We start from the raw sequence: 72,089 nt of genomic DNA on the forward strand, positions 1-72,089 counted from the left end.
CCTTAAATCTTTGTCAAATTAAAGGACATAATTCCTCTCTCTGGCACAAAGAAAAGGCTATATATACCTAGGTACTATAAAAGATAAACTTTAGATAAATTTCACAGAGTTTATTCGAGGAAAGGACAATGTATGAGTCGGGCAGCACTCAGAACAGGAGGTTCAGAGCTCTGCCCACAGCATGGGCAGTGTGAGCCTTGCAGGCTGAACACGGCAACACAGGGCAGAAACCACCTGACTGGCTTCAGCTAGGGGGCTGCCTTTGCAGGCATGGAGTGATGAGGCATTTGCCTTATTCGAGCATAGCCTGATGAGTTGGCTGTCTGGGATTGGCTGAAGCTTGGCTGCTTGTGATTAGCTGAAGCTCTGTTATTAGCTGCAAAAAAGGTCTCAGATGGATGTACAGTTACAAAAATCTGGAAGGGCTCTCTTGAAAGAAGTGAACCCAAGGCTTGAGGCTCTGATGTTTTTCTGCAGTGTGGGTGGTGAGAAGAACTTAGTATGGTCCCTTATAGTAGGGTTCAAAGACAATCTTTCTCTGGTATCATTTATAAAAGACATATTTTTCAACTTCTAGATTGTGAATGACCTGGTTATCAGTTGGTGGATCATAAAAGACTTTTTATTTATGCAGTGAAATTATACGCATTAAAGCCTTTCAGTGTTTAGGCATATTAGAGTTTATGAGAATGGGAGAATCCATGATATTCCATTATTAGAGACATCGATTTCCCAGTAACTATTTTTAGGAGGTTAATATGTGTTTTCCAGTAGGAGCGGATCTCATTGCTATTAAGGCCAATGGTAACACTTTCTGTCAAGGCAACCCAGTCAATTAACTGACAATTTTAGTTTTAAAGTGTCATTTATCCTTTCAACATTCCCAGAATAATGAGGATGATAGTGACCATGGTAATTCCATTCTGTTTTAATACTTTGTTTAACTGTTTTATAACTTGTCAGGTGAAAGGAGTACCTCTGTCACTGGAGAGTTCTAAAGGAACGTCCCATAAAGGAAACACGTTTTCTAACATCATTAGCTGCTTCTCTGGCATTGGCCTTCCTGCATGGAAAAGCTTCTGTCCAACCAGAGAACATACAAACTACTACAATATTATGACATCACATTAAAGGTAGGAATTAAATGAAATCCATCTGTAAGTGTTCAAATGATCCAACAGGTGGCAGAAATACACCACCTGAAGTTTTGTCTTCCTGGGATCACGGGTTCGACAAACCAAACATTGGTTCTAAAACATTTTTACAACTTTAGAACAGTCAGTACAACAATATGGTTTCATAATTTGTATCATTTTATCTACTCCATCAGTCATGGAGTAAAGTTTTTAATAATGGAAGATTAAGACTCAAAGGAGCAAGTAGACCTCTGGGCCCTCCATGAATCAATGCTTAATGATAAATTCACTTCCTTTCATATACCAATTTTGTTTTCTCCAAATCAGGTCAGTAATACTATTTATTAAATAGGATATCATAGGTTATTTGAATGGGACCAATCCTTTTCTTTTCTTTCAAAATATTTTTTTCCATATTGGCACTTTTTATTTTTTTTTATTTCGGCATGTTATGGAGGTGCAAGTGTTGAGGTCACATATATTGCCTTTGCTACACCCAAGTCAGAGCTTCAAGCGTGTCCATCCCCCAGACGGTGCACACCGCACCTGTTAGGTGTGAATATGCCCATCCCCACAAACCCCTCCCACCTGCCCGATACCCGATGAATGTTATTCCTAAATGTGCACTTAAGTATTGGTCAGTTAAGTCAGTTAACACCAATTTGATGGTGAGTATACGTGGTGCTTGTTTTTCCATTCTCATGAGACTTCACTTAGTAGAATGGGCTCCTGCTCCATCCAGTATAATACTAGAGGTGCTGGATCACCATTGTTTTTTGTGGCCTAGTAGTACTCCATGGTATACATATACCACATTTTATTAATCCGCTCATATATTAATGGGCACTTGGATTGTTTCCACATCTTTACAATTGTGAATTGTGCTGCTATAAGCATTCTAGTACAGATGTCTTTTTTTTTTATAGAATGTCTTTTGTTCCTTTGGGTAGATGCCCAGTAATGGGATTGCTGGATCAAATGGTAGTTCCACTTGTAGCTCTTCGAGTTACCTCCATATTGCTTTCCACAGAAGTTGTACTAGTTTGCACTCCCTCAGTAGTGTATGAGTGTTCCTATCTCTCCAACATTTATTGTTTTGGGACTTTTGGATAAAGGCCATTCTCACTGGAGATAAGTGATATCTCATGGGTTTGATTTGCATTTCCCTGATGATTAGAGATGTTGAGCATTTTTTCATGTTTATTGGCCATTAGTCTATGTTCTTTTGAAAAGTTTCTGTTCATGTCCTTTGCCCACTTTTTATTAGGGTTGTTTTATTTTTTTCTTGCGATTTTCCTGAGTTCTATATAGATTCTAGTTATCAGCCCTTTATCAGATGTGTAGCATGCGAATATTTTCTCCCAGTCTGTAGGTTGTCTGTTTGCTCTCATGATAGTTTCCTTGGCTGTGCAAAAGCTTTTTAATTTGAGCAGGTCCCATGTATTTATTATTGTTGCTGTGATTGCCTTTGGGGTGGTCTTCATAAATTCTTTGCCTAGGCCAATATCTATAAGAGCTTTCCAACACTTTCTTCTAAAATTCTTATAGTTTCATGTCTTAGGTTCAAGTCTGCTATCCAGGTATTCCCTAGATTTAATCTAATTCCAAACCCTCTCCATTAAAAGATCTGATCAAACAACTCTGCTGTGAGCTAAATACTATCATTACCTCCATTTTACATCTGAAGAAACTGAAAACAAAGATTATATTAGTTTTCTATTCCTGCCTAACAAATTACCACCGACTTTGTGATTTAAGTGAAAACGCTTTTATTGTCTCACGTCTCTGTAGGAGAGAAGCCCTGGCACGGGTTGAGCGGATTTCTCTGCTGCAGGGTCTCTCTGGGCTGCAGTCCAGGTGTCAGTGAGAACTGTAATCATAACAGAGGCTCAACTGGGGAAATATCCGCTTCCAAGATCCTCAAGGTTATTGGCAGATTTTGTCTCTTTGTGATTGTAGGTTGAAGGCTTCAATTTTTTAATGAAGAAAACTCTCGAATCATAGAAGCCCCTCTAGCTCCAAGCCATATGGCCCATAAAATGTAATAAACTGTGTTTTTTAACTTATCTCTTACTAAGTATCCATTCAAATGATTATTGGTCTTTCAAGTTTCCTCCTCTTTAAAATGCCTATTTGTAAGCTTTGTTAATTTTTATTTGATTTTTATAGTGTCTTTTACAAACTCCTTTACGAACTCTTTTATATACTATGTGATAATCTTTTCATAGATTGTTTTAAATAACTTCTCCCAATTTAGTATATAATTTCTTATTTCATGGGATCTACTGATGAATTATAGTTTTATATTTTAATAATATAAAATTTTTTACTGTATGATTCTTTTCATTTAAGAAATAGTTTTCTAGCAGAAAGTATATTAAAACTTCTTCAACTGAATGTTTTAAGTAGTGTTTTTTGCTTTCTTATTTAATCAGGTTTATTATGTTCTAATTTATGGTATACTCTGTTCTTTGAATTTTGACAAACACATACTGTCTAATAACCAACACCATAATCAAGATGTAAAACATTTTAATCCCCCGCCCCCCAAAGTTCTCCAACGTCCCTGTTTAGCCAATTTAACTCTAAACCTCAGCCCCTGGTAACTACTTGTGTTTTTGATTTCTATGGTTTTTCTTTTGGCACAAAGTCATATAAATGAAATCATTCAGTGTAACCTGTGAGTCTGGTTTCTTTTACTTAACGGATTACATTTGAAGTGTGTTCGTGTTGTGGCACATTCAATAATGTTGCCTTCATGTGTGGGTGTTACTACTATATGGATACCCCACAGTTTGTTTACCAGTCAAAGGAAATAAGAGTTGTTTTCTGTTTGGGGGGAATAAAGCTACTATAAACATTCTGTGTAGATTTTGGGGGAAGCGTAAGTTTTTGTTTCTCTTGAAGAAATGCTTAAGAGTGAGATTGTAGGACTACATAGTAAATGTATGATTAACTTTATAAAACATTGCCAAACTGTTTTCTAAAGTGGCTGTACCATTTTAATATTTCACCAGCAAGATATGAGAGTTCTGGTTGATCTACATCCAATGTCAGTACTTGTTATTGTCAGGTATTTGTTTGTTTTTACTTGTTTGTTTATTTTAAATTTTGGCCACTCTAATAACTATGTAGTTGTAATTCATTTGGCTTTACTCTGCATTTTCATGATAGCTAATGATGAACATCTGTTCATATGCTGACTTGTCATCTAAATATCTTCTTTGGTGAAAGGTCTTTCAATCTCCTTACCATATGTTTAATGTGATGTTTGTTTTCTAAGTTTTATATCTTGGGAATTCTTCATATATTCTGGATACAAGTCCCTTTCAGAGACATGATTTGAACGTTGTTTGAAAATGGAAAGTTTTCTTTTATTTCTGTAAATTCGAATTGATTTATTTTTTCTTATATAGATTGTGTTTTGGTATCCTATCTAAAAACTCTTGGTCTAACTCAAAGTCTCACAGACTTCATCTACAATTTCTTCTAGAAGTTCATTGATTATCAGCTCTGTGTTTAGTTTTTAATTCTTATTTAAATCACTTCTTTCATTCTGTTTGCCTTGAATGAAATAGAAGCTTTAGATTACTGATTTGAAACTTTCATCTTTTTAAATGTAAGCATTCAATGCTATCCTTTTCCCACAAAGAACTGTTTTAACTACATTTCCAAAATTTTTTATAGGTTATATTTTCATTTTTATTCAATGAAAAATATTTTTAAAAATTTCCCTTGAGACTTCCACTATGACCTCAGATTTTTACACTGAGATTCCTTTACTGAGGGGCATGTTATTCCTCCAGATGTACTTATAATTATCTTGTTTAAGTTTTAAAGACATTGTTCAAATATTATCTTCCCAGTGAGGAAGACCATCTAATTTAAAATTGTAACCTTTCAGGCACACCATTTTCCTTCCATTTTTTAATGTTTTCTTCACATAATTTATTATCTTCCTATATGTTGTATATTTGTGTATATATGTACATAAATTATTTGTATTCATGAATGTATAGATGCATTTATAAATTATATATATATTAGCATTACTTCAAAGATCAAATTATAGCCTCCTTAACAGCCATTTTATAATAAATTCATAGAAGATAATTTTTTTTTATAAATTTATTTTTTCCCAAATTCTGTGGGTACAAATATTGTTAGGGTTATATATCTTGCCCCTGCCCCCCTCCCCACCCCGCTCTGCCAGAGCTTCAAGCGTGTCCAGTCTTCAAGTGGTTAATACTATTTTACAGATAAGAAAATGGAACCTGCAAGAATAACATGATTTACAAATTTAAAAATCTATAATAGGAAATGGCACTTTGAAAATTCTTCTATTTAAAAATCTAGTACCAGCCGGGCACAGTGGCTCACGCCTATAATCTTAGCACTTTGGGAGGCCAAGGCAGGAGGAATGCTTGAGGTCAGGAGTTCAAGACCAACCTGAGCAAGAGCAAGATCCCATCTCTACTAAAAATAGAAAAAATTAGCCAGGCATGGTGGCGCATGCCTGTAGTCCCAGCTGCTCAGGGGGCTGAAGCAGGAGGATTGCTTAAACCTAGGAGTCTGAGGTTGCAGTGAACTAGGCTGATACCATGGCACTCTAGCCAGGGCAACAGAGTGAGACTCTGTCTCAAAAAACTAAAAATCTAGTACCTTTTTCAGTTGTACACATATATTCAGGCAGTTGTATACATAAGAAGTGTAAATAAGGATCTCAGACAAAGTTACATTAAATACATATTAAGGATTTTTTCTAGCTTTATTGAGGTGTAATTAACAAACAGAAATTCTATATAAGGATACAGCATGATTTGGCTATATGTATGCTTGTGAAGTGATTACCACAATAACGCTAATTGACATATCTGTCACCCCACATAGTTACCTGTGTGTGTGTGTATGGCTAAAACATTAAAGATCTTTCATAGCATAATATTTAAATACATATTACATATGCATGAGTACATATACAATCAATAATTTTAAAGCAACCTATAAAAATAAGATTATTTTTAATCCTGAATAATTTTTAAAAATTAAATTACTAATAAAATGACTATTAATTTGAAATTGTTTATTTTATAAATTATTTGAGTCTATGGTTATAGAAACATGCTCATGTTTTAAAAATAAAATTCCAGCTGAAACTTAAACATAGCTCACATTTTTCTAAGAAAGAATGTTTTAGAGTAAGAGTGAGTGCATTATTATCTCAGTGGCCAGGCAACATTATGGCCTTGAGCTATTCTAATTCTCAAAACATAGCCTGGGGCTTCTTAATTCCCCTGAGACATTATTATTTCTAATAACCAGCTTTCCAGAGTTGCATTACTATTACATAGCTTTATTTATATGTGAGATGTATTTAGCTCTCAGATAGCAAAATTTATAAAGGTTTATCAGATGTTCCCTAGTGAGTTTGGCAGAATAATGAGCAAATCAGAATATTTCTTCCAAAATAAGCTTCAAACTCTGTTAAATCAGCCTCTGAGAAAAGAAAACAAAAAAAGAGTCAGAGAGGCAAAAGCATAGGCATAGGTTTCTCTACAATTTCAAGCACAGTGTGTCCCAGCTTAATGGCACTTTGGAAATTAAATAGCAATTAAAAATTGTTGGCCAGGCACAGTGGCTCATGCCTGTAATCCTAGCACTCTGGGAGGCCGAGGCAGGAGGATCGCTCAAGGTCAGGAATTGGAAACCAGCCTGAGCAAGAGCGAGGGACCCCGTCTCTAATAAAAATAGAAATAAATTAATTGGCCAACTAAAAATATACAGAAAAAGTTATCTGGGCATGGTGGTGCGTGCCTGTAGTCCCAGCTACTTGGGAGGCTGAGGCAGGAGGATTGCTTGAGCCCAGGAGTTTGAGGTTGCTGTGAGCTAGGCTGATGCCACGGCACTCTAGCCCGGGCAACAGAATGAGACTGAGACTCTGTCTCAAAAAAAAAAAAAAAAAAAAAAATTTGCTTAATCAGCCATCTTATATTTTTGGTAATATTGTGCAATATTATTTGTCTCTTCTAAAAATACTCAGAACAATTCTCCTTCATTAATGTAAGCCATTTTCCATCTTCAATCAAATTAGGCAATCACGTCATCTTAAATTTATCTTAAGGATTGCCCTCCAATTCCAAGTTTCTGTCACATGCAAAATTAGTCACATTGATCAAGACTACACAGTTCTTTTGAAAGGCTGTGCCAGAATCTGGCTGAATAATTGCCAAGTGCTGAGTCCTTGGTCTTCATTAACACGTACTAGAGAAATACTCAGAGAGGTCTTAAACATACGCCCTATTAAATGAGCCAGTCGCCACTAGAATCCTAGTAATTCTTTACAGTGTTTTTTAAAGAAAACATCTGAAATCTTAGTGATAAGACATTCAGCAATTAAGCCCGTTCTCAAAATATGCCTCAAATAAGAAGATCCCCAAGAAAGGGAAAGAAAAATAAAAAGACTTTTAAAGTTAGAGAGGAAAGAGGCTAAAACTAGTGGTGGGAGAACAAGTGAGCTTAGAAGTAGGAGGAAGCAGAAAGTAACAGAAGGAAGGATGGAAGAATGGGGAAGGAGGAGCTCACCCTTTTGTACCTGTCAGTCCTCTTCTCTCATCTTAAGCCATTCCTTGTTGAAAACTTTGCTTTCTCCTCCTCCTCCTCTACCCTGTAAAATACGAAGTCTTGTAGGCTGTAGTCAATAATCTCTTTGCTTTAACTACACAAACTCCCTACAGGGTCGCAACCAGTCTCACAGATACAACTACCACTGTATGCTGTTTATTTCCAAATTACATACCCAGCGTATACCTACCCACTTAACGGCCTATGGAGTACTCCACTGCCATGTCAAAAACCAAACTCCTGTCCCCAACCCACAAACCCATTCTCCTCTGTCTTTTTCATCTCAGTTTAGAGTAATTCCATTTTATCTGTTTAACAGGAAGAGCACACTCACACACATTTAGAGGTCTCCTTGGTTATCTTCTACCTCTTCTGCGTTGCTTGCAATACAGCACAATTGATGTTGACCGTACCAAATGTATCCAGAAAGTAACTTTTCTCTCATTCTCATCAGAGCAGCCAGAATACTACTTCCAAATTGTCTTTCAGATAAAATCCCCCTTCTCAACAGGGGGATTTTAAAATCCTTCTTAAAATCCTGCAGTGGTTCCCATTCATTCAGAGTAAATACCAGAGACCTTACCGCAGCTGCCAGGCCCTCCATGTCCTGGCATGTCCTACCACAGCGCCCACGGCCCGTGTGCTCTGTTCAAGTGTCATTGTAACGGGATCCCCCCCGCCCCACCCCGATTGAATGTAACATAACACTCTGTCACTGCTTCGACACTCCACATCCCTCCAAAGACCACTATCGCCACACACCTTATGTTGATGTAATTATTTATATTCTGTTATCACTTGCTAGAATGTCAGCTTCATCAAAGCGAAGACTTGTCTGTTTTATCCACTATACTTTGATAATTGCCCATGGAGATCACTCCATGAATATTCACTAAATTAATACATATTCATGATGTTCACATACTTGTCTCAATTCTCAGACAAGAAGTCTAAGTCTCCCAAGTTATACATTATCTCCAGATATCTCATTCCAAATATCTTTTATCATCTCCTCATTCCCACCACGCGCCCCTCCCTTCCAAACTTATCCCATTTTGCCTCCTCCCCGCCCCCTCGGTATCCTTGTCTTTGACAAGATCACTCTACAAAATCTTCATCCTCTTCCAGAATATTTCCAATACCTTAATTTAACAAAGAATGTTTTTCTCTTAAATATAACCTCATTATTTAGCTTCATGTACGTGAGAATCATAAAGTGGGGTTAGTGTTCTTGCAACCCAGTGTTGCTTCCAAACCACTTGTTTGCTCTGCTTATAAAATATCTTTATTAAGTTAAGTCCATTACATTGGCCGTTACTACCTTCTCTGCCATTGAGGGGAAGGGTTAGGGTTATCTGTAGACTACCTTGTCTCTTTTTATATTATACTGGAAAGATTTAGCATCGGTTCATTAATAACCTTTCCGTTATTTGTGGATTTCAACTTACATATGATTAGCCCATCCAGCACAGTAACCTAACATCTTTGACCTGTAGATATGTAGTGACCTTTGGCTCCATTTCATGCCATTACTGTTTTTGTACTATAACATAAACTTCATCATTAGCAGACACCGCACCACTCTCAAATTTTTACCTAAAAAATCCTTCAAACGTAACCTGTATCTTACTGACACAGGCATTAACTCTGTTAATCATTTGACACAATTGAGATCCTCAGTTGCATTCAAAAATTCAAAAATTGCAGCTTCTGTTTTGTATAATCATGTACAAATTCTCCATTCCTGGGAAATTCATCAAACTTCTTCATGCTTGCAGATCTGCAGAAATTTTTGCTGGATAAATCCCACACTACTCAGAGTGGTCTTCCTATGTTCATGGCTACTGATTTCCGTGTGCGCTCGACACTGCCCTCCTGGCTATTGACATTCCTCTCTGGAGCACCTGCTCCCACTCTCTGGGATAACTATTTATCATATTTCTCACTCACTAGTCTTCTCTTGTCTTACGTCACTTTTAGCGTCTTTGTCTTTTAATTTTAAGCAGTTCAAAAGTCTTCCTTCCTTCCTTCCTTTATTACCAAGTGATGCCCGCCCTCTTCTGTGCTTGGTCTTGAGACTTTTTGCTTCTGTCTATAAACTTGTCCTGGGTGCACTCAACTAAGTAAGTTATTTTAAAATACCAGTTATATTCAGATGACTCAATTTATTTCTCAAGGAAGAGACATTTGTTTGAATTATATATTCATATTCAAAACACCACTTGCATGTATTACACAAATGGAAAGATTAACATATCCATAGTGTATTCATTATTTCTTAACCTCAAGTGTGTCTCCCAAACCCAGTCTTCTTGAATTGCACACATGACACCGCCACTCACCCAGTTTGCCATGTCAGAAAACATTAATCTTCATTTTCTCTTTCTCTCTTCCCTCTCATATCCAATCTACTGTGAAGTCCTGGATATTCTACCTCAAAAACATATATCAAATTTGTCCATTGGAGACACTGGAAAACATCTATAAAAATAATTTATCTAATAGGCATTTTGGCAATAAGTCAAGGTTTTCATTTGGATAAATATCCTGTTAAAAAATAATGTAGCAGAAAGTGAAAAATATTTCTACCTATTCCTTTTATTTCTTAGTTTTAATATTCTTCAATATCCTCCCTTTTTATCACTCTTGTAAAAATATACTCTTTTATAAAAGAAAATTCATGTGTACTACTATGATTTTTGCTTTTATATTATCCTGTTGTTTGAAGTCCATTCTTTCATTTTTTTCTGGCATCTTAAATAAAATCAGCAGCAAGCCCAACCTTTGTTTTGGAACTGCCAAAACCTTTTCCCAACTGGATGTTATCCACTTCCAGGCAAATCATATTATAATTATTGAAAATCAGAAATAATGAAATATAAAAGCAGCCAGAGGAAAAAAATACATTTTCTTCAAAGAATTTCTCAGTAATTGAGATGACCATAGCAAATGATGACTTATTTAAGTTGCTAAAAGAAAATGTTTTCAACTAAGATTCTTAGACCTAGTGAAAAATCTTTTAAATAAACATAAAATAAACATGTTTTTTAAGAAAAGTTTTTTTAGAAATAGTCTTCAAACACGTTGGGACACACACAAAAAAACATAAAAGATAGTTCTTCAACAAGAATAGCAATGATCCCCGAAGGTAATATAACATTGCAAGAAAAAAATGAAGAGAAGGTGCTAATATATGTAAATATAAACACATACTAATTGAATATTAACTAAAAAAGCAGTATAGTAATTACATGGAGAATTGTAAAAATTTCTTTAAATACAATGCATTACAACAACAATGCAAGGAATACAAGAGGGTTATTGATTTTATGTGTTCAAAGATGCAAATATGATAAGCAGTAAAAATGATAATTTTAAAATACTGAAATATCTCAAAAAACTTACTATAATCTCAATTAAAAAGAAATATAACGTACAATAGAGGAAAATCAAATCATAATTCTTTATTAAAAATATGTTAAACAACTATATAAAACTTATTATGAGACAACCCTTAAATATAAGAAAATAGAACTCAACCAAGTTTGAGGAAAAAGAAGACATAAAAAAACTAGTCAAAATAAATTCAGTTGTTCTATTGACCTTTGAATAACATAGGTTTAAACTGCTGTGTCCACTTATATGTGGATGTTTTTCAATTTATAAATTCCAATAAATATATTGGAAAATATTTGAGATTTACAATTTGAAAAAACTTGCAAATGAACCATGTAGCCTAGGAATATCACAAAAATTAAGAAAAAGTTAGGTATGTCATGAACGCATAAACTATATAGACAGTTTATTTACTGCCATAAAATATATACAAAACTATTATAGTCAAAAATTATCAAAACTTAAACACACAAACACAGACCACATCTGGTGCCATTTTGCAAGTGATAGGCATGAAAACAAATGTAAAAATACAGTATTAAGTTGTAACTGCATAACTTTATAGTATATACAGTACTACCGTAATAATTTCATAGCCACCTCCTGTTGCTATTGTGGTGAGTTTCAAGGGTTTCGCGCATCCACTTAAAATAGTGTGACCCTAATCATCTCTGCATGAGAAGTTGTGGATAGAAGTAAAAAGTGATCTTGCATGGTTCATATGTATTTTCATCATGTTTAGTGCAAACTTTGAGCAACGCCATGGGACCCTTACCAGTTGCCAAATGATGCTGGAAGTGCTCCCAAGAAGCAGAGAAAAATCATATTACAAGAAAAAGTTGAATTGCTTGGTATGTACTATAGACTGAGGTCTGTAGCTGCAATTGTTCACCGGTTAAAAATAAATGAATCCAGCATAAGGACCACTGTAAAAAAAAAAAAAAAAAAGAAAAAGAATTTCTGAAACCATCACTGCAGCTTTCCTAGCAGTTGCAAAAACCTCACACATTTTATAAAATACCTTGTTATCTCCTATTGAAAATGCAGCTTTTATGTGGATGCAGGATTGCTATAAAAAAAAGGCATACCTAGACTCTAATATGAATTGGGAACAGTGAAGTCCTTATATGATAAAGCAACAGAAAGATGAAGGATCTAAAGCTGGAGAATTTAATGCCAGCAGAGGATCATTTGATAATTTTAGAAGATGTTTGGCTCTTAAAAAGAATGACAGGATAACAGGAGAAGCAGCTTGTGCTGACCAAGAGGCAGCAGATGAGTTCCCAGATACCATTAAGAAAATCCCTGAGCAGAATCACTCAGCAGGCTATCTGCCTGAACAGGTTTTTAGTGTAGACAAAAGGGCCCTGTTCCGGGAGGGGGGTTGGGGGAGAGGAGCCACAAAGGACATTTATTGGTAGGGAGGAGAAACAAGCACCAAGATCTAAAGCAGGAAGGGATAGGCCAGTGCTACTGTGCTGTACAAATGCAGTCAGATTTACAGTCAAGACTGCCCGTATCTATGAGCCTGCTCACACTCCGGGCCTTGAAGGGAAGCGATAAACGCCAGATGCCAAGCCTAGACAGTAAGAACCTATTTATTGGGTTGATTCCATTGATGCTTTTTTCTTGAAATCAGAAAGTACCTTGCCAGTAAGGTACTGTCCTTTAAAGTTTTGGTGTTGTTTTTATATATATATATATATATTTTAGAATGCCCTTGGACCACCAGAACCCCATGAGTTTAACACCAAACGCATCAAAGTCGTCTACTTGCCCCCAAACACAATGTCTCTAATTCAAGAGGTCGTAAGGGCCTTTCAGCCTCCTTTCACGAGATTCTCCATGGAAAGGACAGTCCACGCTGCAGAAGAGAACCCTGATAGAGCATCATGAAGCCTGGAAGGACTATACCGTTGAAGATCCATCATTGTTACAGAAAAAGCCATGAAAGCCATGAAGCCTGAGACAATAAATCCCTGCTGGAGAAAATCATGTCCAGATGCTGTGCGTGACTTCACAGGATTTATGACAGAACCAGTCAAGGAAATCATAAGATATTGCGAATATGGGGGAAAAAAGGGGAGAGGGCAAAATATTTCAAGATTTACACCCTGAAGAAATTTAAGAGCCATTAAACACCACACCAGAGGAATTAGCAGAAGGCGACTTGGTGGAGATGAGTGCTTCCAAACCAGCGCCAGACAGCGAGGAGGGAGACGTAGAAGAAGCAGTGTCAGAACACAAACGCACGTTAGTCTGGCAGGAAGGCTCTGGTTACTCAAGACTGCTTTTGACTTATTTTACGACATGGACCTTCTTTGATAAGGGCACCGAAACTAAAACAGTGGGAGGATTGGTATCGTATAGACACATTTTTAGAGCAATGAAAAAGCAGAAAAGTCTAACAGAAATTATTATACATTTCCATAAAGTTACTATGAGTAAGCCTGCCTCTCCTCCTCCTCTTTCCTCCTCCTCTGCTCCCACTGAGACAGCAAAACCAACTCTTCCTCCTCCTCTTCTTCCTCCTCCTCAACCTACTCAGTGTGAAGATGAGGAAGACCTTCATGATGTTTCACTTCCTCTTAATGAATAGCATTATAAATAAATTTTATCTTACGATTTTCTTAGTATTGTTTTCATTTTCTAGCTCTATGGTAAGAATACAGTGTATATAATACAGATCACATACGAAATGTGTTAATCACCTGTTCATGTTACCAGTAGGGCTTCCAGTCATCACGAGACTATTAGCTAAGTTTTTGAGGAGTCAAAAGTTATATGTGGATTTTCAATTGCATGGAAGTCCAGCACCCCTCACCCCACGCTGTTGAAGGATCAAGTTTGTTTTAACGTTAGACAAAAATCTCCAAGGCAATAAAAATTAATTGATATAAAGAGAAACATTTCATAGGAATAAAACAGCTAAACTTTCAGGAGGATACCACAATCTTAACTCTTTAAATATGTTAAGATAATACCACACCTCAAAATATGTAAAGACAGATTACCAGAACGAGAAGGAGAAACAGACTGATCGATAGTCACACGGGAGCCTCATTCAGTAGCTGATAGAATGAGCAGACTCAAGACCAATTAGGGCATTAATTAAACAAGATCTAACCTGTGCAAATAAGAAACTTGTCCAAGTCAAGATGAACCTATTATGTATATGTGTGTATATATGCAAATATAGACAAATATATGCAAATATATACACACATATTTCTAGAAATATATTTCTTTTCAATAGATTTCAAATATATTGAAAATAGGGAAATACATTAATTGTGTCGGTTATATCTTATCTTTCTAGAGAAGTCGTCTTAAAGCAAGATTGAGCCTATCTAAGGAATGTTTTAGCAAGAGTGTGCACCACTATTGCAGCTGATATGCTTGTTAAATCAGTGTTAAACTGTCAAAAACCATAGTTCTGTGGTTTTCTGACAAGGGTATGTGTGTGTGCAGGCACTCTATTCAAACAACTTTAATTTTTCCTGAAAAACACAACCTCTCCTTTTATGGTTTCACGGAATACAGCACATTTTTATTTTGTAGACTGAAAGCTGTCATTTTCCACCTCTCGTACTAGGAATAATCCCCAAACTGTATGGGATAAAATGGCTTGTATATTAGTTCCCTAGAGTTATCATAATAAAGTACCCCAAACTATATGGGTTCAAAGACAGGAGTGTATTTCCTCACAGTAAATAGCACTATCAGCAGGACCAGGCTCTGCACACCAACTCCAGGGCAGGGGCCGTCCTTGTTCCTGTCACCTCCTGGGGGCTCCCGGCATTCCCTGTGAGCAGCAGTCTCCGCCCGCCTCTCCATGGCCATCTTCCCTGTTCTCTAGGGACAAATCTCTCCTCCTCCCTTTTATAAAGCTACCAGTTATTGGACTTAGGGCCCAGAATGACTTCAGCCAGGATGAATCCCGGATAATATCATCTCAGATCCTTAACTGGTTACATCTGTCTGCATAGACGGTGTTTTCATATAAACCATAAGTTCGTATTCTGAGGTTCTGGGTAGACACGCATTTGGAGAAGGCACTAATCAACCCACTACCTATGGATTTTCTTTTTCCTTTCACTTTTTTTTGTTTTTTCTCTCATGATTTAACTACTATATATCTCTCTTTTTTGTAATCATCTCACTGTTTTGTCCTAAGTTTTAGAAATTTATATGAAGATATTTCTAAACAAAAAAATTCTCTTTTCTATAACACAAACCAAATGGGAGGTTCTGACTAGAGTGCTCTAGCTGCTCAGCTCACCTCTGGATCTGTTTTCTTTGGAAAAACTATTACCATCTACAAGTGGTAAGATAGAAGAGTTACAAATAGGGAATTGGAAATGGGTAGCAGTGTTCAAATCCTGGATTCGTTAAGTGCATGAGGCTATGAGCTTGCATGTTCTCATCTTGAAGGTGGAAGTCTATAGTCTAGGGTGTGTAAAAATTAAGATGATGCAAGTAGCCCTGCAAACACAATGAAAGAGACGTAGTAATCCATAAATCATAATCTGTTACATAATTCACCCAGTGACTATCACAGTTAGTGATACGTCGTGTAAAGTCAATAGCGTGGCTTGCTTTGTGAGCTAGAAAGACAGACATGGAACAGCGTCTGGTTATCACAGTCAGATGTGGATATTAATCCTTGATGACTCGCTTTGACAAGGCAGAAATAGACTCGATAAACTTGCTCATCACTGCCAGGAGAATATTCAGGCTAAATCATTGACCCACCCTCCACCCCTGTGCTATGTTTTATTAATTTTATAGTTACTGAATTTATAACAAATGATATTACCAATTTCATAAAACATTCTTTCTGAACAAAATCTTTGTGTATAAAAGTGTACTGTAAGGGACAGTAATATATATTGCTCTAGAAAATTCACAGATTGCATCACTGAATCATGCTTTAAACATCTAAGCTTCTGTTGCTTACTTGATCATTCTTTTGTTTAATGAACCCCACAATTTAATCAAGACCAAAACAATTTATTGTATGTTATCTGCAACACCAGAAAAAAAATGATGTAATTTCCCTTACTTTTAGAATTTAAAACTTATATTTTCACATATATTTTTAAGTATATACATAAAATATCCAGGTTAAGGTTTATGGTATTTAAAATTAGTCTACATCTCTCAGCTGTAGAAAAATGTCTCTGCACTTGTAAAATACTGTAAACTGCCTAGATGCATCTGCTAAGCTTAGCAACTTGAGAGCTTCAGACACTAAAACCAGTTTAGCACCCATAGGATGGAATATTCTTAATTCCATATGCTTCAAAAACAACATACCTTCTGCATTCAAAGCGCTGATACTACATTAAAACAGGTTTCCTGTTTTCCTAACAGGACATACAGATGGGAAATCTGCTCAAGTTTCTCACTGTGAGAATGTCACTCTCCTGCACATCATTCTGCCCTTTTCATTCTGTGAAAGGTGTTGTGCTTTTATTGCTTCTAGGAAATTTCTAAGAAATGTGTTTCAGAGTATAAATATAATTATTTTCAAATTTCTCCCCAGCATTAAGAAAAAAAATAAAATCTCATTTTAAGAAAAATACTGATTAAGAATTAAGTAGATCTAAAACTCTTCATCATATTTTGTCTTCCATCAAATTATATCTATTGAGTCAAATTCTTATGATGGTAGCAGTTGAAAATGTATTTGAACCACTCCTGTAGACATTTTTACAAGTTACTTTGTATTCTTCACTTGTATTTCATACCTCCTCTTTCCAGTTGTAGATATTTTAAGGGAAATATACATTCTAATTTCGCCTGCATAATGTCATCTATGTCAAATGTACACAACAAATGTTTCTTAAATGTAAAAATAAATTTCTAATGTTACTGAAAATATTTTATAGTATTCTCAACACAGTAACAATTCTCAATCTTTGTGGCAAGACTTTTCATAAAGGGAGATGAATGAAATCATCAAAAATTCCTGTATCTTTTTTTGACATTTAATGGTTATAATGCCAAAAAAAGTAGCTTGATACTGCTGATGAAACTACTAAAAGAAAAACACTGTAAGATTACGTCTTCTAAACAAATGCAGACATGCTTCTTTAGCTTATAGAGATGACTGTATTGGTATAATTAACATATGTAATTGCTTTTAGAATAAACAGAAAATGCATAGAAATGCCATCTATTCTAGCAGTAGCTAGATGAAATCCCAAGTTAGGCATTTGCCTGAAGGGAAAATACAACCTATTGAAGAACTTTCACCTCTTTAGGTTGCACCTAAAGACACATTTCTTTAAAATGTGACTACTTTGTTTAAACACTTTTAAAAGAAATTAGAGATTAAAAATTTACACTGTAGAAGCAGAGTGCCTTTTTCTGAATCTTGGATCTGCCACTTTCTGTGTAGACTTGAGGAAATGATTTACTAATATGTCTGTGTCTCAGTTTCGTCATCTTTAAAATCAAAATAATGCAAAGATAATTTTGCATACACAGTTGTTTGTATTATTAAATGAGTTAAAGCACATAGAAAGTATAGAACATTTTCCTGTGATTAAAATTACATCCTTATTAAAGTAATAACAAGGAAACATAGCCTTTCAAATAATTGGCTGCTTAAAAATGTGTTATTCTTAAATAGACTAAATATATATACTGGATATTTTATAGATTTAGGTACAGGATATTATCGCCAGGTCTACACTCAATTCACATCGCATGGTAAAGTCTACTTTAAACTTTCAGGTAAATATCGGTAATAAGACATAGCTAGAGAACAGAGCCAGAACTCAAGATTCTTACAGTATATTAGAGATGGCGCAAACTCTCCACTGTTCTTTCCATTAAGAGATATCATCTCCCCGCCCCTTCAGTCTAGGCTGACATTAGCTGACATCTGCTTAAAAGAAGGAATGTAACTTAGGGATCTTTCTGGGACTTCTGAGGCTAGACATAAAAAAAAAATTGCAACTAACAATTCCCCTGATAAGGTGTGGAGAGGAACAGAGGACCACATGCTCTTGCCCGACAGTCTCCCTGATAATCCTGGCTAAAGTCTAAGTAGAGAGTCAGTGTCAGTGTGCAGCCGTGTGAGTGAGCCATCTTGGAAATGAACCCTCCAGGCTGAGACTCCTCAGAGAAGTGGAAGTGAGCCGCCCAGCTGAGCCCTTTCTAAATTCCTGACCCACAAAACCATGAGCAAATGAAAATGATTGCTTGAATTCATTAGGTTTGGGAGTAATTTGTTATGCAACAGTTTCTGAGTAAAATCTCTCAGTGATTTTTTGTTTTTTTTAGGTAATTGGGTAATTTTCCTCTGTCATTGCAAGACCCATGGGCTTGTGCCCCAGAGGTAATGGGAAACACTGCCCAAAGGTAAGGTGGTTCTTACCCAAGTTGCAGAAAATGCACAGTGAGGAGAAAGACTGTTGATATTACACAGTGAATGTGGAAAGCCTTCAGCCTGGGCATTCACCTTAATTTACATGAAAGATCTCAAAAGTCAGGGAAATTCTATCATGTAAAAAAGTTTTCAATCAGAATGATGCTTTGTACATGAGAGAATTAACTTTGGGGAAAAAAAAAATTAAAAAACACTTTGGTATGTTACAACTATGCAAATACCATCAGACTTTGGCTTTATAACACCTCCCTACAGAAATAAGGGCTTTGGGAAGTTTTCTAGGACAAGAGCTTTGAGACCCATTTCTGATAACAAATCATTTAAATAGGCAAGTTGACTTGAGAAACGACCTACAGAGAACCCTATTCTAAAAAGATGAGAAAATGAGATTGCAGATTTACAAGTGTTGCTGCTGCAGGGATTGAGAATTCATGAGAACCGGAGATGGAAGATAGCATATCATTGCACCAATGTGCCCTCATTGACTATTTAATACTGCACACCACCCTCCACCCTGTATCTATGACGTGCTCTATGTGCCTTCACGTTACCCACCACCGTCTCTCTGAAGCTATGACGACAGGGATTTTTCTTCTTCCTATGTGTCAGAAGATGAAATAGTGCTGAGCACAGAGGCTGTTCTTCAGACATATTTGTTTAATGAATGGAATTTGTTTAACAAAATTGGTATCAATATGGACCAAACCTAAGATCAAATTATAATCAGTCATCACCATAGGCATCTTCCTTATTATTTTTCTGTCAATAATTATGGAAATTTCTCTAGGTCACCAATATATATGTGTAAATTGATCATATGCTTGTTGTGTGTGTGTGTGTGTGTGTGTGTGTGTGTGTGTGTGTGTGTGTGTTTTGGCTTCAAGACATCCCATAGCATAGAAACAACGCAATATTCTTAAAAAAAAAATTTGTCATCAATAGTCACACACCTTATAGTTGTTTTCTATCATCATAAAAAATATTCTGTTAGAGAACTGTACACATATATTTTTACTTACTGATATCTCTTTTGTACAGAATAGAGTCCAAACATTGGAGTCCTTGTTGAGTGGCAGCTTCACTGTATTTATAGAATATGTGGGTACAGTTTGTGATTAGATGTGTCTTTCTAAAATATGTTTTAATTGTTGTACATATAAAACTTTATAAGCAGTAAATTCTTTTTGATATTTCTTTAAAATTATACATCTACAGAAATATGTTAAATTTACCATTAATTTTATTTCTTATGTCTTTGTTAGTGCTAAGAGTTAAGCTTCTCTGGCCTAGAACATATTAAACCGTATTGGAGTTCTCTGTTTCTTAAGATTAGGCTGCAGTCAGTTGAAAAATCATCTTGTCCTGCTGTTTGTGGTAAAATTTTAATAAGAGCAAATTTTGATGAGAGTAAAATTATGTCTGCTTTGCTGCTTCTATATCCTTAAAGCTCCCTAGCTCTAAAGATATGGAAGTATCTGAAATGGGTGTTCTATAAATATTTGTTGAATAAATGAAGCATTTATTTATATGCTTATTATATGCTATGTACTTTATCTCATTTATCATATGTTAAAATTTTCTAAGTGAGTATTATAGGGAAGATAAAGCTTAAAGAGGTTAAGAAATTTATCTTAGCTCATGAGATTGTCCAAATGATGGTGCTATTTCTGATTCCAACTCCCATGCTTTTAAACTTCTATTTTGTTAAAATTTTTTCCCACATTTATGATAATTGCATTTATTTGTCAATTTTCCTATACTTCTAAAGGTATAGTTTTTCTGAAGTTTCATGTTCACAATATGTTCTCCCAGGCTAATCCACTAAGTAGAACTTAGCACATGTCACTATTTGAAATGCACCCTTGATTATACAAAGAAAATGGAAGACTGAACATAAGCACTTTTATAACTCAGCTATCCTTTTATAATTTTGAATTAAACAAAAATCCATCTACAAATGGCTTTAGAAGAAAGCAGGTTTGGAACACTGAGAATCATATTTCATACTCATTCAATAAATCTTTGAAAGAGCTCAAGTTGATTAATAAATACAAAAAAAGCTGAGGTTAATTAGATGAGATTGAGCTAGGAGAATTATACATTGAACGTAGAAAAAACTTTTCTATCCATCTTAACTATTCTGAAGGAAGATTTTTGAAAATTAGATGCATAAGGAATACTGGTAAAAACCATAATTCAAAAGAGAATAAAACCACAATATAAATGAGATATATGGCACGTATATTAGATTTTTTGTTAGATGGACAGGTTATATTTAATGATATGTTTGTATCAGTTCACAGTTGTATAGAAAGTTCCTGAATTAGTCAGCTATACAATACAGAGAAATATTTAACATTTTTAAGACTTCGGAGGGTTTTTTTAAAGTAATTTCTATTTTCTACAAAATGGCAAGCAGACTTATTTTGAGGACTTTAAAGGAAATCAAACCATATTCTCAATTTAATTTGAAAAGTTCTAGTGTTTTTTTTTAAAATATTATTATAAACTTATTTATATGTAAATAGAAGCTCCAGGTATAATTCTGTAAGTGCTAAGAAGAAAATATGCAGCCAAATGACTTGAGTTGAAAAGAAATTACAATGACCTTTAAAAATATCACAATAAAGTATACAACTACATTAAAGAAATATCATAAAGATTTTTAAAACAGTACTTTATAATAAAAATGATCTATAAAGAAAATAATATTTATAACATTTATAGTAGTTTTAGATAGGCAAATACTAGGTTTTATGTAGGCATTTAATAATTGGATAACAATTGATGTTATTAAAGCATAATATAACAAATTTATAGCTGAGCAATTTAGTTTATTTCATTTATAACAGAAAAATAAATATATTTTCAGAGACGGGGACTTGCACTCTTACCCATGCTGAAGCATAGTGCTTTTTAACTTTAAAACTTTAACTTTATTAGTTACAAGGAATGTTCATGCAGCCATAGAATAATGTACATATTACATGTTTTTTTAATTTCAAATTTGGCTATTTGAGTTGTTAATTTTTAATATTTTATTTATATATTCTAAAAGGAATGTAATATATAAGACAATTGAGATTTTTTAAAGTTATTTTTAAAAATAACTTCATTAGTTTTCATTTTACCAAAATAATTAATGATAATGGTGGATAATAGCAGATGTAAAAATTATGCTTGGAAAAAATTTTCTTTTTTCTTTTTTTGGTGTGCGTGTCTGTTAAACTGTGAGTACACATTTATACTTTCCAATTCCAACCAAGCATCACAGGATTTCTTCTGGTCTTCTCACTACTTTTTACAATTCCTTTCTCAACAGGGAGAACTGATTTTCATTATCTACAAGATATTTACTAATTTTTTCAAACCTAGAATGAACATACCCTTGAAAATGGGCCCAATTTAATTTGATCAAACTGTGGAAAAATTTATTCCTGGAGACATTATCAAAAACAATAGAGCAATGGGATGGTGATCAGAAAGGGCTAATAGTTGAGTGTGATACTAACAGTTATGAACAGACACTGCAAAAACTGTAACTGTAATTTTTAGTGATAGCAATTAAATTTTAAATTTCTAGCAAGTTTAATTGCCCCTAATCAATATTTAAGATTAAATGGATCAAACATTAACTACTATTTAGAATATTTCAAGAATTATTGTTTCAATAAGTAATGTGTCAAATTGTTTACAGGAAATGACAGCTTATTGTGATGTTTTTCATGTCAGTACAAATATAGAACATTAAATTCAAATATTTATACAAACCATTTTCTATTGATCGAGAAAACCCATAGAATATACTTCAGCCATTGATTTATAAAATCTTTAATTTGCTACCTGGGCCATATTTTCCATGGTAATATTATCAATATTTGTCTTGATCCAGAAAATAGGCTCCTTTTTCCTAATGATTTCCACAGTTAAGTGATATGGTGTATCTTTCTACTGTGTCAGTAAATTATAACATGTATTATAATTTGCTATGAAATTATTGACCATATGTTTCAACATACGTCTTTAAAAATAAAGCCAGATTATCGGAGTGGGTAGCACGGATTTAACACACATTTATTAGACTTGTGAGAAAGTGAGATGAGAGCCATCAGGAAGGTAACAGCCAACTTTTACACAACCAGAAAATCTGGAATTTATACCACCAAATGTAGCTAACTAATGTTAGGAAGAGCTGAATTCTACCTTCCCCGGGAAAGGATGGTTTTCTACTGTATCAGCTGTGGACATGCAGCCCACGGTGGCGAAGGAGAGGCCTTAATGACGAGGCGCAGTAAAAAGTATAATTGTGCTTATTTATTTTCCAAAAATATTTATTTCAAATAATTGTTATAAAAAAATTCGTTTCAAGGACATGAAACGCAGACGTTTTTTGTTCCTCTCGTGGTGATCTGTGTTATAAAATTATATGACTAGCCACAGGGAAATCTAAAAAAGGAGTCAGTCATCTCTGTATTATCATACAAATGCTTGGGGAATTTTCAACTTTTAAAGTTCTTCTATATCCACTATTTGATTAAACTCGTGGTCTTTATTGCCAAAGCCTTTTCCTTTATGAGAAATCTAATCCTTGTATTAGAAATTTCCCCTAAGTAAGTAAAAATGCCTTTTAAAAAACCCAGGAAATGGCTGAAGTTTTAAAGCTGCTTCTCATTTTTTTTAAAGTCCATAGTTTTACAGTAATAATAATAAAACGCACTCTAACAAAATGAGAACACTCAATCTTTAAACTCAAGAGTTTAGAGAAAATACGCCTTTTTCTTGCAAAAGTACGATCTAGGCAGATTTCTCCAAGAGATGATTCACAACGATGTCCGTGACAGAGAACTGAAGTAGGACTTTCTTTCTGAGAACTGAAGACTGAATGCGCTTTGGAGTCAGTAACTGCGCTTCCGCCCAGGTTGAGGCCTGTCTCCGCGGAGACGCTCGGCAGCGCGCTGCGCGGTGCCGGCGCGCCCCCTGGAGGCCGTCTGTCCGGAGCGTGAACACGGCCGCACGCGCGGCCGGTCGGCCTGACCCTGGGCTGGAGCTTGGGCGTGTGCTGTTTCCCAGCCCAGAGTGCCTGCTGCTAGAGAGCCGCCCCCTCGTCGGTCTCACCATTGAATAGCAGAACTAGACAACCAGTTTGTCTTAAACTGGAATAAAAGGAAGGAGCAGATAAGCAGAGAGAGCCAAGGTGGAGGAAACCAGTCAGTCCTGGGATGGGTGTGGAAAACAGGTTTTCTGTCTCCCGGCCAAGTGCTTTTACTACACCTTCGTGTCCCCTAGTGACATAGAACTGTGAAAAGTGCCTGGATAGAAAAGAAGATTTTAAGAAATATAATTTTATTTTTTCATATTAATTTTTCCCAGAAAATAAAACACTGAATTTTTCTAATAAGCCATTTTCTTGTTGTTGTTGTTGTTGTTTTTAACTTTTTCTTATTTTATGTGTACCATAAAAGGAAAAAGATATATAACAAAATGTGTTTAAAGTTACTCTCCTCTCCCTCTTGGCCCCTCGTATGTCACCCCTCAGAAGTAGGCACAGTCAGCGTTGGTGACTTGCTTGGCCAGCAGAAACCGACAGGGCGGTAGCATGGGACTTTGAAGGCTCACTCGTAAGGGACGTTGCAGTTTCCTCCTAGGTCTCTTGAATTCTGCTTCTGCAAACACAGCCACCGGGCTGAGAGAAGGCAAACACGGGCAGGCTGTGTGTGGATATTAGGTCAGCAGCCCTGGTTGTGCTCCCGGCAAACAGGCGGCCTCAGCTGCCGGTGGGTCAGTGAGGGACCCTGGATGTCCAGCCAGCGGGGTCTCCAGACGATTCCAGTCTAAGCAACCATCTGACCCACCATATGAGAGACTTCAAGTGAGAGCTGACTAGCCGGACCCAGTCAGCTCACATAAATGGAGAAGCAATTATATATATATGTGTGTGTGTGTGTGTGTGTGTATGTGTGTGTGTATACACATATATATATATATATAGCTTTATGTACTAATTCAGGGGTATTTTGTTACACAGCAAAAGACAATCATTGATGCATTAATGTAAAATTAAGTATTCTATGAAAATAAGTTTATTAAAGAGGAAGTTATTTTCAAAAGTGAGGAAGATAAATGGTCTTGATCTAGTTTAAAATAAAAAAGAAAAACTAAAAAGCAGAGACTGCAACTATTGAGGGTAGCATTTGTTTTGACTTTGCTCTGAATCCCCCGATTTGCTCCTTCCCCATTGCTGAGATTTCCTTGAACCTCAGTTTCCCTATCAGTGACTGAGCCAAATACTATCACTGGGCACGCAACCATGCCCAGTGATAGTCACGGCACGCAAAGTCACGGTCATTTGTTGTTGACTTCTCCACAAAACTCCTCTCTCCAATTCCTCTGCTATATCATAATCATACGCAGAGAGGGGGACTATGGAAACTAAGACAGATGGTAGGTGTAATATGTGTTACCATCTGGTCTGTGACACTCGTAACAACTGATAGATTTGTGTGTTTCTACGCCAACCCTGTAATGCCTTGATCATAGTTGATTTATTTCAGGAATTTTTTTTGTGTGTCTAGGATGGTAAAATATGGCTTACTAATGTGTCTTTTGAAGATCACTTATAATCATTCTTTTATAAGATAATTGGATTATTTTCCACTCATCCCAACATATTGACAAAAACACAAACATAAAAATTAAATTATTTGGATTTTATTACATTTATAATTTTTTAAAGAATTAACAATTTTATAATATAAAGACACATCAACAAAGAAAAATTAGCCTCTATTAAACATAGTAGGGTTAAATTACATGAGTAGTAAGTGAACATGAATCTTGATAGATGAATATATTTTGTGAGGTAGAGATGAAGGAAAGTATTCTAGGGGAAAAAAAAAAACAAATAGCAAAGCAAATTTGTGAAGACATTACAAGTCACATGTATATTATTATGCCTGGACAGATTTATGTCTTCCAAAGAGCTACTGGTTAAAAATGAATAGAAATAGGCACTCAATTCCCCCAAAAAATCTTGAAGCATTTTTCTTCATATATTTATAATAGATTGATCTCATTTTTGAGAGGAGTTGAGAGTGAAAAAATGTGTGTTAAGTTATTTCACTGTTGTATGTCAACAGGTTAATATCACAAAAACAGACAGTTTTTGTTTTGCCCTATTTTTTCTTAAACAATGAAACACATTGATTGAATGGTTGAAGGCCCATGAGTATGTTTTCCAACACTGATTGGTATTCTGAGGTTTTCTGTTTTTTAGGTAATTATTTTCCTCACAATATTTCATACAACAAAGTGTATGGAGATCATTTGTATGGCAGACTGCAGAAAATACAACAATTGCTGTTATTCCAAACTGACACAATGTGCAAAAACGATAGTAATCATTACTGCATTATTTTTAATATCTGGAGAGTGTTAGGAAGCTCCAAAATCTGCTTGTAAAAAAGAGATTAATTTGACAAAATGCAACTAAGTACAACTTCATTGTTCACATTGTTTTTCATATTTTTATGTTTCATTTAAATGTTTTTCAATCGGACGACCTGGAGCCTGGCAAACACTTGTTTTCACCTACTGCCTTTTTATATCAATACTGTGGAACACAGATCTCATTAGAGTGAGACTGCCTATTTTAATGGTATAATCACTCACACTATACATGCAGAAGGAGGCATTATTAGCATTCAATGATCTCTCTAATTTTCATAAAGTGATGATTCCTACTAATTTAGTGAAGTGCTCTTACCTTGACTATTTTTCTGCTTCCCATGATGATAAATCTAGCATTTGCAAGAACATTTGTTTTATAACTTTTGGTACTCTTTATTATTTTAACTACAGTTTCTAGAAAATGGGAAATGTATGCATATCTGGCATTTCTCTTTAGTGAGGTTTTAGGAATCCCAGTGTCAAAGTGTCCGTTATGATTGGAAACGCCCTTCCAGGGGTGCATGGGATTTTCCCCTCGTATGGCGGGCTCTCTGTTCTCCGTTCCGGAGTGGCCAGGAGTGCGGCCTCGGTGGGCAGGGTTGGGCCAAATCCCAGCCCTGTCGCTTCTGCACTGGGTGACCTAAGCCAAGTTGCTTTATCTCTTTAAACAGCTGTGAACAGAGTCCAGCTAAGATGGTGAAATGTGTTGTCGAGGAGGAGAGAATGAGACAAAGTCCTGTATAAACGGACACTAAAATGAAGCAGATCTAGGTTCGAGTCCCGACTCCAGCACCGCCAGGGCTGGGATCTTACGCCAGGCTCCTGTGCTTTCTAAGCCTCCTGTTCATGCCTAGAAAATCTAGATTAAAATGCATATCTGAGAATTTCTGTCAGTAATTAAAATACATATATAATTTATATGTTGTGTAATAGAGAGTGTGTCTGATCTTTGCCCTGGTTCCTGATAGACGGCCTGTGACTCCTTGGAGTTTCTGGAGTGACAGTGGCACCTTTGCATTCATGCTGGGCCTTCAGCCTTCAGTGAGTTTATGCCGACGAGAAGGCTCAGGACGCGGACTGATCGCCCCAGAAAGACCAACCGTGTGATTAGCGGGTTGAGGCTTTGAGCTAGCTGATGTCCACCTGACCACCTTCAGGAATATGAGGGGAACAAGGAGGTCAAATTCAGTCGTGTGACCAATGGCACGGTCTACCATGCCTATATGATGAAGCATTGGTAAAAACTCCGGGTACCGGAGTTCAGTGGAACTTCTTGGTTGTTGAATGCATGCGTGTGCAAGAGGGTGCCATTTGGGTGACACACCCTGATACCACAATGAAGGGGCAGAGAAGCTCTGCAGAACCATGTCTCAGCATTGCAATATGTGGCATGCCTAGTGCAGTGTGTGGCTCATAGGTAAAACCCATATAACTATCGATATCAGTGTTCTTATGAACAGAGCAAAGGAAAATACAAAAGTAGGATAGCTACTTCCTAGGATAGCTCCATAATTGTAATTAGGTAATGTTTTCAAATGTGTTCTTTTATATTTGTTTTTAATTCGGGCAATAAAAGTTAATTATTATTTACAAAGACAAAAATACACATTCTTTTACATTTGCCAGTGTGGGAAGACTTTTGTCACAGAATTTCAAAGAACACCTTTAGAAACTCAGGATAACCCGAATCAAGTTGCAAAGTCAACTTTGATTGACATGCAAACATTCGCATGTTTCCAAGAGGAGCCGAATGATGAGAAATTTAAAGGCATTCTTTTCATTTCCACAATAAAAAATAATTATAGTTCTAACAAGCAGCATAATTGGTCAAATTAAGCATTGGTAACACAAAGAAGTCAAATTAAACATTGGTAACATACAAGTCAAGTGAAACATATGGTAACATACATATAAGTCTGTGTGGGAAAAAGCAGCTAAGTGGTTCCAGTACGTAACAAACAGAACGATCCTGCCACTTTTTCTGTAGAAACAGCACACGAAAGAAAGTGTCCCAAACAAAACCAAATCAAATATGCCATTCTACGTAGACCCTCTCTTCCATCACACTAGGAAGACAGGATTACATTAAAAAGTATTATTTAAGGTGCTCAATAAAAAATAAAAGCTCTTGTGGTTCCAAAGCATGCCATTTTATTCTGAAAACAACAGCAGTCTAAAAAAATTCATGAATTAGACAAAAATGATTTCACCTCAGAACCACTTATCTGGAATAAATAACGTGAAAGAGTGAAAGTGTTGAGGGCCATTAACCCCACTCTTTCATTAATATCCAGGAAATGACCCAAAACACAGTCATTATACCTATTCCACATCAGATTTCAAGAATCATTTGAATTAACCAGGGATGTGGTATTGACACAATTCTAAGCATATATATCATGGCAGGGTACACTGCCAAAATACACGTTTGACAGAATCATAACATTTCACGGAGGTTTGCTTTAATGAAGAATTCAAAATCATAGGTAATTTGTTTATATTGGTTTATATACAGATTTTTTTAACTCCATCTAACTTAACTACTTCAGTTAGCAGAGGTTGTACCTAACAGACAATCCTGGTTCTTAATTAGGCATATCAAAGATTTCTTTGCCTGAGAATGAGAGGCCTAAACAACAAGGGCCTGGAAAACAAAATATTAACACCTGGAACAGGAAAAACTCTACAGTCTTCAGTAAGTTGATGATAAATCACTCTCTGTTCTTTGCTGTTACACCGAGGCCGGTCATGAATGCCTTTCACTACACATGAAGAGTGGGGTGATGGATAGAGAGTGCAGTAGACATTTTTGAAGAATTTTCTTTTATGTTCAGAAGGAAAGGAAAATCCAAATTGTTGTGAAGGAAATGGCAGAAGGGATTTAAGACTGGAAAAATTATAAGTAGCATTGCCCTCATGGCCTTTACAATGTGGTCATTCTTCAGGGAAATGTCTTCTCCCCGGGTCTCCATTCCTGGAATGCTAGGAGGTTCAGAAATTCTAAACTAGAATGAATGAAAGCATTTTGTCTGTGAGGAATGTGAATAATGCTTACTATTAACAGAAGTCTGAAAAATATTTCTTCAGAGTTCTTGATAAATGTAAATGAACTTTAAAAATTATATAGTATCTACCTCAACTGACAGAATATACTTAATATTGTTTACCAAAAGGCACCTGAAATATAGCAAGGGATTACCCATTTGTTTTAAGAGTAGCAAGCTGGGAATAGGAAAAATAAATAAATTGTATACTGTATCTTCTATTTATTATTGGATAATTTGGCTTAAAAAATTAAATATCATAATATAGCCTCAAATCTAGATGATTTTTCTAAATGCATGGCCAGCAGAGTGGCTGAGATGGCAAATTTTTTGATTATCCCTCTAGGTTCTAGGGTGCTATTCTACGAAACACCCAATAATTCATGTGTAATAAATAACTTAAAAAATTATGCTGTAAACTTCTGTAATGCGACTTTACTTTGGAGGTCCTTGCAAGAGAGGTCTTTGCTTTCGGATTTCTCAAAAAGGCTTATGAAAAAGGGCAAAGTATATTGTCATTCTGTGTCGTTTCTGCACATTACACCGAACTTGAGCAGTTTTAACCCTCCTCCCCTCCTGTGCCTGTTGTTCTTTCTGCTGATGCCGCTGCCTGGAGTCGCATCTTCATCTTCCTCCGGTGGTGCAACAGGTGCTCGTATTTGTCCCACAACCTCCAGGAAGCCTGGCCAGAGCGTGGCTGTCCTGAAAGGCCACCCGAGTGCATCCAGCACTTGCTCTGTAGGACCTGCCATATGGGGCGTAGGCATCCAGGCACCCAAATAGACCCTGAGCTCAGTGGGTGAAATTCTCCTCCCCTCATCTCTTTGTTCTTAGCATATGGCATAGAGCCTGCGAGTGAGGGCTCAAAAATATTTCCTGACAGTTTCTGTCTTTAAGGCAAAATACCCTAAAATAAAGATAGTCCTTAACCCCCAAAATGCTTAGGGATTTTATAAAATGTAAGCACTCAGAAACCAAATTTCCCTATCATTTCTATTGTAAATGGTGCTGTAATAAACATGAGTACAGATATCTTTTTGATAGAATGACTTCTTTTCCTTTGGGTAGATACCCAGTATACCCAGTAGAGGCATTGCTGGATCAAATGGTAGATCTATAGTAACTTTAGTTCTTTGAGAAATCTGCATACCATTTTCCAGAGGTTGTACTAATTTACATTCCCACCAACGGTGCGAATTCCCACCAACAGTGTTCCCTTTACACTGCATCCACACCAGCATCTAAGGTTTCTTGATTTTTTTAATAGCGATAGTTCCAAATGGTGTGAGATAAAATCTCATTGTGATTTTAATTTGCATTTCTCTGATGATTAGTGATGTTGAGCATTTTTTCATATGTTCTTTGGCCATTTGTATGTCTTCTTCTGAAAAATGTCTGTTTGAAAAATGTCTATTCATGTCTTTTACCACTTTTTAATGGGGTTGTTTTGTTCTTATTGTGTTGTTTGAGTTCCTTGTAGATTCTGGATAAATGGATACTATGTAAACTAATAGAGTGAGGGTTACACAAAGAGCAAATACTTTACCACTACACAGTATTTCCATGTAACGAATCTACTTATGTATGACCTAAATCTGCAAAAATAATTTAAAAAGAAACTAAATTTCTATGGCGAAAAAATTAAATGTAGCTTTTGTCCTTATATTCTATAGCTTAAGTTGTCTGCACCTTTTTTACCACAGCCCTCTCCATATAAGTCCTCAGAATATAATGAAAAGGGCTTTTACATGAGTATAAAGTTAAATGCTAAATAGTTCTAAAAGAATATGCAATACTAATTATCAAGATTAATAGTGTTCCATTTTGTTTATTTAAAATTAGCCAAAATTGATCCATCAAAAAAACTTAAAATTTTAAGAGGGTTTATTCATTTTTGGACAGCACATCACAATAGGCCAAAAAAGTCCATCAATTCCTTTCTCCCAACAAAGTCATTTAATTTCACCTCAGAAAATATCTAGCAACTAGCACTCAGCAGTGTGTAGTAGAAATAGCACAGGACATGAATAACAAGCATTGCTAAATTTTTTTTCATGTTTTATTCATATCTACCACATAATGTGTATTATTAATATCACTGAGGCTAAGTGATGTTATGTAATTTCTTCAAGGTGATAATATTCTTAAGTATCAGGACACAGCCATGTCTTCTGGTCCAGATGTGCTGTTTGGCCTCACCCTTGTGTCTGTGGAGAACCGGGGTTCGGCTCCGGAGCCCCATCAGTGACTGACGGATACTGGGCACATCCCGTGACTTCCAAGGACCTCAGTGTCCTGACCAGCCAAATTAGAATCCTTCCCTCTGAGCGCCTTTCATCTCAGATAGTTAAAGAAAACATTTTAGAAGGTGGCCTCTTCCTGATTATAGATTCTTTCAGTTGTCTCTTATATTTTAATATTCCCCAAATTATTTGGAGGGTTACATTTTTATACACATATCACCTCCAGAATGATTTGAGAAATGTCAGAAATAAAGGATGTTCAAAAGCATCTATAATCAGGAAAAAGTTCTCCTTCTAAAATGTCATCTGGTGCCACTGATAAAATGGATAATGTAATTAGTTCACAGAATTTAATACTAAAATGATATTTCTTTCAAAGTGCTTTTCAATTAGTAACCATTTTTTATCAGCAGCTGGAATTAGTTTATCCATTTAGCAAATATCTGTTAATGCTTAGAATGCACCGGATACTATTCTAGGTGCTGAAAATACAACAGTGAACAAAAGAGAAAAAAAAAAAATGTGATCTTTTCATGGGACTTAAAGCCTAGTGAGGAATCAGGCAATGATAAAGAGACATGCATAAGACATGTAACATGTTAGATTATAGTAAGTGCTGCAGAATAAGTAGGAAAGGTGACAGCAAACACTGGGGGACATTAAATACCCATTTTTCCCTTTTCCTCGAGTGGAGCTCATGCCACCAAGAAAAGCTTACTTTGAGAAATAACCTGAATGCCATTAAGTTAAAGGTGAGTGGTTTACAAGAAATGGCAAAACAATCTTAAGAGGTAGAAGTATGCAACTGCATATGAGGATATGTTTCAAGCATCCTCATATATACACTCAGTATGTGTATGTACTAAGTGTGTGTGCACACATGTAGTGAAGACAGAGCAGTGTGTGTGACAAAAGTAATTAAATACAAACCTCATCATGCGCACACACACACCCAATAAAGTGAAGAATGAGCAATTAATAGGAAAAATCTAAAATACAATTTTATTTTGTGACTCAATCTATTTCAAGTGAGTGAGAATATCCTGATTTATGAACGGAGCTAATTAAGAGCAAAGCCAGTATCTAAACCCTGCACATTCAGTTGTGGTTTCTTAATTGACCTTGGAAAAGTTACTGCACATTTTTAATTTCACAGTAAAATATTTCATAAAAGAGTGTAGTTTAACAATTTGCCATAAAATATCTACAGAGGAATAAGAAATAGCTCTCTTTTCATCCCTCTCTCACTCCCTCCACACACACAGTTAGCCTAGAGCAGAAATGTCTACACAGTCAGGCAGTCTAATATAACAATACATTTTTTTAAGTCATCACTTGAGAAAACCATGAAGTCAGGACTACCTGAACAACTCTTTTCTAATCTTGAGAGGAGTCCAAAAATTCTCATATAAATATGTCATATCGCCCCCTCTGACCAGACCAGAATTTTTCCCTGCATTTATCACTATCTCTCTATTTCAAAATGTCTTATATTGCTTGGGATAATGATTGGCTGCCAAAAAGAGGGAACCCCCAAATACCAACGGCCTGTGTTAGTTCTCTCACACAAAAGCAGCGCAGCGCTTGAGTGACAGGCCTGAGGAGGCAGCGTCTACACACGCCCAGGACCCAGGCCCCCGCCACATCTCGCCTCCATCTCTGCATGGAAGTTTCTTTCTTGTGCTGAAAACTGTTTTTGTAACGGCCGCCGGGACTACAGACATCACGCTTACACTTCAGGCAATAAAACAGAGGGAGGGAAGCCCATCAAAAGGGACACATCTCCTGAAAGAGCCGCCTCACTTTAAAGTGTCTACCTAGAGTTATGATACGACACCTCATATCGATTCCTCTGCTTTCCTCTTGCTCATGTCTGAGTGTTTGTGCCCCATCCCCAAATTCAAATGACAAAATCTCAACCCCCAAAGTGATGGTATTTGGAGGCGAGGCCTTTATGAGGTGATGAGGGCTTAAGGGCAGAGCCCACATGAACGGGATCAGTGGCCTTATAAAGAGGCCGCAGAGAGATTCCTCACCCGTCTGCCACGCGAGGCTGCAGTCCAGACACGGCCGTTTGGGAGGCAGCCCTCACCGGACTCCAGACCTGCGGGGGTCTTGATCGTGGGCTTCCCAGCCCGCGCAACTCAGAGAAATAATTTTCTGTTGTTTGTAAGTCACTCAGTCTATGATGTATTTTTATATCAGCCTGAATAGACTAGGGTACCTCTTAAAGATAGAAAGTCATACTGTCAAATCCAAATGCAAAAATGGCGTAAATCGCAACATGACACCAGGGATAAAACTGGGATTCTGTAACTAATGAAGAAGTAGAGAGTAGACACAAGATAGGTAGCCAGCTGTCACTCTCACAGTCAGCTTTTGAAACTATTGACCCTCAATCCTATAAAACCCCTTGGAAGAAAATACCCTTATGTAACGCTATGGGGAAATAATGAAATTGGTCTTCATATCTACTCACTTTTCACACACATGATGGTTACATGTCTAAGCACAGACTTGCAGTCCACAGAGATAATATAATTGCTATATTATAATATAGCAATATATTATAATACTATATTATATATAATATATAATATAATGCTATAATATATTATAATACTATATTATATATTATATATTAATAATATAGCAATATATATTATACGCACACACATACCCCCATATATTGCCACATGTGCACACACACATATATTGCTAGCCTGCACACACAACATGCATGCACACACATTGCTAGCCCATACAACATATGTGCACACATATGCACGTACACATTGCTAGCCTGCAGATACACATAACATACATTAACACACATGCACATACACACAAAATCACTATTATACAAAGCTGGCATAAGGGAGGTGTGAAGCCAGAGGGGTTCTAAAGTTTCTACCTACTTATGTTTATTTAGGTTGTCATCACCCTTTGTAGTTGTATGTATGTAGTTGTATGTTTTTGTCCTTGAACTATGTATCAGCTTATTCTCAAGGAGCAAACTGTCTCTTCCGTGGTGTTTTCTGGAATGACAGGTGTTTCAGAGTCCGCTTTCCCATGCGTTAACTGCATCAGTCAGTCATCCCATGACCTCCCTGGGCTGGGTGCCGGGTCATCATTTCTTTAAGTCAGATTTGAGCTGATAAAAATAGAGGGATACGAAGTGGGCAGTGGAAACACACCGTGTCTTTCCAGCTGACCAATGACAGCAAAACATGCCGTGGCTGGTAAACCCGGCCCACGATGTTCTCCCCGGGGCACTGAATGCTGCTGTGAGGTGGGCACACGTGATCTGAGGACGCATTTTGTGCGACACAACATAGTCATCCCAGGTCCTTTTCATGCCCCGCAGTGACAGAGTCACCATCTTCCTGCACGTGCCGGTGTGTCAGCCTTTGGGGGCACAGGCATCTTAACCGGCTCGCTCGGAGTAGACAGGAAGCCTTAGTGATGTTAAAGCTCGACAGACTCTCATGAGCACGTGAATTGCACGTGGAGAAACTGCCGTAAGCAGAAAAATTTCTTCTCAACTCATCTAGCAAAATGAATATTAAAGTTACAAGATAATTAATGTACCCGATGTACTTTTTTTTTTTTAAAGAAAATTTATCTAGGTAATTCAAGGAAAAGTGGTGATTTTACCTAATTTTCGGCAGCGAGAGCAGCGGCAAGACCTGGAACGCAGTTCCTGTGCAGAAGTGATAGTTCTGGGCACAGCCCCAAGCCTAACGTAAAGCCATCTCGTTTATGTCTCTGCACTCTCCACTCACTCGCCGCTAATAAGTAAATTGGCTCTTGGGTTTAGCCGTAACACAGAAATGTCATGGAGATCCCAGAATGGTGGCAATTTCCAGGCTAATAACTAAAATGAGAAAAAGAACAGGACCCTTTTGGATAATTCAAAAAAAATATGCTTTAGCGTATAAGACTTGAGAGAGAGTCTAACATCTGAGGAAATTAAAGAAGTAGATCTCTCCTAGCAATAAAAGAGAGAATTTTATTTCATTTAATGCCTCTCCCAGATGATCAATTTTCTACTACAAGGAAAGATATAAGAAGTTCCAGAATTGTGAACATGTTTAAAAATACTCACATCCCTGAAGTCTTTCATCCTCTCGTGTCTAAACTGCATTTTGCTGAGACAGTGACCAGAGATCGCCTTTCGGATGAACTTTTGTAAAAGGTAAACCAATGCAATTTACATCCTTTCCCCCCTAGAATCCATTTTAAGGACAAAAACCAAATTTTTAAATTTTTTTACATGGCTATCTCACGATTCAATAGAAGACCCCTACAAATCTCATAATAGCCAGATATGTACACGACTTTTATATGTGTACACACACTTGAAAGGTGCTAGTGCCATTGAGGGAGTTCCTAATTTGTAAAATGTTAAGAGTCCCACGTAATCATTGGCTACGATATTGGGCAGCACAGGCCACGGAATAGCTACAGACATGAGGAGATGAGGCCAGATAGGAAACAAAAATTTCCAGGTCACAAAAGCCAGGCCACTGGAAGCATCATCTGCGTGGTTATTGAAATTACAAAGTCTTATTGACGCAAAAGAGAGAGAGAGAGACAAGCCAGGAGCAGCGACTACAGGGAATGAGGGAAGGTAACCTGGAGCACGCCAGTCCACAAGGTGATGGCCTCTCTAATCCTCTGGCATGGAATTCAAACCGGGAGGCTTTGGGGGAGAGGGGTGGGAGAATGACCTCGAAATGGGAGTGAGGGTCATGGGAGACACTTCCCACCTGAAGGTGTAGGGCGTGTGGGTTGTACTCAAGAAATTGTGTAGACGCCTGCAGGCAGGCAGGGGTGTGCTCAAGGGCGAGTTAGGTTTTGGTGAGAGAGTGAGGAAAATGTTTGGAGAAGAGAGTGAGACACTGTTTCTGTCTTCTAGATGAGCCTCAGAGAGGTGAAGTGAATTGTTGGAGATCACGGAGTTTAAATCGATGACAAGAGAGCTTTGAAGCTAGCTAATTTTATTCCAACAATTGTGCTCCTGCAGTCTACTGTTTGGCACCCAGTGCAGTGCCTAGACTATCTGGAGCATCTAGTAGTAGTTTCCAAGCTCATATTCAGTGCAGCAGCACGACAGATGGTCATAGCGGTGGCTTAGCTGGCATTCAACTCTACCGGCAACATGTAACTGCCCATAGACTATGCGGTTTCGTGGCAGAATACGATGACTTGAGGTGCAGGGGAGGTTGTTTCTTTCTATTTTATGTCGCAGTCCACACGAGGCCTGCGGGCACAGTTCTAATCTTCTTCAAACTGCTCCCTCACTCCGAAATGCTGTAGTGACTACGTTTCACCACTTAGGAGTAAACGTTCTTTTCTTCCTTAAATTTCAGCCCCTCCCTGTGCTTTACCTTCCAGCCTGCACAAAACATTCTTTCCGAGGCACTAAGACAGAGACGGCAACAATTTTTGACAATCTTAAAGTCACATGATTTCTTCTGAGTTCCGATGGATTGTTATAGTTCTAGACCACATTTAATCACATAGAAAATTCGAAAGTTAGCTATAGGTATGCTAATTCGTTTCCTTTTTAGAAATCAAAAATAAAATATGACAGTGTGCAATTTTCCTTTTCCAAAGTTGCTGAAGCTTGGTCACTTCTAGAGTTCTTCACACTTTGCCTAAGTGATTTACGCTATTTGCTAACTTCTTGGAACTTAAGTTTAAAAAAATGTGTTTGTTACAAGTTTTTTTACTAAAAAAAAAAAATGAACTTCAATCACTTGTCTTTTGTTATTTATATCTTGTTTCCGAACACCTGTATGTAGTCCTGTGCATAAGGAGGGAGGCAGAAGGCACACGGGGAGCGTGGCCGAGGGCAGGAGGTCAAGGAAGAAGGAAGCGGGAGGGAGCACGGAGAGCCAGGGCACGGGGAAAGACAGGTCTTGGACAGCAGGCGTGAAGGTGAGCCGAGAGCCAGCAGCCTGAGAGAGGGAGTGTGCCAGGAGGTGGAAGCCATAAAATAACAGGAGCATCCAGACCGCGGCGTGACAAGGAACCGGGCAGCAGTCCCTGGGAGATGGCGCTACCGGGTGTCTGGGGTGGCCTGGGCTGCAGCCACGGCAGGGGAAGGTAAAACGGCAGCGGCCGAGGAGAAGGGACCCTCGAATCTGACAAACAGCTCGAAACAGATGCGTCCTCAAGGGCAAGCACCGGTGGCTGCCTCCGCAGCCTGACACTAGGAGTGCTTGCAAGAATCCGTTTTACAGCCTAGAAGATAATGATGAAATCCCGTCAGAAATCTGTTTTTTTTTTTTTTTTACCTGGTTTGAAGATTTACCTGCTTAAAGATTGTCTTGCTTGCTGTTTGATTTACCCAGGGAATTGCTGCTGTCGGTTCCAGGGGCCAGCGGCTTGCTGTCCAGCTTCAGCTGCGACAGCAGCGGGTGTGCGAGCCGTAAACAAGGGGCAGAACGAGCCGCCCAGAGCAGAGAGGGGAGGACACGGTCAAGGGCAGGGCAGGATCACCAGAAATGTCTCCGAGAGCCAGGACACGGAGGAAGCGGGGTGTCGGGAGCTCGTGTTCGTTATGTCTGGGCCCGCTGGAGACGGAAGGGCCAGCGCCGGGCAGCAGCAGCCGGCGAGCGCCGAGCTGCCAGGTGCTCCCAAAACCGAGCACACGCCGCGGGCCGGAGCACACGCCATCCCTTCTCTAAGGCTGGCTCCAAAGAGAGGAAGACTTAAGTAGCACACATAAAGAGAACGCGTCTCTTATCAGAATGCTGCAGGGTATGCATGGAATATGTCCCTGCTCTGTGGTGGAATATTGTTGTTCTATGTAATTTAATAAATTCAAATGTCAAATTCATGACATATTGAAACACATAAGATACATACCGTGTTTCCCCCAAAATAAGACAGGGTCTTATATTTACTTTTCCTCACCTAGAAGACACCCTGGGGCTTGTTTTCAGGGCATGTGTTATTTTCCCCTCAAAGCCTCAGCTTGCAGCACGCACAGGGTGGCCGGGACCCTACAGGGGGAGCCGACCTTGCTGGTGGGGCTGCCCGCACCTTTCCCGTCACCTCTGGGACAGTCGCTGTCAGGACGGGCAGATGAGAAGGGCTGCTTGTGTTCTTTCCCGCTCCGCGACGACACGCACGGGTTGTGCAGACGCGCTGCGCAGCCATGCCCGCCACTAGGGCTGATTTTCGGGGTGGGGCTGCTATTGCGCACGTGCTTAGACATCCTGCTGGGGCTTATTTTATGGGTAGGGCTTATTTTCGGGGAGACACGGTAACTGTTTTGATGTGCTTACCAAGTGCCCACAAGTCCCTGTGTGGATGTGGCTGCCGACAGGAGCCGCCCAGGGCAGGGGGAAGAACAGCAGAGACTTGGCAGGCTCATTGCTTTGGTGCAAAACCTGCCTCACACTGGCAGGCTGGCTCGGATCGGGCGAGTTCCATAATTGTTCTGATCCTGGGTTTCCCGAAGGTTAAGTAAAGTAGCAATTGCAGGGTTTCTATCAGGTATAGCCGGCGTGTGTTAAGTGTTTAGTGTGTGTTGGCTCTCTTAGGTTGCTATCCAACGTCGTCTAAGGGCTAGAAAAAGCCGTCTCTTTAATAGAATAAACCACAGCGATTTATCTGGGGTCAGTGTGACGCTTAATAAGGGCAGACAATTTCTAGCGCTATCAAATGCTTTTACATAGAAAGTGAAACACAGGATAATTAAAACAAATGTGTGTAATCAGGCTAACATGCAAATGGCAGAACGGTTGGTCAATTTGTGTCATCAGATTCCATTATTTTGATGTTATTAGCTTATCGAGGTTGCTAAGTCAGGAGTGTTTATTTATGATTCTCTAAGTGCATCTACCACAGATCAGATTTGAGGGTGACACCGAAGCGTGTCTTACTTCACTGAGAGTGACTGACATCTGGGTAAACCAGCGGCCATCACCACCTGAGTTTCACACTGACGCCGAGTGTTCTCCCAGGGGTCCATTTCTGAGGCTGGAGGATAATTATGAAATCCCATCAGAAACCTCAGATTTTCACCTAGCTTGTCCACTTCACGACTTTCCCACTTGTTTTTTGACTGCCTAAATGTCTCTGACGCCTCTCTTTGCTGAGATATATTTTACAGGTAGAATTTGGTTTAATGCACCCAGTATGTTACCATCTATTTGATTTCCCTTTCCCGCTTAATAAAGAGGAAACATTGTCACTTTGCTTTTCCTTTGATTTATTTATATTTAAAGTTAGGTGTCTTTTACATTATTTTTTGCAAAAACTTTCTTATTTTTCTATTTTTGTCTTGCTCTGACATTATTCTTACAATTTTATGCACATTCCTTGAATCCTGTTTGAGATACTGTTCAGTGTATATATAACATACTCTTATAAATCCCTACAGACAAAGCAATCATGTGTTCCAGAGTTGTTCTTTTCATTTTTGTTGGATGCAACTTTTTCCTTTATCTGTAATGTTTGTTATGTTAGATATTTTTTCAATAATTTTCAGAAAAAAAAATTGTCCTACCCAAAATATTTATGTTTATATAGATAAGTGGGGCAGGGGAATTAAAAGTGATTAAATGACCAAAGCTTATTATATAAAATGATAAGACAGGAACTGGGATTTATAATTTTTGTCTTTCTTTTTTTATTTATTCAGGATATTATGGAGATACAAACAGTTTGTTTACATGTAATGCTGCTTGCCCTGCCCAAGCCAGGGCTACAAGCGTGTCCCTCCCCCATACAGTGCATTCCCCTTCCACTAATTGTGAATTTACCACCCCCCACCCCTACCCATACTGGTACCCAGTGAGCATCACTAGCATGTGAACAACTTAGTGTTGGTCAGTTATTACCAATTTGATGGCGAGTACATGTGGTGCTTGTTTTTCCATTCTCTTTGAAGGATGGGCTCAGTCTCTCTCCAGGATAATACGAGAGGTGCTAGATCACCACTGCTTTTTGTAGTTGAGTTGTATTCCTTGGTATACATATACCACATTTTATTAATCCACTCATGTATTGATGGGCACTTGGGTTGTTTCTACATCTTTGCAATTGTGAATTGTGCTGCTATAATCATCCTAGTGCAGATGTCTTTTTTATAGAATATCTTTTTTTCCTTTGGATAGATGCCTAGTAGTGGGATTGCTGGATCAAATGGTATTTCTATTTTTCTATGTTAATTTTGGAGATATCTCCAGATTACTTTCCACAGGAGTTGTACTAATTGGCAGTCCCACCAGCAGTGTAAGAGTGTTTCAATCTCTCCACATCCACGCCAGCGTTTGTTATTTTGGGACTTTGTGATAGAGACCATTCTCACTGGGGTTAGGTGATATCTCATTGTGGTTTTGATTTACAGTTCCCTAATGATTATAGAGATGTTGAACACTTTTTTGTATATTTGCTGGCTATTAGTCTGTCTTCTTTTGAAAAGTTTCTGTTCATTTCCTTTGCCCATTTATTGATGTGATTGTTTGATTTTTTTCTTGTTGATTTTCTTTAAGTTCTATATAGATTTTTGTTATCAGCCCTTTATCAGATAGGTAGAAAGCAAATATTTCGTCCCATTCTGTAGGTTGTCTATTCACTCTAGTGATAGTTTCCTTGGCTGTGCAGAAGCTTTTCAATTTGATCAGGTCCCATTTGTTTATTTTTGTTGCTGCTGTGATTGCTTTGGGGGGTCTTCTTCAAGAATTCACAATTCAAGAATTGCCTAGGCCGATATCTGAAATAGTCTTTCCAATGTTTTCTTCCAGAATTTAAGGTTTCACACCTTAGGTTGAAGTCTGTTATCCACTGTGAGTTGGTTTTTATGAGAAGTGAGAGGTGGGGATCTAGATTCAATCCTCTACATGTGGATATCCAGTTTTGCCAGCACCATTTATTGAATAAAGATTCTTTCCCCTAGTGTATATTTTCGTCTGCTTTGTGGAAGATTAGATGGCAATATGAGGATGGTTTTATATCTGAGATCTCCATCCTATTCCAAAGGTCTATATCTCTGTTCTTGTGCCAGTATCATGCTGTTTTGGTTATCTTTCATTTTTTTAGATAAAAGAAATACATGTCTAACTAGCTCTGTTCGTATTAAAGCAGAATTTGACATTAATTAGCAGAGAAGTTTTGGAATAACTCAGGAGGTTCAGGAAAAATGTCTGATATTTATAATCAAGACTAGACAGTTATTAAACATAAGCAAGTCAATAAATAGCCTTCACAGGTGAAATTATTTTAGGACTGTGACTTATATATTGTTAAGCTTTGTAGATTATCTGTAAACCATTTAAATACTTTGCCACAACCCTTCCCTGTCTTACATCTGCATTTTCAAATATGTAGTAATTCTTCTGATATGTGTTTCATCTTTTTAAATCTGAGACATTATGAATGATTCTTAGAGAATATGTGAAATAAACTAGTAGGAGTAATCTTTCAAGTCCCTCCGTATTTCCATTAGAAAGTTGCATTTTGAACTCAGTTACCAATAAAGGGGAATTTTCTAATGTTCCAACTCTTACAAGTTTTCCTACTAAATTTTAAAAAGTAAACAAAAATTTTCTAGATGGACCAGTTTGAAAAGGTATTACTTTATCTTTACAAACACAAAATGCGTGCCAAATATCTATGGCCAAGATTTAGTGAATTGACCATAGATTCTTGCAGTCTTGAGTTTGCCACTAAATAAAGCTGCATGAGTTCACCAGTGTTCAGGTATAAAATAAGGTTGAGGCAAACCGAGTACCTGAATTATGAACACTGTGCCTCTCACTTGCTTAAGCAGGATCCAGAGTTTTCAGCTCCAGACCTTCCTGGTGACTTTTTATGGTGTCTTACTTGTCCTCACCAGGTCCCTGGTTTCTTTGCTCCAGTAGCCACGCAGAACACTGTTCTCCCCGAGGCCCAGTTCTGACAACTGCCCAACCACTGAGGCTTGCAAAACGCAGAGAGACTAGGAGGTCAGCAGTGGGAAGAGCATTCTCTCTCCATGTTACGTAATTAAGGAGAGACGCCAAAATAGGGTGGCTTAGGCCCTAAACTGTAATAGAGTTTAGTATTTGTGTCCTAAAATTATTTCAAATTTGCATGAACCACACCTCCACACCACACCCTCCCCAAACTAATCCGTATTTCCTAGAGAACTGTATCGAATGGGTTAAGAGTAGCAGCCATTACTCCAAACCCAGAAACACCATTTTCATCAGATGATCGTCTTACTGCTAGATCCAGCTTATCGCATTGAATTCCTTCTTCCCTTTGCAATGGTCAGCCCCTGTACACTGGGTTTTCTGCTTCCTTGGCCACGGTGGACTCCTCTGTCCCCTGCAGTTCTATCTAAACTGCGACTGTAGACAGAACACATGGTTTTCCTGAGGAAGCTCACAGACCAGCCGTATTACTCAGCAGATGCAAACAGACCCAGGCACGGAGATGTACTAACCAAACCTAGACGAAGGGAAGCTCGGCACCTGCCCGGCAGGGAGCCCTGCTGCAACTACGTGAGCAATTTTATTAGAAAAGATTGTACCATGTTCCACCCTGACTTCTAAAATTCTCTTCACAAGTTAAGAAATAGATAAAGCCAGAACAATTTGAAAATGAATCCTAAGCTGGAATCCTTGAGGCATTGTGAAAATTTCATTATAGGTTATATAAATAATGGATCAAAAGTTTCTGAAATGCTACAAAAATATAGAAAATGAATGCTTTTATTAAAGTTGATGTGATGGGGTTTTCTCCTACTCTCATAATAATCTGTCTCTGAGAAACATCCCAGTTGCATGCTATTCGTGCTCTAGCAAGTGACCTGTAAAATTAACAATCCAATCGCCTGTGTAGACAGGCTCTAAAATTTATTGAATTTTTATGTGGCATTCTATTTAGTTAGTGGAACTCCTGACTTTGCTGACATGAGTTGACCTAAGTATCAGATGATACTGGTGGGATTATCAACTGTTAAATGTTAATAATATTATGCTTGTATCCAAATGGAAAGCTCTAACACATTATTAAAATAAGGCAAGATGCAAATATTAATTTGTGCGATAACTGGCAAAGTGTCATGCCCGTATGGTGGCTTAATGAACAGCAGAGTAACGATGATGCTTCTGGTGAGAATGGTACCGTGACCATGTAAACCACATGGTATTACACGTAAATTACAGTCACAAAGTCTGCCTACACGCTAAGTCATTGAGACACAAGTCTTCCTCGTATCTCACCATTTATTACCATTGAGGTATTTGATATCATCCGATCATGTAATACTGCCAAGGTGAAGGTAGAATAAAAACATCTGGTGATGCATGTTTGTCTACTTTTCCTCCCTGGCTGCGCGTCATCAAATATTCAAAAGGCAAGTATCATACTCCATTACTTAAAAAAAGAAATGCTTACATTCGTAAGTAGTAGGAAGCAGGTTCAATAGCATACATTTCACAGAAATTGTGTTCTCAAGTTAAAAATAACTTAAGAAGTGGAAGATTTTACCTGTCGCAGAGCAAGCCCTGACTCATTTGTATGAAGCCTGGATCTCCCACACTCGGGAGGCTTTGGGGGGGGGGGTTCCTCAGCGGGCATCAACCTCCTGCCGGGGATTTGCTCACTTTTCCTCTCATGTGTCTCTTTTTATAGAAAGGGAAAAAAATCTCCACTAGACGTAAAGGTTTTAAAGAAGATGTCTTCTCACACACTGAATATATTTTAAAGTGTTTCATGTGTGTACAATAAAGCAATGCTGTGTATGTGAAACCAGTGAATAGCTAAAAATAATATTAAATTCAGAAGAAATTAGACAGCGCTGCACATGTCTGTGTCCTTGAGAACCAACCTTCCTGCTCAGATACATCGTTATTCAGTCTTCCAAATTATTAACCTTATTAGTTTTGACCAATGGAAGGTTGTTTAGTATTATTATTAATAAACCGATCATTGTTTTCTAAAAGAAAATAAGCTCATTCCTTCATTCTAGTTAGGAGTTACAAGGAGACGAATTGACAACTCAATAAAGGAAAAAGTCTTGAATTTCTCCGGTAGAAAAGCCTTCCTCTGATGGTAACCCACCTCTGATGGTCCAGCATGACTCAGGGCGGGGCAGCTGAGCAGACGCAGCACACGCTACTTTAAACGGTGGACTTTCCTGACTAGGACGGTTCTTCCCTGGGTAAAAGAAGCCAGACCTTGCATCATGCACTTTGGGGAATTCGGAAGATCTCTTTATGAAAGAGCATCTCCTTCCTTGGCCTGGCAGAAGTTTCTTCTCACCCCGAGGAATCCACTTTTGTTTAAGGCACTGATTTCATGGTAAACCTCACATATATGGTAAATATTCTTATGTCTAAGGTCTTTAAAAAAAATGAACAAAAAGTGGGCAATTTCTTAATTGGGAAAGATGCAGGAGCTGGTGCCTGGTTTCCTCAGCTCAAGCTAGCACACTGTGGTGGACCATCAGAGAACGAATGCCTTCAGTTTTGTGAGCTGTATGTTCACTGCAGCAACTCCTCAGCACTGCTCTTGCAGCACAAAAGCAGCCACCGATAAAACAAATAAATGAGTGACTGTTTATGGATGCAGAAATTTTAATTTCATGTAAATTACACATGTCACAAAATACTATTTATTTTCCAGCCATTTAAAAGTGTGAAGACTGTTCTTGGCCTGGGGGCCCTTCAAAGACAACCAGCTAGCCAGATCTGGCTCCTGGGAAGGAGGTCACATGCCCCAATCTAGGTGATGAAGACCCAAACTTAACATGTCCACTGTAGAACCCTTGAGTGTCCCACTTTCCATCCCAACACCCTAACCCACAAGGCGTCCCATCTCAGTAAATGCTGTTTGGTTGCAAATGCCAAAAACTTTATGTTCCATCTCTTTTTTTCTTCCTACATCCCAAATCTAATTCTGCCAGCTGGTTCTTCAAAATATATACAGAATCCTCCTGCTTTCCACCAGCTGGACGCATCCACATTAGCCAAACCACCACTACGTCTCACCTCACCTACCGCATTTGCTGTCCTGCCTCCAGTCCCACCAAGCTCAGTCTGCTCCCCGTACAATCCCAAATGCTCTTTCTGAAGCATAGGATTGCACTCTGCTCTTCTCAAAGGACTCTTACGGCTTCTCATCACACACAGGAAAAAACCTAAGTTCGTACCACAGCCTGCAGAGAACCGTGTGTCCTGACCCGGCGCTATACGCTGGGTGTCAATACTCGACGTTCACCCTATATGCACTGTGTATCGTTAACAAAACTCTCCTAGACGGTGGGAATGATTGTCTAGACTCCACAGGTGGGGTTCATATCTTAGTCCATTTGGGCTGCTACAACAAAATACCATAAACCAGGTGGCATATACCCACAGTAGAAATGTAGCTCTCACAGTTGTGAAGGCTGGGAAGCCCCAAACCCAGGTGCCGGCAGGTCCCATGTCTGGTGAGGGCCCCTTCCTGGTTCACAGGTAACACCTTCTTACTCGGTCCCCACAGAGTGGAAGGGGCAAAAGAGCTCCCTGGAGCCTTTTCTGTACCAGGACTAACCTCGTTCATGAGGGCTCCACTTCCATGACCTAATCACCTCCCAGAAGGACCCCACCTCCCAATACTGTCACCTTGAGGGTTAGGAGTTCAACATATGTGTTTGGGGGAGACACAAACATTCAGACCGTAGCAATCCATTTATTACATTTCCAGGACACATTTTAATAAAATTATACTTATAAAAATTGAAACCACATTACCACCACTTACAAAGCTTATCCTTCTGATTTAAAAGGAAATAAAATTGATCTGGCATGATGTGTTTTCCTAAAGCTATTGAAACTTGACTTCCGACTTGTGTCTAGATGGATATTTCCAAACTCAAGTGTGCATTAGTATCGCAGGAAGGGACAGAAGTGTAAGTCTTACCAAAAATGTAAATGCCTGGGCTCCTCTTGACCTCCCACTTTGTGATTCGAAAGGTAGAATTCAGGAACATGCATTTTTAACATCAGCTCAAGTGATTTTAATGTCTATTTACCCACTCTAAGAAACACTGGTCTAATAATAAAACATATGTATTTAAAAATAAGTAACAAAAATTTGCAACATTATTCCTGATTTCAAAACGTTAAAGACCAGAATTTTTAGCATTTTAGTTGCATGATTAACATCTCTCTGAATAATGTAAATAAACATACCTGCCATGGTTAGCCAGTAACGTGATAGAAATTAAGGCCACCCTGCAGAGGGAATGTGTCCTCCACAATTTGTAGGATTTCTCTTCAATAATTTTTTTGTAACCAAACCCCATAGGGTTTTGTTGTTGTCATCATTGCTGCTGTTTTAAAGAAACTAAGATGAAACTAAGATGCTCTTTCAGGAAACTAAGATTGAGGACAATCACATATCACCATTGTGTTTAAAGAGTCTGGAAAACTATAAATTGTGTTTCAGATTTTGCTTATGGTTACCAAGTAGAATTTTAAAAGCACAGTTTGGTGGGAAAAAATAGCACAGAAGAAAAACCCAGGTTCTGTTTTCCCTGGCTTTCTTCTCTGTTCAGCTTGCCCATAAGAAGCAGAGAAAGAAAAAGAAATCTGAAAGTTTTACGAAGCTCGGAAAAGGTCATTGATATGAAATGGCTGTCACACTTCACCTGCACTGCTTCAGAAATAATTATTGCCGCTTAATGGTTGACAGGCTGGAATCAAATTTTACAGTCTAGATGTTCGGGAACGAGGGGCGGGGAATGACAACTAAGAATCTCTGTCAGCAAAGGTTCCCTCGAGTCTTGGAAAGGGAGAGGGCGTCTATAGGGCTCGATAAAAACAGACAAGACCCCACAAAGCGCCTGCCTTGGAAACAGTTTTCTTGCTCTTAAAAAATGTAGAGGGGTTGTATTAATTTTTCTAATTTTTGTTTTTGGAATATAATATCTTATTTTCTTACAAGAATAATCAGAGTGAAGTGGGGCTGTACATCATTAAATTTTTTCTTTTTTTGTCATTGTTGCTTTGCTTTTGGGGTTAGGGATTTTCTCATTTGTTCCATGGAGTCAGTGTAGCTGGACAATGTCTATCACAGAGAGAGAAAACACAGCTTATTTCCCACTTTTTATTTAATAGCAGAGGAAATATTATTCCAGTCGGAGGCTAAAGATTTAGTTGCCATTATAAGAATTTTTAATAAGAATATTTTACTATTTTGAGATTAAACTAAGGCATCTTTCTTTGTAGAATGTGTTCTCTTCTTTTCATGAAATTTTCTAGTGAACATGGTTAATATTTGGTAGACAATTGAAACTGATGTGTCTTAATATTTCTGTACTGAATTCATTCTTCACACAGCTATCAATTATTTAATTTTGTATAGACTCTAATGAATAAAGTTATTTATTTATTATATTAAGAATACTATCAAGTGGAGGAGTATTTTGACTATCAAAATATCACTATGATCAAAGGGCCAATCCCTTGGAAAAAAAATATATCACTGTGATTTATAACAATTTTGAAAATAGTAGATGGGGGTTGGTAGTATAGATAGAATCAGGATGTTTTTTAATTTGATTTTGTATATATTAATATTTAGTGAATCATGAAATCTAATTCCTTCAGACTAAAGATTATTATATATATGAAAGAGTGTATTTTTTTCAAGGAGTGTTTCTAATTTTTTATCATAAGAATTCTACAAAGAATATAATTATAAACATTTCCTTATATATAGTTGCAGAATGTTTTATGTTATACACCTGGAAGTGGCATTTGCTGGGTTATATAATTTATACGTCTTTAAAATTTCAATAGATTTGGGAGGTACAGATGGCTTTCTGTTACGTGGATATATTGTACAGTGGTGAAGTCAGGGCTTCTAATGTACCCATCACCCTATGAATAGTGTACATGGTGCCCAGAAGCTAATTTTCACTCCTCCCCCATTCTGAGTCTTCAGTATAGACTTTACCATCTTGTGTGACCATGTGTGCTCATGGCTTAGCCCCCACTTGTAAGTGAGAGCATGCAGTGTTTGTCCTCCTGTCCTGAGGTACTTCACTTGGGCTAACGGCCTCCAGTTCCATCCAAGTCGCTACAGAAGACATTATTTCACTGGAAGAGAGTATTGATACAGTTATGTTGAATGATCACTGAAATGATCATTCTATCTATGATTGAGGATACAGAATCTAAGCAAGAACGTTATCTCTTTCTTTCTAATCACTCACTTGGTGAAGTATTGTGGGCTTTGAATTCAAATGAAGGAGTTATATTTTTCTCTGTAAAATAGTGCTTGGTATCTATTATGAAGTGATTTTTTCCTTCTTTTTCTTATTTATATTATAGAATCTGCTGAATAAGTGCATTGTAATATTATCATATTTTATTAGCAGAAATGCTGTTAATAAGTATATATTTCATATTTATGTATAATATATATATATAATAATAACACAGAATCTAATGTAGTATATGATACCTGGGATTAAATATCATTAGTGCATTGTAAGCTTAGAATACAAATGACCTACGTATATATTTCAACATATTCTGTAACAGTCTTCAGTTATGTGTACATAATATTTATTAATGTTCATTGTATCTACCTAACGGGGCATACAATATTGTATCAGTACAATATTGTACTGATAAACACCCGTTATTAAGGAACAATGAACCAAGGCAAGTTCTGTTAGCTCACTGCATTTTACAAATTAAGCGCAGTGATTTAACAGAACATACTGTTGTCATAAGTTGTCTATTCCTCCTAAAATTGAACAAAAACTCAAAATTCTGGAAAGCTTTTGGTAATGGGGCCTTCTTCCATAATGACAAAGGAGGTCAGGCTTTGAAAAGTAAGGAAATTAAGTTCTTTCTCTAGAATACTACCAGGTAAAAGTGATAATTGTCTTCTACCAAATGAGCAAATGCATAAATCAGGAAAACTTTTCCTTGCTCATCCTTTTCTAAAATTCTCACGATTTCCTGATACCTAATTTTCACCACAAATCAAAACGTACCAACGTGACACCTGGTGAAACTGTTTGAGAAATTCGGGGCAAATACAAACAGTTTGTTACAACTCTTTCTTATCCCCGCATACGTGGACCAAATTGAGAGCTCCTGCCAGATATTGGAGAGAACAAGAGACGCCCGAGTTGTGCCCTGCATAGAAAGAGGAGGCGGCAGCACCAGCCGCTGCCCCCCGCGGCAAGGCTCTCTCCAGGAGCAGGGACGGCTGGTGGCGGGGTGTTGGCGACCCTCCCTGGACTCCAGTTTCACCATGAATCCAGCATCACCATTCATCAGTGTCGCCCCAGTGTGCATGCTGTGTGCGGATCGTCCCACGGGATCACACCCCCCGTCACACCACACACCACAGCTCTCAGTTCTCGTTTTCCTTGATACCCAAAGCAAGGCTCCTCTCTCACCGGTTTCCCTGTCTTCAGTTGGTTTTAGAGAGAGGGTTACTCCTCGCTGACACCTTCACTCCAAAGCCCTAGTCACGAGAATTTAGCCCTAATCCCTGTTGGCTCAACTACTGGATCTTTTTCAATTAAATAGAGACCGTAACAGCACTTATGTCATTGTTACTGCCTTCTTTATTTTATCTGGTGGAAATATCAGTCACTCGAGAAAACGATGAATCTTGCAGAAACAAAATGCATTAGGCTTTGGGATGGAGAGAGGAGCATGTATCTTCTATGGAAGATCCCAATGGGGCAGGACTGGCTCTGACGAAACCAGGCACTGCTAACAAATTCTTTGTGGTCCAGTTTTGTTGAAGATGTGCCACGGGCCAATGACTAGATGTGTATGAATGAAAAAGAACCAGCCACTGGACTCATAACTCCCCAGACTGAGAAAAAATGGGGGGAAACTATCATTTCTCCTCCTACTGAACATTCCATCCTTGGTGCAGATGACGAACTGCTCTGGCACTTATATGTCCTGCTTTAGCCCCCATCCCAGTGGCTGGAGGAGGGGAAGGTTCTTCAGACCACCTGGACGGTTGTACGTGCAAGTCAGAGGCATCATGAGGCGACGATGATGGCGAGAACAATTCTGAAAGAAACCAAGAGCAGCAGAAAAGTCCACAGACGTCTTCTGTTTGGGGAACCGGCTTTTAGGGGTGCAGTGAATTCACCATGCCCTCTGATAGGTAATGGCAGTGACTGGCATTAAGTAGGAGTGATTCATAAAACCTATGTGTATTCTTAGAGTTTCTGATTATTACCAGGGGTAGGAGGGAAATCTGAAAAAAATAAAACATATTTTCCATTCTAAGAATGATACATTGTCCCAGAGTCACTTAATTTAACATTTTAAAGTATGTTATTGTCTTTAGTATTTCAAAGTGAAATGGAAATAGGGCGTATGGGTTAAATTACCAAGCGACTGCAATTTGTAAACAAATCTGGTGTATATCCTGCCAGCCTGTTCTCTCTAGGCAAGACTACCACTTCAGGATCTCAAACAACAGCAACACGTATAAGTCAGGTTATGTTGTTGGTAGAATTGGTAGACTACATTTGGACTTTGCAAGGTTACATACATATGCACATACATATTATGTATGTGTACATATGTATATTCAGAATACATCTGTAATAGATAATATTTTGACAGATCAGCCAGTGTGGTTTATTTCTTCCTATTTAGGCAGTCTCTGGGGCATTCCTTTGTTGATCCCTCAGAAAGAAGATAAAACAAAAACATCAATGCTTGACTTTTGAAATTCAAAAGCCTAAATCTCAGGAGAATAAGAATACCTTAGGGTTTGAATGACAGATTTACATTATGGCAAGGAGAACAACTTTCTGCTCAAAACTCCTAACATCCAGGTGCAAGACAAAGTTGCCCTGCCCTGGGAGGATGGAGATAAGGAGAGCAGCAGGAAAGAAGAGAGAAACGGGTGCACGGTGCGGTGCGGGTCCTCGAGAGAACAGGGCTTGCACCTGCATCACCGTCCGGAGGGGGGAGAGGGGACACAACCAAGACACGCTCCCAAGGGCAAGAGAAGGTACGGGAGAACCTAGAACACAAACAACTGTCTTCTTTCCAGGTGAAATCCAAGAGACAAGATGCAGAGCAGAATGTTTCTTCTGCTCTTGGGAGCAGCAGGGAAGTGGTGACTGGTCAGCAATGGCCTCGTGGAGTTTGTCACGGCCGTAGAGTGTCACAGAAGGAAGTCAGGACCCCTAGGTCCCCAAAGAGCAACGGAGTTAGCAGGAAGACAGCCAGTCTAAACGGGTCCTCAGTCCTGAAGCACGCCGGGAATCCAATGCTGCCTACAAGCACGTGAGCTTGGAGCAGGTCCTTCCCCGGTGGAGCCTCAAGTGAAACCACAGCCCTGGAATAAGGGACTGCTTGGAAATGGATTTTACGATCTAAGAACCAGAAGGAAGCCAGGACGTCTTGGTTCATTCCAGAGTAGCTTGATGGTTATCCAAACAAGATGATACCTTCCCAGCAGAGCCGTGGCGTAAGAAAGTACTCGGAAACTTGGAAGCAACTCCAGTGCGAATGGAGTAGAACTCTGCATTAATTAGTTGTAACTACCCTGTGAAATAAAGTCGTCATAGGAATTTGTTTTCAATCATAATACAATGATATTTTCTACACACCTGAATGTTTTATTTTATATTAAGGGCCAAGCCTCTCAGAGATGGGGATTTGTCCAGAACATGTAAGCTTAAGTGCGACCCCTTATCTAATTAAACTAATTTAATGGACTAATTAAAAATTCCAGAGTAGACGCAGGACTCCGTTATCTTGAGGATGTAGCTATAACCTTGTGAGATATGTAATGTGCCAGAATGGGACGGACTTTCATCTGTGTGGCTCAATTTCAAAACTAATTCCAGTGAATTTTGATATGGCTGAGTTTAAAAGACAAGATTAGAATGCCTTAAATGTTTTCAGTGAGAGCCGCACAACCCTTGGTGTTTGATAGCTAGAATGCTTATAGAGGGAAAGGCACAGAAGAGGATTTTTAAAGACTTTATACTGGATTCTGAATTTCTCAGAAAACAGCCCCATTTTAAATATAAAAGCCATTCCAGAGGCGTCAGGCCCAGAATGGTGGCATTCATCATGGAGACATGCTCAGCCCTTAACCTGCCCTGAGGTGGAGGCCGGGGCGGGGACCGTGCGGGGAGGAGCCCCCCGGGCTCTGATGAGTGAGACCCCTGCCCGGCTCCACAGGGACACGCTCCTTAAAGACGGCCACCCGGAGGGACACAAACGGACTCCTCTTTCAATTGCGTAGAGAAAAATCAAGCCCGTTCTTGTAGTTTCAGCGCACTGGGAGAACCCACAGTGTGCAACGTGAAAGACAAGCTGGGCTCAGCGGGTGCCGTCCCCATCAGCAGGGGACCACGAAGGGGGGCCGTGCTTTCCAGAGAGAGGACTGTCCCCGCCATGCTTTCGTTCTCTCCCTCCCTGTCTCTCTCTCTCTCTGGCCAGATGAAAATCGGCACGAGAGAAAAAAACGCTACAGTTTCAAAAACAGAATCAACCTCTACCTCACCCGCCTTGGGGAAGAGTTAGCCTGCCTCACCATGCCCTCCCCAGCGTCCACGCTCACATCACCAGTCAAACCAATACCTACGTGAAAATAAACCTGCACAGGTGACATGACCAACTCACATCCAGCAAGAGGGGAAAAAAAATTAAATAATAATGCCCGGCGTTAACGTTACACCAAAAGAAAAATTACAGCGTGAGAGAAGTGTGTGTCGGTGCTAGAGCACATCCCCAAAACGCCTGAACGTGTTGTCCCTCGTTAGCACAGCGAGGGAGACGCGTCCCGCAGTCACCGTGAAGGCTCACGTGGGTTCAGCCCGCGTTGACACGAACGCGTGTCCCACAGCGCCAACAGCAAGAAAGCAGACGGAGCGTCCTGCGGCTCTTCAGTAGAATAGCATGTTTGGGGCTTTAAGCCAAATTCTCGGAAGGAGCCGACGCGCTGGATGCCCGTGTGTCGGGAGGAGCTGGGCAGCAGCACGGCGCTGACGGGCTGGTGGATGTCGGTCCTAAAGGATCCAAAACACGCTTTCCTGAAGGCAGAGATGATGGAGGGAAGGTAGGCCGTGTTTCCCTGAGGAACCCCTAGCGAGGCGTGACACACCGACAGGACACCGACAGGACACGGTGCTGGGCGCTGCCGTGCGTGGGGACGGGAGGCAGCCAGGCCGCGAGCGGGCAGCGGCGAAGGCAGGTGCCGGGCAGTCCCTGTTGCCGTGCGTGGGGAGCCCTCCGGGTTGAAGACGTGACGTCGGTATTGACCGCCTTAGCTCCTCGGGACATTCGACCCCCGTGTTTCAGGACATGCTCGGCACCCCTGGCACGGCACCCACGTTTTCATGTTGAAAGCACTGCCTAGGCAACCAGCCTCCTCCTCCGCTGCGGAAAGATAATCAATCAATCCCAAATTGCTAGGGCCGATTAAAGCCAGGGCCGCTGCAGACCATGCCAAAGTCACTGGAAGCATGAAGGATGATCAAGGCATCTGATGCACCATCGGTAAAAGGATTGTATTTAATAGAATTTTTGGGCAGACGAAGAAACGTGACAGAGCTCATTCTAGTTTCGTTAAGAGACAGTAGGGACAAGCCTCAGGCTGGGTTTTACAATGCTGTAAGTCACGCCGAAGGGTGCACCGAAAGTCAATCCATACCATCTGGGAGACAGACAGATTTTATGACTGGGTGCTCTGACAGGAAATTTAAAAAGTGATGTTTATAGTATTTATCACTACGAAAGGAAAATTCCCAATAAGCACGTTGACACAAGCCAGCCGGCGTACGCTTCCCCTGCTGCTGCCATTGTGCGCACGGTCAGCCAATGTCGCAGCATGTTCTCCATGAGATACTGCAGCATATGTGAACATTTCTCATTTTCTTCATGACCATGCCTTACATTGGGTGTCGCATGAGGAAAGAGATTGGCCACTCGAGCCTGTTGTTTCAAATGGCCTCAAGGTAGACCGTGTTGAATGGGAGGCTGGATGGGCCACGCATTGAAGCCAGCTGCTACAGGCAGGCTTTAGAACAGCAGTCCCCAGCCTTTTTGGTACCAGGGACTGGTTTCATGGAAGACAGTTTTTCCACAGACTGGGTGTTGGGGGACACGGGGATGGTTTCAGGGCGATTCAGACCCATTGCATCTGTTGTGCAGTCGAAACTCTCTGCCCACGATAATCTGTCTTTGCAGCCACTGCCCAGCCCCAGCCCCAACTCAGGTCACCAGGCATTCGATTCTCAACAGGAGCACGACCTAGATCCCCTGCTCACGCAGTCTTCAGCAGGGTCCGTGCTCCTGTGAGAGTCTGACGCCACCGCTGATCTGCCAGGAGGCGGAGCTGATGCTGTGGGGAGCGGCTGCAGGTACAGATGAAGCCCCTGCTCACCCCCTGCTCTGCGGCCCCGTTCCTATCAGCCCGCACACGGGCACCGGTCCGAGGCCCAGGGTAGGGGACCATAGCTTTAAGAATTCTGTCCAGAAGAGAACCCCAAGGACAGTTGGCAGCCTGTAGAACTGCATGCAGGCCACAGCAATGGAAGACATGCTTCCTTACAGGGGAGCTTATGTTCTTTTTTTAAAAAAAAATAGATATATAAGTAATAATTAAAACACATTAAATAAGAGGAGCATGTATGAGCTAACAACATAGCAACGTAGAGGTGAATGACTATCTTGGTGGGGTAAACTGGGCTTGTTCAGGGGGAAAGAAAGTATCACAGGAAAGAGAACTCTGGAGTTGGTTTATTTTCGTTGATTTTTATCATGCACATTGGATTTTAAATACTGCATGTTTAACAGCCAATCAAGGAGAGGCAGGATTCCAAAGAGGAGAAAGGAAGGGTATGACATTGGTGTGAAGAAGGGGAATGAGCATCGGGCAACGTTGCCAGTGAGCAAAGCTGGAGCAGGAAGCAGCAGAGCCGCGCCGGGGCGAGAGCAGGGCTCCTACCAGCAGGGCGGCGCCGGGCTGCGGGGCCTGACTGACCCTGAACGCGCAGGGGCCCCTGGGAGGCTGAGGGCGAGATACGAACAGGTGAGGGTTGCATGTTAGAAAGTGAACTGTCACAAAACATATGACTGAAGGAAGAAGAAATCACAGACGAGGGAAACACTTGGCAGATAATTGAAATTATTATCCGAGTGAGAGCTGAGGGCTGGGAGAAAGGCAACAGTACCTGAAGGAGAAGGGTAAATTGGAAAGCTAACGGGAAGGTAAAGTCTGTGTCATTTGATGATTTATTAGAGCGAGGTCAGAGGGAAGATGGAGTAATTGAAGATGATCCATTGTTCTCGTGAAGGATACATACTGTGCCACTAATTAAGCCAAAGAAAGATACAGAATTACAGATGTAGAGTAGAGATAATGAAATTGGCTTGGAACATGGGCAGCCTCAGGTATTTGGGACACATACAGGTGAAGGTATCCAGTAAGCAAATGCAGGTATATCACTCTCTGAATCTGGTGCAGAAAATTTGCCTGTGATAATACATGTCTGTCCCAATGCATCGTTAGGGCAAGAATAACTGGAAACTTAGGGGACATTTCCATGTTCATTTCAAATAAAATCAGTTTCAATAGATGCTAAGCTAATTTTTTTTTAAACATTTTTAAATGTTAGTCAAATTAATTGTTACATGGCTACTCTACAAAGAAATCAATATCCCTGTAAATGTTTGAACTGTAAAAGTTTAGTTGAATGAGCAAATACTTTCTTTCTGGCAAAGAAGTCTAAAGTGAAACAAAAATATTCCTAAACAGAAAAGTGTCTTTTAATGCACGAGTAATTTTCCTATGCTTTCTTGTAAAACATTTTTCAGCTTAAGTGCTCATTAGAAAGTTCTGAATAATAAAGCTTATTTAGGGGGACTGATTGAAAAGCCATTCTTGTAAGTACACAGTGTGGGATTTAAAAGCTGTTAGTTCTTATTTTTAGTGTACTTTTAAAAAATTTTTTTTATTTCAGCATATTATGGGGGTACAAATATTTTGGTTGCACATATTGTCTTTGCCCCACCCAAGTCAGAGCTTCAAGCATGTCCATCTCCCAGATGGTGCATACCGCACCCATTAGATGTGTATATACCCATCCCCTCCTCCCCCTACCTGCCCAACACTCGATAAATATTATTACCATATGTGCACCTAAGTATTGATCAGTTAATACCAATTTGATAGTGAGTACATGTGCTGCTTGTTTTTCCATTCTTGTGATACTTCACTTAGTAGCATGGGCTCCAGCTCCACCCAGGATAATATAAGAGGTGCTAGATTACCATTGTTTTTTGTAGCTGAGTAGAACTCCATGGTATACATATACCACATTTTATTAATCCACTCATGTATTGATGGGCACTTGAGTTCTTTCCACACCTTTGCAATTGTGAATTGTGCTGCCATAAATATTTGAGTGCAGATGTCTTTGTTATGGAATGTCTTTTGTTCTTTTCAGTAGATGCCCAGTAATGGGATTGCTGGATCCAATGGTAGTTCTACTTGTATCTCTTTGAGGTATCTCCATATTGCTTTCCAGAGATGTTGCACTGGTTTGCAGTCCCACCAGCAGTGTATGAGTGTTCCTATCTCTCCGCATCCACACCAACATTTGTTGTTTGGGGACTTTTAATAAAGGCCATTCTCATTGGAGATAAGTGACATCTCATTGTGGTTTTGATTTCCATTTCCCTGATGATTAGAGATGTTGAGCATTTTTCCATATGTTTGTTGGCCATTAGTCTGTCTTCTTGTAGACTTAGTGTATGTTTTATTATTGAATTTTATTTAATTATTGTCATAGACAGTTTTTATCCAAGATTTTGTGTGAGGTATGGAGGCCAATATTAAACATTCTGGATTGATTATTGATACAACTATTGGATCTCCTTCAGGAAGGAGATGCCAGTCACCCACCTGTGCTATACTCCGGGTCCTGTCTTGGTAGATGATTCTTCATGACAATTACAGCTGTCACAGGTGGTATTCCTGCAGAGTCTTTATCGAGTATTCCTACACAATCTCTACCATTGTTGGCCATGCTGACCTAACATGAATTTCTGTTACCACAACTTTAAGATGTATATATCAGTAAATGATGATAGATAAACTAATTGGATATTTAAACAACTATTATTTTCTTCAAAGACTAGAAATAAGCTCCTTTTAATTAATGTGCTTGCTATATCTGTTTTTTAAGCAGCATATAAATTGCAGTGACTGATACAGGAATGGAAATATTCAAGGAAAAATACAGAAACAATTCTTGAGCAACTACAGGGTTTACTGTCTGTCTAAATATATATATATATATATATATATATATATGAAGGAGAACACACAAAAATAAACAATAGAAAAAAATAGATTTATATGGAAGTCACCCCATTTATGCATTTAATTTCTAGAAAGATAATGTCCTCTGTTGACCTTGTTTGCTTACAGGTATCTTTTTACTTTTCTTATATCACATTTGTCACTAAATATAGCCAGTATCCTGTAGCAAGACCCTGAGTCAGAGTAATGATATTTTGGATCACATTAATTTATCTGTGTGATTCCGTATATCACCCTTAGACATAATCTTTAAACTGGGCTAACTTTTAATATTCTTTATAGATTCGGTTGCAGCAGTATTTGTACCGCTCCTTATCACAGAAGTTGAACTCTGACCTCAGTTGAGTTTGCTGTAAGTGATTTCTGGCTGCTGAGACCAAGGTAGCTATCTAACACACTGTCAATCAACATTAAATGTTCAGATCAAATTTTTAATTTAGCTACACTGACTTGAATCCTGGCATTGATCCTGATCTCATCTTTTCCTCTGCCCTTTCCCTCCTGGCTGCTGCCATGTGGAACAGATTTCCCCTGTCTGGATACACTTTTCACCTCGGTTCATATCTCACCTAGAAACAGATTGGATTGTGTCTGTCTCTCGCTCTGATGCGGAAAAGGAGAAATAGAGCAAATTTGTTATTTTAAAATCTTTATTAAGTTTTATGAGAGGCATTTCGTCAAATAAAAAAAAAACGTTATTTACTTACATGCCAACTCTTTCTGAAGTTTTAAAAGCAATATTCCTCCCTCTCTGCAATTTAAATTCTCTAGGAAAGGCAGAATGGTTCGATTACACCATAGAGAAAGAGCGTTTTTCATTCTACCAGTCTGTAGGGCCGTGGCTCCAACTCAACACATTCCATCGCTCCCAAAGTAAAACACAGTTCGCATAAATATCGTCGTGTTTACTTAGCAGAAAGCATATATATGACACAATTACAAAGGGCTATGATGAAATGGGAAAATAGAACTTAGCAACCCTAACAATGAATTCAATACTGTTTTACCAGAACAACAAAAGTCTCAAATGATTATTAGAAAGCAGCAGAAAAAAGAAAAATATCTCAAACAGAGTCTGAGAAATCACCAGCCATGTCTCTCTCTAGGAATCACAGCCAGCGCCCATGGCGACTCTGATTTTTTTTTCCCCCAGAGTCATGTGTGTTTCTATACACTCATTTTTGTTTTTCTGGGGAAGGATCCATAGCTTTCATTAAATTCTCAATCAGTTTGTGGCATTGTATAGTTGAAGAACTATTCCTAAGGCTCCCCGAAGGAATATGAACTCAAAGTCCAATTCTTCAGTTGTGAGGCAGAGTTCTGAAAAACCATTCTAGTGTAAGTCAGCATTGTGTCTGGTTTTGTTTTAGCAATGTGGGTTTAATCACGGTGTGCGGAAACGCTCCTCTTCTCCTTCCCTGCATCCCTTAAACACAGCCCCAAACCGCGTGGCCTTTGCCTTAGGTGAGCTCATCTTTGCTTGAAATTTCAGTGATTACCTTTCTAGGCAGATAGCCCCCAAATCAGTATTTGGAGTTCTGATCTCTCTCCCAAACGCCAGGACGTTTTTGTTTTCCCCTTTAAGACGGCCCTCACCGGCTTTTGGCTCTCTGGAGTCTGCTTTGACCATGGTCCCTCCCAGAGACTCCCAACAGCCAGCTCCCAGAGGAGCCCAGGTGATCAGGCCCCTGCCCTGGGCGCCCCGCCCACCTGCTGCGGGGAGATCACCCCTGCAGGACGTGGGAGCGCAGTGCTTGGGAATGCCCGGAGCACTAAGTATTTTTTAAATCCCTGTAGGAATTACCCTGTCAGTTGGTTTAGCATCTAAGCGGGGACCCCTTCTCACTGTGATGGGACGGTTTTAAGCTGAACCGTGGTAAAGCAAAAGGTGAGGACTGACCAGTGAGCTTGCCCCCGGGGCGGGCGCATTCAGTCTGGTAGGCGCATTCCTCTGCTTTCCTGCGCTGCCTCGGTCCTCTCTGAGCTCTTCCAACAGCTCAGGTCATGACATGTTTTCGCCAAAACAAACCTGTGACCACAGTGTCAACACTAACCAAGTCTGGTTTGTTAACAGACTAGAAGCAGTGAATAGTTTCAATACATTTTAAGGTGACATGGGATGAAAAATGGACCACCAGCCCCTCCACGCCAGTGTTAAATGATGTGAAAGAACAATAAGAAATTGCAAGGAAGACGGACAGAGCTTGTGAACTAGGAGGAAAACCAGGGCAGGAAAACCCCAGTAAATAGTGTTTTATAGAGGGGAGGGAATTCCCAACTGGGTCTGATGCTGTTAGTAGGTCAGCAAAGGAAAGAACTGAGGACTGGCCGCTGGATTTAGTGATGGGAAAGTCACTGCTTACCTTACCAGCCTGAATTTGCATGGAGAGACCTAAAGGGGGAATTGGAGGATAGAAAAAAACTAGAAATGTCTGATACAGTCAACTTTTTTGCATGATTTTCCTTATAAAAGCATGAAAAAAAAATAAGTTAGTAATATCAAGAATACTTTCTTTTCTTATATTTACCTTGTAATTTAATTTTTAATTGATACGTAATAGACATATGTATTTTCAGGGTACACGTGATAATGTAATACATTCATATAATTTGTAAAGTTCAGATGGGTGTAATCGAGGTACCTAGCACCTTAAATCTTAGCCTTTTCTCTATGCTACAAAAAAGAGTGAAACCCTGTCATTTGCAGCAACATGAATGGAGCTTAAGGCCATCATGCTAAGTGACACTAAGCCAAGGGCAGAAGGACAAGTATTACACATCCTCATTCATATGTGGGAGCTAATAAAATGTGCCCCACAAAGACAGAGTGACCGGTGGTTACCAGAGGCCAGGAAGGGGAGTGGGGTCGGGGGGATGAGGATGAGGAAAGATTGGTGAATGGCCAGAAACTTACAGTTTAATGGAAGAAATAATATCTAGTGTTTGATAGATCCATGGGGTGATTGTAGTTTACATAACCTGTCATATATTTCAAAACAGTTAGAAGAGAATAAGTCAAATGTTCCTAGTATAAATAATATTTTCTTTCTTTCTTTTTTTTTTAATGGGAGAAGTAGGAGCATGTTTGCCTACTGATTTATTAGAGGAGGAAAGTGTGGTGATTTAGGAGAAGGGAACATTCCTGGAGCCCGGGCTGAGAAGGCCAGAAAGGGCCGGGTCTAGCACGCAGGTGACATGGGGGGAGCAGCTGAGATGACACCAGGCACCACTCCTCCGCCGCCCAAGCCCCCGAGAACAGACGCGTTAAGTCTGTGAACATGGTCCCAACAGCTTGTGGAAATGCTCTGCTGAATGCTCCTATCCTCTTAGTGAAATAGGACGCAAGGTCATCGGCTCAAACTGAGGATACGGGCAGAGGAGTCAGAAGTTTGAGGACAGGCCAAAAATGAAATTGTTGGCACAGGGAGCTTTGAGGGCCACAGCAAGGCACTTGCATTTTATTTAAAGTACAATAGGAAACGATGCTTATCATCAACCCTTCTTTAAAATCATCTGCTTATAGTGTTCTTTTCATTCTTCAGAGAGAATACTTTTTTTTGCCTGTGCCATATTGTATTTATTTTGGTGCTTTATTTTAGATGAGAGAGAGAGAGAGAGACAGAGTGATCTATATAGTGTATGTGAGTGTGATGTCCTTAAGTTTTTCTTTATAAATTTTACCTCATCGATAAGACCAAAACCTCCCTACAGAAGATATCATCCTCTGAATTATTTTTTCTCATATAGCAGATTTCTTAAATATATTTGTTGGATTTAGTAGAGAATCTATAAACACTTGAGTTCTCCAGGATGCCTATTATTAAAAACACCTGTAGACGTGGCTAGACGATGGTACACACGCTAAAAGCTTCAGTACTTATAAAATGCGTTCTGAATGTTGCGATGTTTTCGAAGTTCGAAAGCCAGTTTCCCCTAGATTAGGATGTTAGGGATCCAGCCCGCCTATCTAATCAAATTTCCCCGGCTGTACCTGGAGAATTCTATTAGAAAACAAAGACAACATCAGCTGTCATCTGCCTGCTCTGTAAGAATACGATATGGACCAGTGAGATAATTCTTGGAAATCACTTCAGTTCCTTGGAGAGAAGTGCTCAAGAAAGACAGAATAATGCTATCACTACCCAGAGACCGCACGCCCACGGTCTCCGCGCTGCTGCGTAGGCAGGTGTCGGGGGCACACGGGCACCTGCTGCCGCGAATTGGCACACGCCACAAGGTTTAGATGCAAACTTTCACAAAATACAGTCCCTGCTAAGTTGGACAAGTTGCCTCGAATTTAGATTATGTGTATCAGTATTCAACAAGGGAGTTCTGGCCTAATGATGGAATACAACAAAATTTAATTGAAATTTTCATCTATATGAATTTTAAATTAAGGTGAATTGAGTCTTCAAATCACTGGGTATGTCTTTGAAGATGTATTTCTTTTTTTAATTCTGTTGGCCCATATCGAATGACACTTTCTCATTGGTGAGCTCGTAAAATTATCCCCTGATCCTGTGACATAACTCCACTAATTCCAAGATCTTGCCTTGTATGTAATGTGAGAAAAATAATATGAACTCCCAAAGCTGTAACAAATATAATGCATCTTGCACGTCACCCTGTCTTGCAGTAAATGCCAACAAAATGATGATTGTCTCTGAGTCACTACTTGCTCCTCACTAAACCACAGTAACATTCTATGGAATCTTGTACCTGTATCTTTAGGTATTCATAGCATTGTATTATAATTTATACACATGTCTAATAGACAAAATAATATGAATTGTTTAACAAAAGTATTTGAAAACTAAATAACACCTTTAAATGGCTCATTGCTCAAAGAAAAGAGCCAAGAAACAATTGGAAATTATTTTAGACTGAAAAGAAAATTAAAACATAACATAATCTAGGCCGGGTGCGGTGGCTCACGCCTGTAATCCTAGCTCTTGGGAGGCCGAGGCGGGCGGATTGCTCAAGGTCAGGAGTTCAAAACCAGCCTGAGCGAGACCCCGTCTCTACTATAAATAGAAAGGAATTAATTGGCCAACTGATATATATATAAAAAATTAGCCGGGCATGGTGGCGCATGCCTGTAGTCCCAGCTACCCAGGAGGCTGAGGCAGAAGGATCACTCGAGCCCAGGAGTTTGAGGTTGCTGTGAGCTAGGCTGACGCCACGGCACTCACTCTAGCCCGGGCAACAAAGTGAGACTCTGTCTCAAAAAAAAAAAAAAAAAAACATAACATAATCTGTGTTCTATTCACTCAGATTTAAATGGTCAACTTTATTAAATCATGTTACTATTTACGTAATTCATATAAATAAAACATTGAGACCTACCGAAGGGATTTTTTGATCTTGGATATGCCAATGATCATCCTACAGCCTGCCCCACACAGCCGGGTTCCCAGGACTAGCATGTGCCGTGAGGATAGTATATTTGGAATCCCACCCAGCAATGACCTACATACCTAGAGGCCACTTCCCTAGGCTGTTCCTTTATTCCTGTGATAGTATTGCCTTCCTGAGAATATAGGTCGCCTGTAGATACTCAAAATACAAATCCCTATTTGTAGGCTAATGACTTTTGAAGATGAAGAGCTGACATATCACTCTGTGTCAGGGATGACGAGGCAGCGCCCATTCCACGTAAGTGCAAGGGTCTGAGTAAAACCCTCCGAACATTGTTTTTCTGCCTGAATTCAAAGCAACACTGTTTACTTCAGGATTTATCTGTGAGATACAAGTGTTTCATCTGGAAAATTTTACAACAAGGGCTACAAGACGAACAATAACAACAAAATCCATCCTGGAAAAGAAAAACAAAATTTGATAGGTCATATCTGAGAAAAACCACAAGCTACCAAACTTTTATTGTGTGTTCAGTTAATATATTTGTGGATGACCTGCTTATCCTAGAAATTGTGCTTCCCCTTGAGTAGCTAAAACCTGCTGGAATGAAGATATATAAGGGGAGGGAGGTGTGTGCTGTTTTCAGTAGATGCTCTAATAGTCATATACATGGGCACTTGCAATAAAAGGCCATTGAAAAGTAAGGTGCATGTGCGTGTGTGTGTGTGTGTGTGTGTGTGTGTGTGTATTTGGACGAGAGGTAGATGAGATTGGAAAGGTCAAATTTTGGTGAGAAAGCGTTTATAGGTGGAGAAAACATCATGAGAAAAGAACAGAAATAGGAGACTCTGTCTTAAGAATGGAAAAACAATCCCCACATGTCCTCACTATAAAATTGGAACTAACCAGTGAGCACACACGTGGGCAGAGGGAAGTAAAACTCAGTGGACAGCAATCGGGGGGAAGGAGGGGGCAGGGAACAAACCAACCTAATGAGTGCTATGAACAGAATTTGGGTAACAGACACACCTATAGCCAGGACACAAGCATCACAAAAACGATCCACATAACCTAAAACATTTGTATTCCCTTAATGTTTTGAAATAAATTTTAAAAAGAAGAGAGACTGATACTGTTGAGATTTAATATCCTCATTTGAAGAGTGGAGAGCAATACGGGAAGGAGGTGAGTAGGAAGCTGTTCACGGGAGGCATTTTCTCCGTGAGGAACTGAGCTGTGTTCCGTAGGGAGGGAGTGTTGGCCGTGGGAAGGTGGTGAGCGAGGGCAGTCAGGAAACAGAAGCCAGCCCACGAGATGGGCGGAGGGTTGTAATGAAGAAAATAAGTAACGTGACAGCTTTCCATTTCAGATATGTATTTGTGAAAAACAATACTGAGGACAAAGCGCCAGCTAAAAGCTCAAAGGAGAGTCTAGGTGCGAGAAGGTAAAGCGAGGTGGGATGAAGGCAGTGGCGGCAGGGATAAGAGAAAGGTCATGAGACAGAAAAACAAGAGATTAACAAAGATTGAGAGCTGGCTGGCTATGGATAAGGTGAAAAAGCCAAATCCCACAGAAACTTAAAGTCTGGGGATGGGCAGCAAGGCGCACGGCGGTGCTTCTGAGCCAAACACGGAGCCGTCTCCGCCCCCGCATCGCAACAGGGACGGTGCGTGTTCTAGAACGTTCACCGTTTCGTCCCTGGCTGAGAACAAACAGGTTCTCAGTAAAACTGTGTTCAGTGAATGAAACGGGAGCAGCACATCTGGAGTGGAAGGCAATGGACTTCACTAAACTTAGATCGAGTCTGACGTTCCTGGGGATTGTCCATGCAGGAAAACCTCACTTAAGTTAGGAAAAAAATTAGTTTCCAAACCAAGAGAATTTGAAATGTGACAAAGACTAACTCCATTACTGGGGAGTGTTTCATAGATACTCACAGTGGCATCCCTCCCCCACCCCCGCATCTCCGTGGGGTCCGGGACCCAGGTGCAGATGGAACTCCATGTACCATGACTCTAAATATTTGAAAGTTATGAAATTTAACTAACACGTTGTTGAAGCATATGTTCTAGCCTCCTGTGTTGGCAAATAGACCGTTATGATGACAGGCTTGCATAAAGAATTCCCAGGATCCTTGAAATTCCCAACAGGAACGTGGAGAACTAGCCGGGAGCCCCGGGTCGTGGTCCGCCTTCTTCTGTCTGCGCTGAGCTCCGTCCGCGCGGCGATGCCACACACGTGAGGAAGGGCCGTCTGCTCCCTGCAAACCTCTGTCCCGCGGAAACACGAACGCCCGAGGATGTGCACACCTGCCACGTGGACCGCCCTGGAACAGGTGGACTGGAGGAGGACGACTCCACAGACGCTGGTAGATCGGAGAATTCCAGAACCCCTGCTGCCCAGAGCCAGGCCCAGACGGGATGCGAACAGAGCAGACTCTAGACAGGGCTCCCTCTTGCCTCGGCCCAAGAGCAGACTGCAGAGTGGAGCACCCAAAGGTGGTAGATAAATAAGAAGAAAATGCTTAGACTGCAGAGGGAGACAGAAATGGAGCAGGCAGATGAGAAAAACAAAACAGAGTTCCTGTCGTCTTACAAAAGGGATCCCTCACTCTCAGTCACGGCAACATAAAATAACGGGGCAACGCCCACAATTAGCCTGAGGATAATTTTAAATGTTCGTTGTTAAACAAAAAACGATAAAACACGTCAGGTGAAAGGTATACGTCTTTCCCCTCTTGAAATTAGCTTACTAAACTGTTTATCCCCTCAAGAAAAGAATGCCTCGATTCTTTAATAAAAACATATTTATTAAGCATCTCTTTCACTTAGCATGGGGAAAACATGATGGAGTTAAAAAATAAAAAGTAAAAGACATGTAAAATTTTTAAGAATTCTTTGCTTTGGTTCATAACAAACCCCAACTTTAAGGTTGACATTGAATATCTATAATACGAACAATAAAAATACGTTGTATTTTTATTTTTATAATTTCATTTTATGATGCCTACATGCTGTAACTGAATGACTGTCTTTGCCCCCGGACATCTGAGAGGCCGGAACCCTGACTCCCGAGCGGGCCCTGGCCAGGCGATGAGGTCAGGCAGGCAGAGCCCTCCCTCCTCAGCGTCCTTACGGAAGAGGCCCCAGAGAGCCCCGCGTCCCCTCCGCAGCGACAGCCAAGGAAGACAAGGGGCGTCTATAAGCCTTCGCCAGACACTGAATCTGCTGGTGACATTTCACTCGCAGATGACTCCCTTGTCTCCTGCACTATCATAAAAAAAAAACACAAAAAACACCCGTGTGTTTTCCCAGCACCACCAAGGAAAACACTTTAGAACGCAACGATCGCTGTATGTTGCTGGAAATTGCGCAGTGAATTATTTGGTATTGCGTGTGGAATGCTCTGGGTCCTTCAGAAATCTGTTTCTGGAATGTGCAAGTAAAGCACCTCCACAACCCATCCTAAAGCCGTTTTGCTGGTTCTCCACAAATCTGAGAGAACGCACTGCCGTGAGGGGCGCCCGCGCCACGCGGCCACCGCCTGTGTGCCTCCTTGGGGAGGCGCCATCCCCCCAGCAGCCGAGCGTGTCTCGGTGCCGCAGTGCAGGCTCCTGGCCCTCCGCCTTCGCCACTGCCCTTGGCTGCCCGTGCTGCTCCTGCAGCCCCCGCCCGAGGAGGCTCGGAGACGGCAGGGTGTTAAGAGACCAAAACAAAGCAAACCTCAGACAGCACAAAGCCAGGACCGCACATCGCTGAGGTGGACACAAACACTCAAAAAAATACGCCATAACGGTTTTCAGATTTTCCAGAAACCTGAATAGCAGATAGGAATCGAGTTGCTAGCAATGGCTAGCTAGAAGAAAGTACAGATTGAATGAATGACACAGAGAGTTGATTCTCTGTCAAGAGAAGAATCTCTGGAAATGACCTTAAAAATCGTTAAAAACATAACTATTTTTAAAAAAAGGAAGAAGCTCAGAAGACGGTCTGAGCACAAGGCGCGTGCGGGACACACAGGGCTCGGGGCTGGCTTTGCCCCTGGCGGAGCTGACCGAGCCCCGTGGCAGGTCACCCAGCACTCACGCACCTGCCGCTCCCCAGCGACTCATGCTCGGCGCTGTGGAAGGGGTAAAACGGGAACCCGAGGGACGACATCGTGAGACGTGTAAAGGACCTTATAAATCAACATTTTAATCGTCGCTTAAGCAAATGGATAGCAAGTCTTACTCATTTCGGAATCAGACTGTAATAAAGCGGGACAGGTGTGATGAGCCCGTGCCGGTGCGTCAGCAGGAACTGCTTTTGGCCTCCAGCCCAGTCAGCCCTCCCAGGGGAAGCCGCGCTTCCTCAGGAAAGTGGAATTTCCGCGCCGAGTTATTCCCCAGAGAGGCTGAGCTCTCCTTTTATTATGGGCATGTATTACAGAGGAGATGCCGTCCGGAAAATTTTATCCTGGGAACAAAAGACTGAAGACTCACATCCAGACTAGAGAGGCCGAGAAGTGCAGCCTGTGTTTGCCCGTCACAGAATCCCACACGCTGGGAGCTGTGAGCCCGGGAAGTTCCACGCTGGACCCCCAGAAAGAGCATCACTTCCGAGACACAATACTCACACGGGATCAGTGCATTTTTCTATGCGCAAAAGCAAACCAAGGTGTTTTTGCAAGTGATAGTTATTTTCCCATCAATTTCCCAAGAGTTTATTCATGTTCATGGACTCTCTTTGCTAAATAGGAGTTTGGCACCATTTTTATTTTGCTGTATTTTGCTTTTCTCTTTGCCTAACAAAAATACTATGGGGATGTTCATGATGCAATTAAAATATAGCCATTAATTGGTTTCACAATTTCTGTCAACATACTTGAAAATCAAGCACATTAAAATTTTATTTTTTTAAAATGGTGCCTTTCAGTTAAACATGGAGAATTGAATATATGAGTTTATCTCCTAAAATCGACCACAAGGAAAGTAAAGAGGGGGGGAATACACCCCACAAGACAATGAAAGTGGGAAAGGAATGGTAGCATGATGGTGTCGAGCAAATTCTGATTGCTGGAAAGCAGACGGACACGCTGTCATTTACGACGCAGACCAGAAACAGCTGAATGCTAAGCCAGCAGTAGGGAGGGAAGAAGAAAATAAGTCAATTTTTTTCGTGACCCAGAGCCCTGGCATGGCTCAGGTGTTGGGAAAGCAGCTGCTCGTGCAGGCAGGGACATGGCGTGGGCAGGAAACGGAAGCATCTGTGGAAAGTCTATTTAAGAAGCATCCGACTCCCAGATTCTCAACCTTTTATTGCCTCTTTATCGCTGTGACAAAGGACTAGGCTGGAGGCCACAGTTAGGGTGGGACAAACCTAAAACAGATGTGATAGACGCCCACGCTGAAAAGTATGACCAAGTGCATCACTGCCCCTCTTTGCCTCCAAGAATGCTGAGAGTAAGGCTTAGTGCTTCCCCGCGAGAGACTAAATGACTTTCTGTGGAACCTGCCAGCCCAAGAGAACAACCTGTAGATGTTGATATTTGGTCACCCAGGAACAATGTCCCCAAGACAGTGAGAGAGAGAGAAAGAGAGAGACAGAGAGGAAGAAGAAAGAGAGAGAGAGAGAGAGAGAAAAGAAAGAGAAAGGAAGGGAGGGAGGGAGGAAGGAGGAAGGAGGGAGGTAGGTGGGAGGTGACGTGTGTTGCGTGCTGCTGTACCCTGTGTCAACCCTCTTTACTGGGCCAGTGCACCATCCCCGAGCTGGTGGAAGCTAAGGGCACCCATCTGACTCCTCCTCAGAAGAATTGTCCTGGAAAGAGAGAGTCACTGTGCCCTACAAATTTCAAACTCCACACCTGCCCGCTCCCAGTGCTGGCGACTGGCTGCTCGAGGTAGCTGTCCCCCCCCCCCCGCTCTCCCCTTGGGGACAGGGAAAGCTGGACCCGGGTTGAAAGGCCACACCACATCCTTGCTTGTTCTCTGACCCGCACCCGTGCCTGCTCACTCCTCTCCTCCGCGCTCGCTCAGTGAGCTAAATCCGTCCAATCTCTTTCCCACGCTCTGTTTCTAGGGAACTTGAACTGAGACCTTATTTGATCAATTTAAATCCTTTGAGATGAGCGTTACCTCTCTCAAAGTTTGGGAATAGGTTCTTAGGAAAACAACAGTACAAAAAGAGGCAATTACTAAACCACAAGGAAAACAACTTGTGTAAGAAAGAAAGTCAGTCAGTTGATTACACCATACCTCCACTATGGATAAATGGGAAATATTCATTTAATTTAAATATATGAGATCACCTTACTGAGAGGATAGAAGAAGAAAATATTGCATGGGTGCTAGGGGCACAGGCATGAGAAAGGCAAACTGGCTTCCCATATGAATAAGTTAATAAATAATCCCTAACAAACGTGATAGTTATCCAGAAATAAAGAGGTATTAACAAGTGTCAAAAGAAAGTGCCAAAGATTTGAAAGTGATTGCCTCGAGAGAGCAAAGAAGGCAAGGCAAGGGAATTTTCTTTTAATTATAAGTTTTACAGAACTAGTTGACTTTTAAAACTTTACACAATGTAAATTCATATTCAGTATCCATAAGCATATGAAAAAGTACTTACCAATTTTAGAAAATTCAGAAAAGAATAAAGAAGAATATAAAAATAACCTATAGCTTCAATACCCAGAGATAATACTTTTAACATTTTTGTTATGATCTGCCCCGTCTTTTTTCTTTGGTTATTTCATCCATCACAATTTTAATTTTTCCATATATGCAATTTTCTTGTATCTAATATTATATCAGATGCTTTCACTGATACTATTAATACTGTACTTTTTTATAAGCATAATTTTGTTCATAAAGTATTTCATCAGATAAATTTTACAATGTAGGTAACCATTCCCTTCTTTTCGCATATTTACAGAATTTCCTATACTTCTCTATAAGTAATGTTGTGATGCACATTTATGAGCATAAAACACGTTGTATATTTCTGACTATTCACCATAGTTTTTAACGTGCAGCTATCCAATGACTATTATGCCTACATCTCTCAATGTACAGGAGTTTCATACCTGAAATCAGTCCAACAAAATTTTGCCCCAATAAACCAATTTAGAGATACTGTAGGTTTCATTATAACGAGACGTTATCTATGTAAATGATTTTCCAGTTCTTAAGTTTTAGGAGTTCGCCATCTCCCTCTGGGAGACTTTCCACTTTCCAGTACAACCCCAAGCTCTCCCCGGTGAGCACTAAACCAAATAAGTTATTCATTTTTCTTGCTGCATTTGCCTCTTCTGTCATTGAGTTCTTTTCAGTCTCTCTCTCTGGGGGCTTATAATCTTCCCTTCCTGTCTTCTCACTTCACATATATTTATGAAACTGCCCATTTTTCTTCACAAAACATGCATTCTTTTTGAAGGTCTTCCTATGATTTATCTGATTAGGTGTGCCTTTGTCCTACATTGATAATATTGACTTACATTTCTTATCTTCTAGGCCTTTTAATTTTGTGAAACCTTCACGTATTTTTTTTTTTAACCTAGACATCAATCTCATTCACTTTCTTCTTCAGCTAATGTTTACTGATGACGCCCACATTGTTTAACTCCCAAGGAGTGAATAGCAGCCGCAGGCTGAGCCCCACCATATGCCAGGCATCATTTCCTCACTACAGCCCTGCACATCGGGCATTGGTGGATTCCATTTTACTCCAGAGGAAACAATCGCCAATGGTGACGTGGAATGTTTAGAACCACTGACTGTTAGAGGTGAAAGGAGGGTTCCCATTTCTCTCCCCAGAAAGTGAAGATGAGAAAGTTAGTGAGTGGTATTTACTTACGGGTTAGTTTTAAATAACCAAATTGAATAAAACCAATTTGTGTCAATTAACGTCTAAATTAGAATTTCTGCGTTTCTTTTTAGCAAATAAAACCAAGTAAAGTCAGAACTTTTCTTTCTATTCTATGCTTAATTGCTGTTTTTTTTCCCCCGCTGTGTGAGTTAAAACTTTGTGGGGACCAGTGAGCAACACTTTGGCAACCAAAGACTGACCGCTGGATCCTGACCCCACGACATCCGAACGTCCGGCTTCTGGGGGGAAAGTAAGCCTTGGAAAAACCGTTCATGAATTACAAAAGTCCATCTCTAGTATTGGGGACAATTATTTAAAAAGCGAGATCTAGTTAAAACATCATTGCTTTTACAGCGTAATCCATTTATACCTAAAATTATGCTGATATTTCTAAGAAATAATGTACATGTAATTATTTTAAATTTTGTTCATTATTTGATATCACCAAATATTTAAAGACTTGAGTGACGGACCTTCATAGCGTGCCAGTCTAACCTAGAGGCCCCAATAGTGTTGGCGACTGAACGCCCTTCTCATCTCTTCCTGGCAGGAGGAGGCATGCCCTGGTCAGCCAGGTGTACCGGGAGTAGAAATCAGGGCCACAGGCAGCAGCACTGCCTTCTCACTCCTTTGCTCATACTGGCCACGATCCCAGCCTTTGTCTAATCTGACCTATACACTAACCTTGGAAATCCTTCAAGTAGTCGTGTCACGAAGCCCTTCCGTTTCTTTGTCTATGTTCATAAGCAAGTGGACCGAACAGAGCTTTCAGGCTTTTAGGATACACACCCAGCCACAGTTTCCCCTTTGTTTCTGAATTTTTGCTGGAATCTGTATTTTTGCACCTGTGTCCTGGGTTTTCCCCCCTCCCTTTCATCTTCTCAGCATCCGCTGGGCTCCAGGCCGCAGCGCGTCGCGACGCTCTCTTTTCCGTGCCTCCTTGTTCCCAGGCCCCTTGCATGTGTCCCGCTCTCATGCCAAGCCCCTTCCCGGGTGTTTCCTATCGACACGTGTCCTTCCCTCCCGCGCGAGCACCCGCCTTCACCGCGGGCGCGTCCCTTTCTGGTGGTGTCAGTCGCAACCCTTCCCCGATCCCTCCCGGCCCCAGCAGGTCAGACCTTTCGTTGAGTGACTTTTCTAGCCCATCACCGAGCACACACTCGATGTGAAACTGAGGTTCCCCAGCTCAGCTACTTCCCTTCATACCAACACCAAGATTGCAGTTATTCTCGGCCCCTCTGCTGCTGTTGCTAAGCCACACA

The sequence above is a fragment of the Microcebus murinus genome, chromosome 15 (genome assembly GCF_040939455.1).
Source record: "Microcebus murinus isolate Inina chromosome 15, M.murinus_Inina_mat1.0, whole genome shotgun sequence".
Classification (NCBI taxonomy): Eukaryota; Metazoa; Chordata; class Mammalia; order Primates; family Cheirogaleidae; genus Microcebus; species Microcebus murinus.